The sequence below is a fragment of the Drosophila hydei genome, unplaced genomic scaffold (genome assembly GCF_003285905.1).
Source record: "Drosophila hydei strain 15085-1641.00,03,60 unplaced genomic scaffold, DhydRS2 tig00008121-arrow-pilon, whole genome shotgun sequence".
NCBI classification, from domain to species: Eukaryota; Metazoa; Arthropoda; class Insecta; order Diptera; family Drosophilidae; genus Drosophila; species Drosophila hydei.
The window spans coordinates 1,190,365-1,262,453 of record NW_022045832.1 but is presented as its reverse complement, the minus strand read 5'-3'; the positions used below and the strand labels follow the sequence as shown (position 1 = coordinate 1,262,453).

Here is a 72,089-nt window from a genome sequence, read left to right as displayed (position 1 = left end):
ATATTCCATTTACTTTACCACATTTTTAAAATTTTTATTCTAAAGCAACTTAAAAAAATTTAATAAATAAAAGGGAAAATAATACTAAAAGAGTTGGTTAGACCCATCTGATTCTTTTTCGGCAAGCCAAAGACAAACTTTTCTGCATGAATTATTTAATGCTAAGTGAATTTAAATATTAAGTGTATGTATATATATACATATATTTATATATATATATATATATATATATATATATATAAATATATATATATATATTTTTTTTTAAAACAATTTTAAAATTATAAATTTCAATAATTAAGCTGAGATGTGGAGCTAAAGAAAGTGAAGCTTGGAACTTTTCAAAGATTATATATTATATAAATAATATAATAGTTAAGTAAAGTTAATTACAAATCAAACAGTAACAGTTTTTCCTAAGTTTTTACCCCCATAAACTATGCGTTACAAGTTTGATGAAAACCCTTTAGAGCCCAACGGAAGGCTGTACACGCGATTTGCTGCATTATGGTTATGGGCCCAATATGCTGCCTCCATTCTGGTTTATGTTTATTTAAATTTATTTTTGTGCGGCGGCAAAAGTTGCAACAGCTAAAATCAACAGTAGTTACAACAGTTTTTTGTTGCACGACCACAATTGTTGCAACAGTGCAAAGTGACAGAAAACTAAGAGCAGCAGCAGCAGCAACATCAACAACAACTGACAAACGTTTAAAGTTTTTGCATTTCACTTTTTTTAGCCACTCGACATTTATGGTGAAGAGCTGTAGAGCACCGTCGTGTGGTTGATGGCGCATAACATTTCCATTTCAAAAATAATATGTTAGCATTTAGTGGGGCAGCTCTTTATTGCGAGATTTGGCAACAGTTGCTGAGATGGTTCGACGTGTGGGACGGGGGAGGGACACAGCCAAAACTCAATTTTGACTGAGATAAATCAGTGCCCTGCGGCCATTGTGGGTGAACCGAGCGAGAGAGGGAAAGTTGAAGAGAGATTGCCAGATTGATTAAAGATGGAATGTGTGCCGTGGGCGAATTTAAATAAATAATTTAGCATGTGTTGGCTTTTAATTAAAGGGCATCTTGTGACTAACCAAAGCCGTTAGTCAAGAAGTCGCTTCATTGCACAGTTTTGGGCAAACTTAAGTGTGATTAATGCGGAGCAGGGTGTTAGATTAATACCTGGCACGCCCATGCACACAGATTTGCGTCTGTGTGAGGGTTTTTGGCAATCAAAAGTCTCTAGTCCTTTGGTGGCTAGCAAAAAGGGGTTTCAATTTGATTTAATGATGCCAGAACAAATTCAACGCGTTAGCGACACCGAGGTGGGACACAAAAGTCAATTCCATCAAGTTTCGGATGCTGCATTGAATATCAACTAGTTCGGACCTTGCCAGCGACAGCAATGCCACTGGGACGCAGCCCACTTAAACTTTTGCGGCGTCGACTACTGCGACGGATGCTGCGTCTCACAGACGCCAATGGCAAGGTTTTCATGTCAGCGTAAATTTCCGTTTCAGTGCCACAAGTTGCCTTTACACACGCACACACACACATTTAGATTATACATGTGTGTGTGTGTGTTTTGTCCTGCAGGTGGTAGACTGTCAATGACTTCATGCATAATAATGAGCTTGAATGTCCTGGCCTACCCTGCCCAGACGCATGTGGGCGCCTGGGGGCAGCAAATCCTTTCGTCCACATTCGTATGCCATTTAAGTTTGGATTTATTGTACGACATTGCTTGTTGAACATATAGACAAGAGTTAAATGTAGCCAAAGGCAGGCCTCGCTTGACCTCGGTTTGATCAAATTATTTGCAATGTTTTCGTAGCATTTTGTGGAAATGTTTTTCTTTCGGGCTAATATTTGCTTTGCAATGCATAACTTTATTATTCGTTAGCCAGCTGCTGCAGTTCTACTGCTCTACGGCTCTTGTGCTCTGCCGATCGAAATAATTCGTTCGACATTGCGTTTTGCTACATTTTGCAATCAATTTCAATTAAATTCCATATGCAATTGTCAGTTATTCACAGGCTTCCCATGCTATCTAATATTCATTTGCGCATTTTGACATATCCATGAATGGTGGCAATTCTCTTATGGAAAACTTGGCTTATTTGATTAGATGCCAAACACATTTTCGATGCGCAATTAAATCTCATAGTCCGGCGAAATAATAAATTCACACAAAGAGAAATAGTAGTTCTAAGTCCAGCAAGAATTAAGCCGAAATATATATATATATATATATTTGTTTTTTGTGTTCTTTGAAATGATTGTTTTTATCTATTTTGTATTTGGTTGATTAAATGCAATTCAATTATGTATATTTCGTTGGGCTGTGTGTTGAAGGAGCCCACGCAAATTGTCTCACAATTGGAATTAATGAACAGTTTAATCAAATTTTCTCCACCGAATCACGTTCATTAATTTTGTACGCAATCATTATGGTGCTCCATCTTCGGAATGTCTTTGCCTTCGCCTTTATGCGCGTCGGTTTACCAAACAAAATACGCACAATCAAGCGAATAGGGCGCAAATTACTTTTCATTACAAGTGTAGAATAATCCGGGACTGACCAGCATGGCAAGTGTCAAGTGCCGGATCCGGCTCAGCTCTGCCATTTAAGCACAACTTCATCATCATTAGTAAGTGGTACTATAATGTTAACAAGCCCAACTGACGGCCACTGCTCGACTAGAACATATCCTGTATGCACGACAAAGCTATCTGAATCATAAGCCAAAATATTTATATAAAAACTGCATTAATCTTTTATATAATTATTGTAGTATTATTATTATATTAATTAGTTTCAGTATTGAAACTCTAACTATTTATATTTGTTGAATAAATGAATTGCTTCCTCAATACTTTTATATCTAAGCTTAAAAATTGACCCAAAATATATTTATAAACTATCTTTAACAAATCTGGGATAAATAGGTTTTCTATTTGGATCACTGTTTATCTTGCCAGTAGATAAACATATAATATAGCTTAAAAAATCGACGATATTTAAATAAGTTTAATTTGCTCTTTTGGATCTTGATGGAGACTTATATATTATTTTTGAGCTGGAAAAATTAAACTAAATTTAAATTTCAACATGTTTTCAATATACACCAGAACTTATTTTTTATGAAAAATTTCAGTATTGATTGATGCTAAGGAAATTTGAAAAAAATAAACTACAAAGTATCCCTAAATAATCAAAATAATCAAAATAATCAAAGCTGTAGAGAGAGAGAGAGAGAGAGAGCTGTAGAGCAACATTTATCAATCATTTATTCATCATAAAATACTTCTTCAATCTAATACTTACGTTGATACCAAAACATTGTACCCTTTTACTAATTTTTACCAAAGTAAAACTAATTAAACGAATATGAGCGATGGATACATGTTTGTGGCTATCTCTGTCTGCTTATGACATACATGGCTACAGCTGCAACATACCCTTTTGTAAGCCAGTTTAATGGGTCCAGGGTATGGAAAGGCTCTCATAATGCTGATTATGGCGCATAAATACAATCAAACGCACGCCAAATATGAAAGCCATCGTATATGGCTGTGGTTGTGCGTGTGTGCCTGACTCCTGCTGCGTAATGAAATCATATTGAGTGTAGATTAAATGGCGGCACGTCGTCATGTTGCCGTATAAAAATCCATTAGATGCGGAAATGTGTGCAGATCTACTATGTGTATATGTTCGAGTGTGCGGGGGTGTATGAGTGTGAGAGTGTGAGAGCAACAGGGCTTGGCAATTATCACAGTAGCAAACGTTCGGCATTCCGACATTAGTTCACCTTTCATGCACCGGGCAGCAAGCACTCAGGCAAGTCCTACAAGTTGATTATACCCTTGACTTCGATATGCGCCCTGGTGCTCGCACTCAAGTAAGTACATACTTTACTTTCATATGCACTTAACCCCAATTTTGTTTAATTCTCTCTCATGTTGAAGAAATCCAAAACGTTGTCGTCCTGCTGCCAACTGCGCTTGTCATTGGCATAATTAGACTGGGGCTGGCAAATGAAAATGAACCCCAAATCAGATTTGGTCTGGTTGCAACATGTCTGAAGCGGCGGCGACGGCGCCGGCGGCATCACAGACTGGTATTCATTGCTGCGGCAACAGACCGGGAAACTTCAGCTATCAAAGGCCGCTTCTGCTCAAAAGATAAGCCTCACATGTGCGAGGGAAAGGTGGGCGGGTTGGCATGGCTGGATGGCTTGAAACTTTGAATCAACTGCACTTGCCTTCCGAGCGGAGATAGTCATTGGGATCTGCTTGTGGTATGCGACTGACTTGTCAAACTTTCAGTGTCTGTGGATTTTGGGTCACTGAGGTGACACGCCCATAACTCATTCATGGCTACGACTGAAAAGTATTTCGGGCGTGCGACAAACAACTATCACAATTTTTGTGAAACTTTTCGTTGCAATAATATATGAATCAACACCGAATAGCAGCATGAAACGCATGTTAAGGCAATGCACAAGTTTCGCAAAGTCCACGCCCACTACTTTCAAGCCCAGACGACATGCTTAACAAAGTTTTCTCCAGCTCTCAATGTGCATGACTTTATTGTCTGATGAAACAGACATTCGAGACGCTGCTTGGTCGATGGCGGCGTTAATGCGGCCCTAATGACATGTTACGTATACGCAGCGTGGGCACCAATAACTCAAAATCCCAAACTCGTAAGCCAATTTTCGTTGATTTAGTTTATCATCAGCATCAGCGTCAGCATCAGCAACAATACAAATGCCAAATGCCTGTGCGTCACTTATTCCCACACGTCTGCCGCAACCGAGCTTGTATCAATTCTCCTGCCCGCAATTCAAGTTGCGGAATCGCACAAGCAATTTGATTTATTGGCACAAATTGCCTTACATTACATTATCGCTTTGAGTTCCACTATACTTAGTAGCAGCCCGTGTATGTTGCTCTGTGCGTTGGCTGATAAGTTGTCAAATGCTTTACCTTAAGGCATTTGTCCCCGCCACCTTCTGTGCTGCTTCGCCCAGGCTCTGCTCTGTTCAGTGCATTTTTCAATTATTTAATGGACAGCTGTCGCTTGAAGAGATTTTGGCTGCACTGCGAACGTTTTGTTAAGAACTTCCAAATGACTTGATTCAATTTCATTTGCATTAAGCTGCTGCTGCTGGACCCCCACCTCAGCAGATCAGATCACAGTGACAAATGGCTGGAGGAATGTTTGAAATAAGTGCGCAAAAAGCATTTGCTTTAAAGAATAAATTCAATTCGAGTCCAGCGACTGATGCTATCTCGCTCTTCGTTTTGCAATTACGCACAGCGCGTGAAACTCAAAACGCCAACAAAGTGGACCCTTTTGGGTGACCCAATCTGACACCGAAATCGGGACAGGTGTCAGCTGGAGATGGGGCGATAGGGACACCGCGGCAGATGCGCTTGATTTAGGTGCGTTCTGTATCCAATCGTGCGCATTTCTTTGCTCCCTTATTGAAATTCAAATTCAAATTCAAATTCTGATTCAGATTCCGGCCAGCGCCTCGTAATTATGTTGTCTATCGCACTCTGTAAATGCAGCCTGACTAATTTTAATTAAAATGCTGCCAAGCTAATGAATTTCAATTACAATTTATTTATTTTTTTTTTAACATTTCAAAGGGTTCCATAATTGCCTTTATCTAAAATAATATTTATATATAGTCAAGTATTATTGAATATTTAAATTTATTTGTTTATTTTAATCAAATATTCATAGTATAACTTATATATTTTGAATATTACTTCAAGTATTAAATAATTACATGAATTTATAATAATACAGATTGTAAAAACAATTGCTCAATGTTAGCTATGTTTTTTTCCCATCTTTCTGGTAGCTTACAGATACTTTGAAGTGATGAGAACTAATTCATTTACATCATTGGGCATCTGCTGAAACAAATTGTAGTCTTAGAGCTTCCTCCAATTACTTCAGGAGAACTCTATCATGTCTTTTGGCCCATTTGGCTTGCAACAAACTAATTACAAAGCCAAAGGTATGAAATAGCAAATATATTTATATATAATAGAAATAATATAAATAATTTCATAGTAAAAAGAAAATTCCTAGTTGTAGCTAGCAACTGAAAGTTACTTAAAGTTGCTTTTCGCATTACCAATATTTTGTTTTCTGACCAAAATGCAAAACGCAAAGTATTTCGAGAGCTGGTTCATCCGCTGGCGTAAAGAGAATACGCAAGCAATATGATGAAATTCCTAGAAATAATGTAGTCTTTGTGGTTTGGTACAGTTTACATTTTTGTGGGGCATAAATACTCTCAGAGCTTGAGCAGCACAGGTTTCCACTATGCAAAACAAGGCCGAGAAGTGCACCAGCCAGCCGCAGGCTCTTTATGAGCTGCTAGTTATTTCAACGATGCTTTATTAATTAATTATTTGCAGCTGCTTCTGCTGCTGCGGCTTTGTGCAAAAGCGACTTCATAATGGAAAGCAATAAATTCAACTGAGAATCTTTTGTTTCTGTTTTCTTGCTGTGGGTGTGCTCTTAAAGAGCTGCGTCTACCTGGTTACTGCCAATTAAGTTTCGGCACGTATCTTGCATGTATGCGAAAAGTTTTCGCACCAAATGAAGCGAGGGTCAAGCCGAACGGCGATGTTCGTGGCCATGGCCAACTAAACTGTGGCGCCACTGGCCATCGGCCATCAGCCAGGTCATAAGTTGAAAGGTTGAGTCGACATCAGGAAGTTCATTAAATAACTTTCTTCTTTTGCAGTTTGCTAACGATGTGTGAGCCGCTGTTAAACTCTAACCAGCCACATCAAGTAAACTCAGGCTGCTCAGGCTTCAAGCCGACGCCACTGTTGCTAGATTATTTTAGGCATTTTTTATACATTTACCTGTATGCCAAAATAAACCATGATTTCACTTTGATATTTGAATCTACAGCAACGATATTTCAATTAGTCTGCCTTTCGATGCAAAAGGACTGTGGGTTATTTCAATAGTTTGCAAATGTCATGAACTGCAATAGAATAAAAAAAAAACAAAAATATCAAAGAACACGAAACAATCGCAAAAATTCAATTAATAAAACTAGTTTTGTACCTTTCCTATGATTGCAGTACGCAAATGCGTATATGCGGCACGATTTTACCCTATATACAATTTTATGCAGAGAAAACATCAGTTTATACTCGATTTATGTTAAACATACCAGAAAAAAAAACTCTAAGCTTAAAGATAAAAATATATAAAAAATTATTTAAACTAAATCAGTGGATTAAAAGGGTATTAAATCTTCGGCGTTAGACTACTGTGTTTAGCATTTGATATCAACATTTGGCAGTTATTTCGCAGTTGGCAAATATTGCAAGTCAATTGCAGCAACAAAGTTATTTGCGACATGCAATATGCGGCGCAGCAGTTGGCAAATAGAAAGGTTATAGCAATGTGTGGGCTGCAACATGAGCTGCATGATCGAGCCTAGAAGTGACCATGGATTTGGAAGGCTTTGGCTGGGTTCGGTCTGGGTTTGGACTGCTGGGCTTAGGGCAGTGTAAAAGCTTTTTCACCTACTGCTATTGGTTGCATGAGCAATGAGGCTTGAGTGCTCAACAAGATGGCCAGGCGGTTTTTGGGACACGCTGCTTGGTCAGGCGGCCGCCATTACAAGCTGGCCATAATGAAGGCCGCAGCTAACTTGAAAATGCTGATTGAAAATCAATTGAAAGCAATCACGATGCGCCCACTGCAGGTCGCTTTATGAGCGTGTCTAATGTGCATTGGCGCAGCTGGAGCTGGGCGCCATGTTAACGTTTTTAGTCGTAGTCGTAGCCAGTGCCGCCCACTTAAAGCCCTGCCCAAACAGTTGTTGCAGCCAGCGCAGCTGCTCTCATGTTGCATTTAATGTTGCCGCTTGTAATACCGCATGTTTTACAACGCAGCAACACGCAACATTGTTGTAAGCATTAGTTTCCAAATTTGTTATGCAGCAAGACGAAAAAAAGGGCATGCAAATATTTGCACTTTTGCAACAGACGTTGCGTGGGAGGCAACGCACATAAAACTCGCACAGATGACACTTTATGCAAATAAATTCAAAATTAGTTTCTATTTCAATATCTCAATTTTATTTTATTTCATTTCATTTCATTTCTTTGAAGGCTAATAATGCCAGCAAAATTCTAAATGATTGCAGCTTTAGTTTGTTTCCAACGAATCTGTGTAACTTAAATTTAAAGATAATTTTGCAATTAGTTTTCTGTTAAATTTTGAAATTGGTATTCTTTGTTAGCCAATTGAGAGAAGTATTGCAATAAACTTAATTATTCATATTCTGAAAATTCCGTCCAGTTAGTTAGAACTATTAGCATTTCTACAGCTTGCTTAATAACTCAATCGTATCGTCATCTGTGTGTAACAATGGCATCCAATTGAGCTGAGTTTTGCTGCTGTCGATATGCAATTTACTTTTAATTTGCGCTGGGCTGATGATGGACTTAGCAATACGCTACATACTATGAAGATACATAATAAATGTAATTTCAAAAACAAAATTTCATAAAAAGTAGATTATTTTCTACATGAAGTTGAAGCCTAGTCAAATGCTTGAAATGGTACAAAGACTAAATAATCGAGGGATGCTAAAGTAGGTATTTAAGCCCTTCAGACACATATGTTAAGAGACTATAATTTTGCAATCTTCTCCAGTTGCTCTCATGTACTATGGATAATTATTTTCGGTATAAAATGCTAGGTAAGTTAAGTAAATCAAGTGATGTAATTTCATATGCATTCAGTTATGTAGACCTCGACACATTCTTCAAAAGGTATTTACACAGTTTCCATTGCAGCTGTACAAAAGTCTAATTAAGTCATGGGGTCGGCTGCTGTTGCTGCTACATCCAGAGGCTCTTTGTGTTGCAACATTTTTGGTTTAGGCAATGGGAAATTCTTCATTATAAAGTCAGGCAGCGAAAATAAAGCACAGCAGCAACTATGAAAAGGCCAAAGGCAAGCAAACGCAACAGAACGAAACTGTTCGTAACTGGCGCAGATTTGATAGCGCTGTGGCCAGCTTCATTTCTGGTTGCACGTTTTGATGCTTGCTTCCCTGTGCAGTGGACATTCCGCGCTGCGCCTTGTCATCCCATGTCCTAGCCTGCCGCCGTGGTTGTCGAGCCCACAGGCCCGAGCTCACAGGACGCGGCGCCCACAACGCTTTTTGTGCCGCGTCGCCTTTGTTCGTCCCCTTTGGCTTTGTTTTGCTTTGTTATGTTGTCGGGGCAGCTAATTAAAATTTTTTTAAGTGTAATATGTAGGCAACTTTCAGCGTTTTTCTGATTGCCAAGGCCCATAAATAAGTCTGAATATTTTACCTGGCCATATTGCCGTTTACCTCGCCCTGTCCTTCGCACATTAAGTTCGTGGAGCATTAAACGCATTAATGTCCAGCAAGGGCCCTTTATGATTGTGCAGCCGGCCACGATTGGTTCGGGGCATAGATACGAGGTAAGCAGGCTGGAGCATTTTCCTCGTCGTCCTGCCTTGAGGCAAATGACCTTGTGCCGTTCCAGACAACCGACTGCGACGCAATTAGCTGCACAACTTCGCCTTAAGATTAATGGCACTTTTTGGCAGAGTCCCTTCAGTTGTCGCTGCCTTATTGACTATCGCACCACTCCGGCACTCGCTTTGTCGGCGGTGTCAATAAAACGCTTGTTCTTGCGTAAATAAAAATAATAAATGATGTCGTTGGCCCTGTCGAAAGTTCAACCAAAAACGGCAAGTAATTAGGCGCATAAATTTTATGACAACTGACAATTGCACACTTTGCCAGCAATCCTTGATAATGGAAACAGTTTGAGTCTCGGCAGCGAAAGTTTCAAAAAATCGGTTTAACAATAGCTGAAGGCTAACAGAATATTTAAGAAGAATATCCACATTTGAAGTAGTAAAAATATTTATAAAATTATATATTTACTGAATCCAACTGAATTGAATCGAATTGAATTCGTGTTCCGCTTGTCCAGCTACGTTTTAGACGTTTTATGGCATATCAAATTTTTGCCTCTGACATCCAATTTCATTCAATATTCATTTCTGGTTACAGTAAACTTTTCAAATACAATTTTTTAAAGGATTTGTTATGCCATAAACTAGCCATGAATTGGTTGCGTCGCAAGCTTCCTTGTCCGAGCTGCAGCTGTTGGCAGAAGTGTCTGTCACTGTGCTCGGCCAAGCAGTAAATTTGGTTATGTTTTGTGCTTTGAGGCGCTTGTGACATGCACATGGAGGTCGTGTTGGCCGGACGGAACAGCCAACCCGCTCGTGCTCCCACTTTGCCCAATGTGCCCCAATTGCCCTCGGCTACTCAACGGAGGCCATCAATTGTCAATTGAGCGCACGTGTTGCCGGCGCTGCCTTGGGCTAATTGGCAGCCTAATGTCACGACGCTGTGGCCGGAAAACAGAATCAGCTCGAGATCAGAGGCCTTATCAAGAGATTAAGACTTTCAATCGTTTTTGCTTACACTAAATATTAAGGCTCGCGACTTAGAAGTCGCGGCTCGCTGTGTTGCCGAAGAACTTAAACATTGATTCAATTTCGTTGCGTATTTATTTTTATTCCTATTGATTGTTATTTCAGTTAAAGGTAATTCAGTCGCTGGGAGAGTTGAGATGCTTTTGCCAGTGCTGGTAATTGTCTATGATTGTCTGCGATGAAACACACTGCGCGCCGTCTGAGGGGGAGCGGTGTGGGGCATAAATAATTGCTGCTGACAGGTTGATAAATGAGTTTTCAGCCAAGTTAATGAAACTAAAACATGGCACATGAGCTGCCTGCCAACCTGTCCAATGCTATGTACCTCTGGCCGTAACGCGCTTTTAAATTAAGATAATGCATCGAGCAGCGCCACGGTGCGTATGAGTAACGCAATTTCCGGAACCAGCCCGACGTCATGGCATAATGTAGCACAGAACTCCCTTAGGATACGGCAAGCTTTTAGCAACAGTTTTCCAGCTAATGCGACTGATAAGCGCACATAAAATATTCGCAGCCATTAGCGAGTTGCATTCGCGCATTTTTCACCCGAAGCCACGCACAGAAAATATTGTTTTTTATTCTTTTATTTTGCCTTTGGTCGCCCACTGCAACGGCCCACAAGGCGTGGCTCCGTCCAATTGGCAGCTGCTCGCGCTGCTTTTGCCCAGTTGCCAGTTCGCTGCTCCCAGTTGCTATTCCCAGTCGTCTACTGACAAAACGCTTAGGTCTGAAAAAGTTTTGAAAAACAAAAGCAGCGCAGAGTGGAAAAGAGTGCGCTAGTCGCGAGAGTTTATTAGGCTACGCAGATACCCTGCTCACCCTCGTTGCGCAGCCGATTCTCAGCCAATGCAGAGGATTTAACTCTAATGGATAAACTCAGAAGATGTCTATCTATCGAGATTGCCATTCTCCAGCCTAAACTATATACAGTTAATAATACTTAAGCAAAATGATGATGCTCTTCCTATTGCCCAAACTTTTCGGAGCTGCAAAACACTTTTATGGAGTACGCGAATTATGTGATGCTTGTAACCGTTGACCCTATCGAAAGCCACGCCCACATTTTTAGTTGCAGTTTACGTCGGTCCACAAATCCGATTTCATTATGCAAAACGTGCGGCGAATAAAAATTAGATTTCGCCCAACGGCAACATAAATGCAGACGGAAAGACGAAGGTGTCATTAGTGGCTGTGATGTGCGTGCTGCAGTGCTGCAATGAGGCATGCATACGCATACGCACGCACACGCACAGCCACACAGACTGTCATATATATGTGCATAACTTAATGCATCCGCATCTGAGAGATTTGCGCATTATCCATGCCGTCGGACTGGCTACAACCCATAGGTTTATGCGGCGTATGCGCAATTTGATTCTGCCTGACACTGCGGCTGTTTATTGTGTGTGTTTGTGTGTGTGTGTGTGCTAGTGGGTATGTCTCACTGATTGGCTTTACACACAAATGTGTGGCTATGTGTGTGCGTGTGTGTGTGTGTTTGTGTGCGTGTGTCTAGCATCCATAGGCAGTTAATATAATCAGCGCTTGACAAGCAATCTTCTGTTAGGGACTGAAGCCTGAGTACCCACTGTTGTAGCTGCTCTTTCGGCTGCTTAGTCTTTCCGGCATATGTCAGCTCACTATGACTGCGTTCGCGTGTGTGTGTGTGTGTGTGGCCGTCACGGCAAATAAGTTGATGTCGTAACAGCTCACTCGCTGCTTGTTTGTCAAGTGTCGGCCCTTTTCAGATTTATTATGTTGATGTCGCTTTGCTGCGTGTAATTTGAAATTATGCGCAGCAGCAACACGGCGTATGCTTAACGTAATCAAATAACTCGAATAACTCATACGCAGCGTATACATGATGCATACTTGCCAGCGCAACGCAGCGCAGCCCATAAAAAACTTCCAGGCGAGCTGAGTGTGCGCTCAACTCTTCATTATCATAATAATTTCTAGCTGATTTCATTGAGAGCTGCTGAAGCAGCAACCACAGCTACAACGCCAACAACGACAATAACAACAACAACAATGACAATAACGACAACAGATATCAGAACAACCTGTTTGGTTGCACGATTGATACGCTCAAGTTGGCTTTTCAATTATGTGCCCCATCTACGTGACTATAGCGCATAATGTGCGTAATGTGTTGGCATTCATAAGTATCTATATTTATTTATATATATATGTATGTAGGCTGCTATATAGCAAGAGGCCTATGGATTGTGTTTCGTGCGCCCGCACGCCTTTTGATGGCTTCATTTTTGTGCCTTTATTGGCACAGTTGAGGCGCAACTTTAACAGGCCGCAAATCGTGAGAAGTATTTAAAAGGTGAGCCTGCCAGCATTTGGTGTGAAAACAAAGCCAGCTATGTGGGTTGAAATAAAAAATGTAAACAAAAGGCCGCATCGCACACATGGGCCTCGTTCGCATGGCCAACATTTGTAGCAAACATGCCCACACTCACACACACAGCCTGGCGCCCTTTGGGGCAGAGAGGGTGCAACAGTGAAATGAAAAACGTGAAAAGTGCTGCAACAAATGGGTTCGGGTTGGGTTTTTTTGGGTTTAGGTTTTTTGGGCTTAGGAAAATGGCACCCACCCGCCCCTCACTCACACACGCACACTGTGACCAAAACAAACGCAGGCGAAACGGTTGGCAAATGAAACACAAATAGCAAAGAGATAATTTCCCAGTGAGCGAATTTCCCCGATGAAACGGAATGTGCCGAACAGCGAACAACACGAATCGACGCCGATGCGAAAGCCGAAGCCCGCCGCAGAGGCTGCGTGTGTGGAAGACAACTTTGGTAGCAAATGTTGGGCCATTCAGTTAAGATGTGCATTTCCAGCGGTGCGAACGTGTTGCGGGCGCGTCAGCTGGCCCAGTAGCCAAATAGCCAAACAGCCAAAGTACCAAGTCTCACATACATTTAGCCAAAGAAAAAGCGCCAAATCGAGTCAAGAAATGCCCACGCCCGATTGAGAGCATTGTGTGAGGCGCGCGCGTCCATCTAACCAAATCAGAAAACTGTCCACAAAAATATTGTAAACAAACGAACTGACGCACGAGCAGAACTATTTATCAGAACGATATACAAACTGTTGATCAAGTGTAAATAAAATACGATAAAACGAGAGAGCGGCAGTGCGTGTGATGTTGTGACTGCTGTGGGACGAAGGCGCAGATCGATGGCATCGAGATCGAGATATCGAGAGTGGGGTTCTTGTGGCGCCCCGGCGACGGATCCCTATTGTATATAGTCAGTCTTTTTCTATAGTATACGTTTAATCTGTGTGTCTTACTTCTCTCTCTCACTCGCTCTATATGTCTCACTCTGAATCTGTATCTCTTTAAGTATGTGTATCGGTGTCGGTATATGTGTGTTTATCCAGCAGCAACAATAAGAAAAAAGTATAAATGTATTATTAAAAGTAATGTTAATAAATAATTCTATGAAAGCCGCTCGCGTGTTACGCTAACGCGACTTAAAGCAAATAAGCACATACACAAGTTTCGGTGCAAAACGGGTAAAAACATAATCGAATAATTGCAAATCGCAAAACTATGCTAGGCATTAGATAAATTATTAGATTTAATTGGGTGTTAGAACAAAATTCTGAACGTAATTGAAACGCGCGCAAACGAATGCAAAATTGCCGGCCGCATTTTCAAATTTAATTATAAAAACATAAATATATTTATTTATATAAACAAACATATATTCATACATATATATATATATATATGTATCCATGGCCAAGTGAAGCGGACAGCGCCAGCATGGGACCAATCCGACGCTAGACAAAGATAGAAACACTTGACAACAGCTACAGCAACAGCAACAGCAACAACAACAGCAACAGACACAGAAACAGAAACAGAGCAGCAACATGGACTACGCCAAAGTGGAGGCCAGCATCAATACGGGCAACATCAGCAATGATGACTTCCTGGCAGTATTCTCAAGCGGTGCCTCAATAACAACAACTACGGCAGCATCATCATCACTGACTCATGGAAATCCAGCTGGCACACTCAATCCTCCGCTGGTGACCGTCGATGAGCAGGTGCAACTGCCGAATCTGCTGGAGATGCCGCCGCCGGTGAATGATACCATCTATCTGCTGAATGGCAGCTTCTACAACAACAGCCTCCAGATGGCGGGCAGCTATTACAATCAGTCGACCGCTAATATGAGCTTCGGCCTGTTGGCCAACAGCAGCAATGGCACGGAAGTTCACTGGGATGGACGCTATCCGAGCGGCTATACGCTGACGCATATTGTGATCGCGTCGATCATTGTGACCATTCTGATGATCATTATTGTGGTGGGCAATATGCTGGTGATCATTGCGATAGCCACTGAGAAGTCGCTGAAGAATATACAGAACTGGTTCATTGCCTCGCTAGCCGTGGCTGACTTCTTTCTGGGCCTCATCATAATGCCCTTCTCGCTGGCCAATGAGCTGATGGGCTACTGGATCTTCGGCAGCTGGTGGTGTGACATACACTCGGCCATGGACGTGCTGCTCTGCACAGCCTCGATCATGAATCTGTGCCTCATCTCGCTCGATCGCTACTGGAGCATCACTAAGGCCGTTGACTATCTCAAGTCCCGTACGCCCGCCCGAGCGGCTGTCATGATCACGGCGGTGTGGATAATGTCGGCACTCATATGCATTCCGCCGCTGCTGGGCTGGAAGGTCAAGATGCCCGAGGGTCCACTGCCGAAGTGCGAGGTAAGTGGTGCACTTGTCACTGGGGAAATTGACGCCAATTGTCGGCAATTGACGGCATGCTAGACACCAATTTGCGTATTCGCAAACAATAAAGACTCTTCATGCTAAATCTACAGACAACACACATGCACACTCGCACACACACTGAGACGCTAACCTCTATTCAAATTTATTGCCTGCGACTTCAGGCTGTGGGCTTGCTGCGGCAGGCACAATTTTCGGTTCATTTTGATGCGCATTGTTATTGGACTCAATGGGCAAAAGCTGCGCCGCGCCACGTCGCGTCGCGGGGCGACCAAATCCACAAATATTTATGCATATGAGTTTTACTGTACGCAGCGTATGATGTGACCGTGTGTGTGTGTGTCTGCTTCTAATTTGATTCCCCCACCGAAGGGAGCCAGTCCCAAAAACTAGGCAATAACCCATCAAGATATGCGTGTTATCATGCGGGTCCCTGTCTCTGCCAGCCGTTGTCTCTTAGTAGCTGCTTGTGAACATTTACATTTTTGTTGCCACACACACATACACACGCGCACATTACTGTCCACATTATAAATGTGTTGCGCCCTTTTTGTAACAAGCTATCTGGAAAATTCACTAGAGAGATTCCTTCCTGGGCAGCCAGCCACAAGCCAAATTTGCCCAAGCTCAAACTGCCGCTGCTCAGTTTGGAAAATGCTTTAAATTTTGTCACAAGGTTCAGCGTGTGTGCCCGTCGGGGTAGGTCAAACACAAACACACACACAGACGCACAGCTGAGATGCAGGGCGCAGCATTCAATCAATATGTCAACGAATGATTGACTGGCAGCTTCGACAAGCGATCAACATGCAGACGCGGAGGAAAATATTAAATTTTGAAATCTAAAGCGAATTTGAGTGGAAGCAGCAACAGCTCCAGGTGCTTTAAGCCAGCTTTTTAATATATGCACACACACATCTACACTTACTCACATGCCTTACATACATCAAGATCATCTATAAATATTTATTGCATCCATAATAAATAAAGCGCATGCAAAAGTTAAACCACATCAAAAATTGCGCTGTGAGTACTCAACTTTCATGGCTCCGTTTTTATATAAATAGTAAAAATGATAATAAAGTGAAAACTTGAATCGAAAGCAAAAAGTTTTTATATAGCTTTGGCATTTCCAATTAACCTTGACGCAATAAAAACTAACTCATTTGAGTGGGCGGGCTGACATCGGTCAGTGGACGGGGAGAGGGAGCGGGTCTGTTATTTACGGGTGCATGACGCCAGGCTCCGCAGGCAAATGCGACACATTAATCAAGACTAAGTGGCCAGGATAACGTGCAGCCAACTGCTGGCCGCTAGGTCACTTGGCCAACAGTCTGCTTCGTTCTTCTCCTTATTTTTCGTCTGTTTTTCTTCTTCCTTTTTTTTGTACCAAAAATGCTTTAAATTTAAGACTCCCAGCAGAGCAGTAGAGAGAATAACTAGTGTTTCGAATAAAAACAAGGAAACTGCCACAAATTGAGATAAATAGATATTTACAAATAAACTGACCCACTTCAAAGCTCAAAAATAAATAAACAAATAGCTGTAATAATTAATGATAATAATATTTTTAATCTTAGCTTGAAGGACAGAGAAGCCAGCGACTTCACCTTGCTCTTACTTTATCTAGATTCCAAGTCCGTATTTACACGTAATCTAAATACTTTATTCACATTTAAGCAAACCTCTAAATGTGTATAATAAACCTTTATATATTTTTTTATACATTTGCATAGATGAGAACGTCACATAGTTGCTATGAGAATGTTTGCTATTTAGCATGAATATATATTTATTTTAGTGTAAGGCACAAGTATGCCCAAGGAACACTAAACCAGAGCTTCAGATTTTATCCTTAATATTGTGGATGATGTTAAACAATCTAGATATGTGGGCTACATATATGATTTGATTAGGGTGTGCAAAGCAGAGAAATTATATACAGCTATGTGCATTAAAATTGTAGTGCCATTTAATACTAAATGTTAGACAATATAATTTAGTAATAAACACAATATTTTGAGAATGATTTGAAACGAATATTAGGATCAATTTATTTTCTATCAATAATATGTTTATTGATTTCAAACATAGGAGCATGTGTACTTCAGATCTTCAGAACGAAAATGCTTAAAACTTAGTTGTTCAGCAAAATAGTATTGGCTACTAAGAAAGGAAAAGAAAATTATTCAACATTAGTTTAACTTTCTATATTATGTCTCACACATATTTTTTGGCTTAATACTGAATATATAGTTACTTAAGTTTACATATCTGTATATATTTATCTGCCAGTTGGATCTAATTTCATACCTTTTCGAAGCGAACTCTTTAAATTCATAATATTCTACTATCTACTCTTGCTTTATCGATAGCTGCTCATTCATCACATTTCTGCCCATTTCGGACTGGAAAAGCTACAAGCTACACACTCACACAGCAAAGCAATTAGCGGCATTGTCGTCGGTGTCCCTAATAAATGGCTTTTAAAAGGCGGCTTAAAACCAACCGCAAAACCAATCAGTTAACCAGCGACCCGCAGCGAACCACCAGCAACAGAATATAATTTCCAACGCCAAGCATAGTGCTGGTCCCTGAGCTCTGTGGCTGGATCATTAAAAATGCCGCCCAGCGTAAAGCCAAACAATAGCGTCGACAGAGGCTACGCCCTGCGGTCGTGGCTTTTGGGGTCGCGAATTTAAGGCTCCAACTTGCAAGCGAATCGAACAGCGCACAAGCAACATAACAATGACACACACACTCACACCCACACCGACTCACACACTCCCGGGCTGAATATTATAATTATGACACCGTGTTGACATGTTTAAAATTGTTGTGCGCTGTCGACGGCGGAGACATTCGCAGCACGTTGAACCGCAACAGCGAACGGCAGCTGGGGAGGAGGCGGCAGGCGTAAGCCACGCCCTGTCGCTGATTTGACACTCGCCTGTCGCATTTAATTAATAAAATCACATTTTCCAGAATTATGTCGATGGATTTCACTGTCAACTCGCCTCCAGCTTCAGCCTTGTTGGCCCCAGCATCCCATCCCCCAGGCGGAGCGTTCGAAATTGGTTGTTTTTGTCGTGTTTGTGTTGGGTAAACATTGCGATGGACGCGTTTAATTGGCGGCCAGCAATGGCAAGGGAGCAACTGTTGAAAGTTTTCACTCTCAAATTTGGGGCGACAGCGGCGGCGGTGCCTGATTAAAGTAAAGTTTTTGCTTTTATTCAGCATCTGCCTAATGAGGTGTTGCAATTACGCACATGTTTGTCAGTCAGTGCGTGTGGAAGTGCGTGCGTGAGTGTGACTGTGTGTGTGTGTGTGTGTGTGTGATCTGTTGTGTTATTTTTGGCCCGTTGCTGTCTAACGAAGCCCGCGGCGTTTGTGGCTCCGTAAATCAACAGCCATTGTTCGTCAGCTGGCTAATGATTTCAATTTAGCCGCGGGACAATTTGGAAACTCAAAGACAGAAAAATTGCGTTTGAGTACACAATTTAGTGCACTCCGCAAAGAGATCTCTGAATGCTCTTAAGCAGCTCATTTTCCACTTGATGGCCAGACCATTGTGGTAATCGGCACAAAAGGACTCTGATTATTGTAATCCGTTAAAGGCGGCCCTCACACAAACACTTTATTGAAATATTAATCGAATACAATATAGCATATTTGGGTAGAGCACAACCATGATGACAAAAGACGCAGCACAATGCCGAGAGCTGGCATAGGACGTCCCAAGACAGCAAAAGCAACCAGAACATGTCTGAGAACAGTTGTCGTCGGCTTTACATTTACCACAAAGTGTGGCCAAAACAACGTTGCGTATGTGTAATGTCACGATGTGCAAGCACACACACACACACACAGAATAATGACCTAAGTCATCGCCTAAGTAGCTCATTAGCGTCGGTTTCACCCAGCTCGGATACTTTAAAAAAAAAAGAAATACAACGAAGTGGAAAGTGGAAAGCAAGCCAGCCAGGACAGCCCGACTTGGCCACGGCTTGTTGGCCAAGCGGCAGCCGCAAGTTGCTTTAAGTTGACATTCAGCGGGGACCGAGCCCGAGGGCCTTGGCACAAAATATCAAAAGTGGGCACACTTTTGATATTTTCTCATTATTTTGCCCAGTACGTGTGAGTGGCAGTCCAGTGGGTGAGTGGGTGAGCGGGCGAGTGGGCGAGTGTGTTCGCAATACTGGTTAAGGTCTTTGTTACATTTCATACACTTGACTGGCTTTCCTTTAAGTCTGTCCTTGTTGTTGGTGCTACTGTACTTTCACATGCCATCAAACTGCGTTCCCAGCATGAGCTGGTGTGTGCTGGAGTGTGTGGATAGCCTTTTTTCTGTTTTTGTTATTCTAAATATTTTTCTACATTTTTCAAAGCCAAGTCTAACCGGAGAAGAAAACGCAGTAAGCTGTTAACTAATGGGCGGAGCCCCGCAGTTGTGTCTACCATAAAATACACTATGCAGCAATTTTTTTTCGGCCATTACCGACTGTGGCAGCTCTTAAGATCATAATCAACGGCATTTACTGTGCAATCGTTTCTTGGACCCACGCTCTTTGCTTGAAGTGCGCGCATTGAACTGCGTTATTACATCCTTGATTTGTTTATAACAGGAAATTGTTAAGGAATATGTAAAAAGAAAAAATGTAAGCGCACCCGCAGCAAAATCAAATAACACGCATACGCCACGTTGTCTCACTCCATGTGCGTGGCTTCCCCACCGCAGCTTAAATCGTTTGCTAATTTCCGCTTTCGCCGGCGCTTGTGGCTATAGATATGCAGCTGTCTGGCAGAAAAAGCGGAGCGTCCTGGCAAACAACTGGTGGCAAGACAACATATTTTAAATGTCCGCTCAACGCACCCCAAAAAGGCTCACTCCACACGCACACACTCACATAGACGCCCCACATACACACATTTGAGTCACATGGTTAGGCGCGCTTAATGCGTGGCATAGGCAAATATTGACATTTGGGCTTATGGAGCACGCACCACTAACTGACGCCTGCTACTTTGGTTGAGAGGAGCCATCCGCATGCTTAAATTAAATTACTGAGCAATTCTATCCGGCTGCTCTTGGCCCGTTATTGCCACTGTGTGGCATTGTTTTGCTGAGTGCCCCACGTAGCAGACGTACGTAGCGTATACAATTTGCGGTTGCTCCCTTCCCGCTGGCTTAAAGTTCATTCGCAGTTCTCTTCCCGCCGTGCGCTCTGCAGCTGTGCCATTTGGCCAATGGCTTCTTCTCGCCTATTTCCTTTTTGGCTTGTTGGGGTGTGTGCCCCGGCCAGCTTCCTCAATTTGATTAAAATAAAGCAAAGTTTTTAAGCTGGGATTAGTGTCAGAAAATTTGTTGGTATACCGCAGTCAGTCAATTGTTTGTCTTTGCGGCGCTAGGGAACCTCTAGCCGGCAATATATATAGAATATGCTTTTTAATATATCCAACAATTTCTCAAGATTCGCCAAGTTAAAGACTCTCGTTTATTGCTTATAGAATTTGCATTGCATATCCCGTGGCTGTCTGAAAAGTTTTTTATTGCATTCCATCAGCTGCTGCAGCCCCGAGGTAACGGCATTCCGACCATCCCGGCCTTATTCCCACATCCTTGAGTCATGCCTTACAGAGAAGACGCCCAGCCTTCGAGCCAGTTCATTTTACGCTGCCAGAGAGTATTTAAATATCTTACGAAATATGTAACGCATTTAATAAATACTTTCGGAGCGCAGCTAACACGCCCTAGATTGGGCGAATACTTTTGCAGTTGGGGTAGAAACTAAGCGTCTTGACTTTGATTTAATAAATTACTGAAATGTTATCAATATTTACATAACTTTTACAATTTCAATTAATACAAAACTATCTTGATTTGCATTCAGATCTGGCTTTTATATAGCTGCATTAATAAGTAACTTTAGAGCATTTCAGTTTCGTTGTTATTTTTATTTCTGATTTCCTTTTGTTTTCCTGGCTCGTGTTTGTTGTTCTGCTTATCGCGCTAGGTACTCGTGCTTGGCTCGAAACTTTACGACTGGCACAGCCAGCAAGAAATAAATGTGCACACACGCACACGCACACACACACACTTGGAATGCAACCTAATACGCGCTGATGTCATCTCATATCAAGAATAATTCCTTTGGCAAAGTTTAGCTTCATATTTTTTGCTGTCGTGGCTGTTGCCCGATTTGGCGAGCTACGCGGCGCTAAGAGTGGCTGGAAAATTCGCACGCGTATTAACTTTCACTTGGCAAGCAACATAAACAAGCTTACGACAGCAGCAGCAACAACAATTGCCTGAAAGCCCAATGAAAATTGAAACAGATTTGAAATTTATGAGTTCGCGCACTCACAGCTCGCCTTGTCTACGGGCAAGCTGAGAGTTGAGCAAAGTAAATTAAAGTTGGCAAACAAATGCGACGAAATAAAATCAAAGAAAAAACTCACAGCAGGCAAAAAAAGGCGCACACAATTAATGATCGACGATCAAATACCCTATACGCATTTAACTTTAATTTAAAACATTCTATGCCGAAACGACTTTAGTTGACTGAAAAGAGCAAACAAGAAGACTTAATACCCTAGAAATTAAAAAATAATATGTTGATTATTATTCGATCAAAGAAACTTTAAATTTAAATTGAAATGGAAATTTAATATCAACACAGTGCAATGGTTACCTTAGGCTTATTCCCTGCTTGAGCATTTGCCTAATTTAGGCTTCAATCATCTTTAACAGCAATTTTATGAATTCCAGCGAAGCCGCAAAACTCTCTGCTAATTTTCACTTTATCAATTTTAAGCCGCTTTTCAGCAACGACCACGAGCTCGCCGGTCAGCCAGTGTGTTGAGCAGTTAATTTATTGCAAAAACGCGAAAAGCTGCGTCGCTTGTTGCAAACTCGGGAAAAGTCAACTGGCGCCTAATTGGCAAAACAAGCGGAAAATCGCAATTTCATCAGCTTCCCTCTCGCTCCCGCTCTGCCTTTCACACTCTCTCTCACTCACTAACGATTTCGATTTGAATAGAGGAAAATAAAACAAATTGCCTTTACGCCTGCCATCGCATTGGTCGCATCACACTCGCCTAGCTTTGTGATTTTCCACTCGACTATGGCTTTTATGAAATCAACTTGATTTTTGTCTATCCCATATTCTCATCTCTGTCCAGGGCATCATATTTTAGTCTCTCATTTGGCGATTTGCGGCCAGCTTAGCTGCCGGCTGTGCGATCCTTAATTAAAGGTGGTTTGTTCTGCTTAATGATGGAAATAAATACCCACGCGACCCAGCACTCACTCACTCACCCACTCACTCGCATACGCAGACAATTCGACTTCATGCGCTCATAATTCCTGAACGAAATTTCCAAAAATTTTCGACATTTATGACAACATTTGCATACATGAACACCATAAATTAACCCCACCCGAGCAGCCAAGCAACCAACACCTATAAACAACGAGCGGCGGCTGCTGTTGTTGTTGTTGTTGTTGTTACTGCTGCTGCCATAACAATGTCAAAACTTAAATATTGACAATGCCATCGACATTGACGCCATCGTCGTAGCCATCGTCATCGCCATCGCCATCGCCGTCGTCAAAGCCATAGCCATCGCAGGCATTGCCGTGCGCTTTACTTTTATAGCCACGCATAATTTTCCGATATTTTCACTTGTGTCAAAGTCAGAGATTTGAAGAGAACCCTTTTGCACAACACGGCACAACATGGTGCGTCTTTTTGCTCAGCTTTTATGTGCAAATTGCGCGCAGTAAATAAAAATAAATGAGTATGAAAATTTTTACTCCTATCAGCAATATTTTTTATTTGCCAGCTCGGCATGCCGGCATTTGCCAAGCTATACCAAGCCGAACCGTTCATCCTGCCATTGCCGGCACACATGCTCCACATACCTCCAACTCTACCCCACGCTGCACCTCACACCCACGCATGCCCCAACGTAATAATCGTAATGAATGGCTTATCACGCCAGCTGGCATTGTCAACGATTTTCCATCGGTTGGCGCCTTTGTTGGTTCGATACACTGGGCTGGCGGCTGTGGGCACGTGGGTGCAGGAAACGGTTAATAAATGAATGAGTTATGCAGTCGATGGGCTTGAGTCGGCGGATCAGCGATTCTGCCAGACGTCGCGACGTCTCGCCCGATTTCACAATCAAATGAAATTTAGCCATAGAATTTAATGCGTTATTCGCCGTAAATGTTGTGCCCCATAAGACGTATATTGATTTACCCAAGCCCCCCACTAGGCCCCACCTCGCCGCACAACAGCCAACAGGCTGCAGCGAGTGTTAGATAATTGCCCAGCCGGAGTGACTCGCCTCGCACACATGAGACCCGTTCGCCATATGAAGATTTATAGCCGAGGCTGCAGCCGCTGCTGTGAAATCAAATAACCATTTCGCTTTTCATTAAATTCAACTCAAAAAGCCCGCTTAAAGCCGCTGACATCAGCCGGTCAGGCTATATGGTGTACCTTTAAGCTGGCATGGGGCTTGGGGCTTGGGGCTTGGGCCCTGGTACTTTGTCGCATAAACATAAACACCTAAAAAGCCAAAACAGAGCTGGAAGACAACATAAATTTCCTTGCCATTCCATACTCTTTCTCAAGCAATCAATCATGTCCCATTGAACTTGCAGTAGTTCAAAATTAAGTTCAATAGATCCGATTTAATCTACTAATACAATAGGTCTTCCACTCCATTTAGGAGAAACGCCTTCTGCTATTATAGGGAATCAAACACTGTCGGGATTAACTTAATTCTGTTTAATAAACAAGCCAATTTAATGAAATTCAGGAGCATGCTCTTGGGCTTAGATGAATCGGATAAGAACTCTAATAAATAATATCAACTGCACAATCAATCAATTGCAGAGAAACTTCTTAAAATTAAGAGATATTTTCTTTAAGTAAAATTGGCATCAATGAAGAAGCTAAAGAAATATAAACTTCAAGTATTTGTATATGAAAGTGTATAAAAATATATTTCTAAAAAAATTGTTATCCATAAATAAACAATAGCAGCAAAAAGCTCCCAGTGGAACCAAATAGTTGATGTACGCTCAAACGCCCCAAATGATGTCATTTTATTTTGATTACATTTATTATGTTTGTTTAATGTTATTTTGTTAAACATATTCTTTTATGATGTATTTTTTTCCAAGAGTATTAAAGGTTCTTTGTGCGCTGCCTTTCTTTGTTTTTGAGCTGTTCGCAGGCGGCATAATCCATTTTAAATAAAATTCCAAATGAACAGACACAATGAAGGCAGCCTGTGACATCCTTTGTTGCTGTTGTTGTTGGCAATGTTGATGTCGTTGTTGTTGCTGTTGTTGTTCGGGCGGCCGTTGCCTTTTTTCCGCCGGATCGGCGAGGCAAACACACTTAAAACATGAGCACGAAAAACATTTACATAAAATCGTCTTAACGCATTTGCCGCCTCATCGTCATCGTCTTCGTCTTCGTTTTTGCTTTCAACATGGCCCTGACCGAGGGACAGGAGTAGGAGTTCGAGCTGAAGCGGACGCAGCCGAGGGACTGCCTGCGCCTTTGGGCCAAATAAATTACATGAAGTGTCGTCGGGCCCGTTCTGTGGGCCATTTCATCGCAATTTAATATGCCCTTTAAAAAAAGAAGAAAAGCAAAAAGAAAAGATGAAGCAGAAGCGCGTCTGCAAGCAAAAGCTTGTGTATAGACAACAATTTTACGGGCGTGGCCATGGCCATGGCCGTGGCCGTGGCCGTGATTGGAGCGAGTCAAGTGCAGTTAAAATTTAGTTGCGATCAGCTTTTCCACTGATGGGCAACTAATTGCATTTGCAGCTGGTTAGGCACTCATTGCAGCGATAACTTTTAATTTGCATTTTATTTGAACAGCAAATCGAGCTTAATTAACACTCGAGCCGTACACGCGTGTCGCTTAATTGAATTCAAGTGAATTGCGTACATGAAATTCATTTTCTAGTTTTAATTTGTTGCCCAACGACAAAACTTTCAAATCAAATTCAACGCAATTTAACAGCTGGGCAGCTGGGCAGTTGTGCTCGCTTGTGCTTTGTTTTAAATTCTCTTGAGAAATCAAAAAATTAGAAAACTTCCAAAATTAAATGGACAAGGGAGTGTCGAGACTGAAAGGAAAAACGAGACCCATTTAACGTGACGCTCATCGAGTGAGCAGAAGCGAAAAATTTCATTTGGCACATGAGCTCAGCTTCTGAAAAGCAAACAGATTTGTGCAGCTTCTTCAACTCTTTCATAGCTGGTAATTATGTAAAAGTTTGTGTACCCTGTAAGCATATGAAATGTGCTAAAAGGGTATGACAGTTTTGAAGCGAACTTAAAGAGCACACAAGCTGAGTAATGAAAATTATTAAAATTTAATATAAAAATATTAAATTTACTTTAGCAAGTTCCAAATGATTTTAAGAAACAGAAAAAATGAGATATGTGCCAAGCAACTAAGCGGGTATACAGGGTATTTCCATACTCACTAACTAGTTTGTTTTCACAGTCGCGCACTTTTTATGATGCTGGGTCAGTCCCCAAGGGTCAATTTTAATTACGCTCATTCAGAGCACACAACGAAATGCCAAATAAAATAAAATAAAGCGAAAAATGTATAAAAGTGAAAAAAAATGAAAAGCAAAGCAAAGCAAAGCGCTTAAAGTTTTTGACAGGCGGCAACGAAGTGAAAATTGCTGCCGCATAATTGAAAGCGTTGCCGAGCTGAAAGCCAGGCTTAAAAAATTGGGTTCTTTGCTTGGTATTTGGGCGCATAATTAAAAATACATTGACATTTAATGGCACGTCGTGTTATAAATATTCAATTTATTGTTTTCTTGTTTTTCTGTTTTGTTGTTGGTTTATTCGCTCTTCATTCCTTATAGCCTGTTCGGCTGAAAGTCATTTTGAAATTCCGCTAGCATATTTGGCCGTTGGGTAAGCCTTTGACGCGGCAGCTCACCTTTTTTGCCAACTCGCCACGCGCTGCATACTTTGCGGCGTTTTGCAAATACTGCGATGCCATTGGCAGCCAACGCGGCGCATACTTAAGGATTCATTTGCGAAATTCCTTTTTTTATTTTGCATGCCAATGCCCTCCGACTCGGATGGGCTCAAGCTTCGACACGCTGCTATCCACGCTCCCACTGCGCCAGCCCCTACATTCATCAATCACCATAATTGAAGTGCTTCAGCGCATATATTGCGCATACGACCCATCGTGCCTGCTAAGTGACTCATTTCAACAAAGGGAAGAGCGAACTGCAATCTACACTTGAATGGTGTCATAAAAGCCGACTTCCCGTTGCTTTTCATTACAGCTATACTCAAATGCGTTAGTCCCCCTTAAATTTCCAACTTTTATATAGATATATATATATATACATATTTTTTTTAGCTTTATCTTCAAATTATAACTACGACAGTCATTGTCGCTCATCATTGTTGCCTGAGTCCTGCCACATACATAAATTCTTGGCGCCCGGAAGTGACTCAGGGTCTCTTTAAAGATTCCTCAGACATTGCCAACTGCATTAAAGCAGCTGTCACGCTGCCGACTTTTTAACATGTTGCCAAAAATGTCGCAAGACAAAGTTGAGTGCGAGATAAATTCATCTACGCTTGGCGCTGAAGTAAAATCCTTTTATTCTGGGACAATAAGTGGCCCGCACTGTCTACGCAATTTTTATTTCATTTTGGCTTTATGAAATTAGTAACGGCCGGGCCTGGCCTGGGCTGGCCTGGCTTTGGTTGTTATTGTAGCTACGCTTTAAGAAATTCCGTTCTAGCCGGAATATTTTGCCAGGGAAAGGGACAGGCTGGCGTAAATGTTAAGATATGATTTGATATTATGGCCAGGCACGCCCCAAAGACAAATGGACGGAAATGGTTCAGACCAGGCAGCTGCCATGTAGCTTTGGCATTTGTTATCCTTTTTATGAATTTGAGCATGCAATGGAAATGCTCGCATTGTAACCCACATAACAACAATAATAAAAGCCCAACCTCACTGACTTAGATGCCCCAAATTAAGTGTTGAACGTCATTGGAATTTTGATTGCAAATACTCGAAGCGAAAAATCCGATCCGATGTGCAGCTGGGAGCAGTACAAAGATAAAATCAATTTAAGCCCCGCAATATCATATGCAGGACATGAAAAGGATACGCAATGCCTCACGGTCAAGACGGTGATAAGAAACGAGCTTATGCCCAGGATATTCTGCATCTAAATGTCGACTAATTTGGCAGCCACGTGTTTTTCATCTGTTAAATCATAAAAGCCCTTGAGAAAGTAACGGTAAGTGGCCACAAATGGCAGCTGGCTTACAATACTTGTGCTCAAGAGTACAAAAGAAGAGGCAAAACTAACTGCAGCTTGGCATGGAAATGAAACAGCTACAGCTTTAGTTTAAGTGGTTGCCGTGAAAGACAGCTTCGGCCAAGTCAGGCCGAGTATGGGGGCAAAACACGAAAAGCAGCCACAGGAAAATCGCTGTGAAAATAAAGTCAGCCTGGCGCCGGGCAGACAACGATAGACGTGTGTAAGCACAGATGCTGCCCTGCTGGCCCTTTCCAGAGCTAAAAGAGCTGCTCTCCCTTTCCCTGACATTTGGCTCCTCGGTCCATGTGTTGCGATTGTTGTGTGACCGCATTGCCCGGCGTATGCTGCACGTCAAGCTCAGTTGCTGATCATAAACTAACAAGCAGACATACACACACACACACACACACACACACACACACGCACACAAAACACATATACGTAAGAGAAGCAAACAGCATTGCATAAGCCTTCACACGTTGCCACCCATTTTCGCTCTAGCACTCATCCAAGCCCAAGACACTACAAATCATTTGCTGCCCCGTACCCGTAGACCCATCTTTACGATTGTCCTGCATTGACTTCGTACTTTTTCCATATGTGCTTAACTATTCTCTAGAAAGGAGGTGAACACGCTTACAGCTCTTACGATGTATTTTTATGAAGCAGAACAAAATTTGCGTAAAATTTAAAATTCACTTGGCTTAAGATATATTCAAATATCTTTCTGCAGCTAGCCCACCTCTTTTGCTTACAGGGTATTTCATGGTCACTCATTTTGTTTCTTTTCTGTTTGCTACTTTTGTCATTGTTTCCATTGTTGTTGCTGCTTGCGTTGTTATGTTTGCGGTTACACTTTGCGTGCTGCGCCTCGGTCTCCTCCATGCAGTCCCTAACCATCCTCCTACACTCTCACTCTCTCTCTCTCTCTCTCTGGTGGCACTCCTGTTTCGGTCCCAGGCTGTGCTGGTGTCCATATCCCCCCATTCTGCCATTTTTTCTGCCTTTTGCAAGCGTCGCGCTGCGGTTGGCATCGCCGTGTCTATTGTGCTAATAGGCAGCACTATCGTATTTTAACAGCTTTTATTTACACATGTGTGTGTGTGCCTGTGTGTGTATACAGACGCATGCACACAAATATGTGGCACAAGCATTTCACTTGTTTATCATGGGTTTTTTTGTTGCTACAGTTGTCGAATATGTATACTCTGTAGCTAAGAGTTCATATAAAAAATTTCAAATTTATCCAAATATTTTGCTTGCTTTTATATACTATCATACAGTGTAAGCCCAGAGCTTATAAATTTAGGTATCGACAAGAGTTTGACAACACTAGCACTGACAATATTGCAGGAGAATTCTGTTAGACTTCATATCCTTTCGACAAAAGTATTTCCATTTGCTGATTGTTTCATAAGGCATGCGTTTCGGCATTGGCTACACAGCCCCGGGCAGCCTTCTTGGTCAAGTAGTCCATTAAAATGGGGAAGCATAAGTTCTCATTTCTGATTCAGTTGTTAGCGGCAGCTGAGACCGTCTGAGCTCAGCTGGGCTCAGTCATCCAGTTGTCAGCTTTAACAAGCTGCATAATGTGTGTGTGTGGCTCCACGTGCCGCCCGTCATCAGCATGATTGGCATTTTCAAGTAACGGTATTTTACAGCTACCTGTCCTTTGTTGAAACATTTTCTTTATTTCTCATTTTGTTTTTTTTTTTGCACATCAATAAAAATACCAAAATGACAGCTTTTATAATTGGCGATAAAATGCCAACAACGAGGGACGACGGCTGACGTCATCTAAGTGGAAGCTGTCCGTCCACGTGTTTGCCAGCTGCGCTGCTGACAATAACATGCAACACATAAAGGTGCTGTAGGAGCAGCAGTAGCAGCAGCAGCAGCAGCAACTGCTGCAGCTTTAAGTAGGCACCATTCACTGACCAATTTGCCAAATTGCCAGATGAAAGACTCGAGCACTAAAGGAAATGCTTCCACATAAATCGAGCTTCAACTCTTACTTTCCCCATGTACAGTCAATAAAAATGTTAACGCACAACTGCCCGCCAGATGATCAATGTGGCAGGCAAATCAGTGAGAAGCATTTGAGGCCTGGCGCTTAGATAGGCCGCGCTCAAGTTTCCGTCTGATATGGCACACATTTTTGTGTTCATATACATTGATGCGGATGTTGCAAGTAACTGAACTTCCCGTTGGGCGCCAGTTAACTGTAATAAACACTAAAAGGCAGCAACTCGAGGAAACTGCACATTTAACGTGCCGCGCCAGCGCCATTTCACTGACAAATGTGGCCGGCACACAGAGCGTCCAGGAAATGGCTAGGAAATTAAAACAAATATAAAATTCCAGCAACTAGGCGGCCAGCATCCCCAACGGCAACAACAGCAACAACAACGACGATAAGGAGAGAAACGACAACAAGGAGCTGTGGACTTGCCAAGCCAAATGAAAATAAATATAGCACAAAACTTTTGCTTGCCGCAAGCCAAGCAACTCAGTGAAGTCCACCGCGGGGCATTTAAATGTGGCAGAGCAGCACTTAAGTAGCAAGCGGGCAAGCGGCAGGCAGCAGCCAAATGCGTCTCTTTGCCCCAGTTGGTTGCCATAAAAGTCAACAACTTTCGCTGCCGCATCGCTGATAAAGGGCACCCAAGCAAGTCCCCAATCCAGAATTTTGTTCGATTGAGTTACGCGTAATCGTTTCGAGTGCTTAAAAATTAAATTAAAAATTTATTTACTTTAAAAATGGCAGCGTCTATGGCGTATTCAGCTTATCAATGTTAGACGCACAACACACGCCCACGTCCATGCCCACGCCCCCCTGCAGCCAGCTGCGATGTGCTGTGCTGCCAAAGACCATAATAAAACCGCAGAGTGATAAGAAATCGATTTGTCACCAGGACGTGAGACTCAATTGGCGCTTAAGCAAACAAAAGCCAACGCAAACGCAGTCATGAGGGCATAAATCACGCGCTCACATACCAATACACAGATAAGCACACAGACACACACGCACACACACTCACGCACTCACATACACACTGCGAAGGGTGCAGCCTCTCTATAGCTGTGTCAGTTTATACAAAGGTGATTGTACTCTGTCTGTGCGTCTGTGTGTCTGTGTATGTGTGTGTGAGTGTGTGACACATTTAAGTTTATTACAGTTACTCCCGCGAGTTGTTTTGAATGAAATCCCCTACAAAATACTCCATGCTTTTATATAAAATGTGCGCCACTGAGATTCGGATTTACTTGTAATCATAGAGAAAGACGCAGGCACAGACACTTACACAGAGAGAGAGAGAGAGAGAGAGAGAGAGAGAGCGCTGCGAGTTAGTGAGGCGAGCCTGAAGAAATTGAAACAAATTTTTGAGTCATGCCTTAAAGTGAGCCTAGTTAAGCCGCAGGCGAGCGTCAAGCAGGTATATTCCCCTAAAGGAAGCCGAAGATAAAGGCAAGCATCAAATGACATTGTTTAAACGAACGCGATAATGAAGTTGCAGGTGCTTGTATTGATTTATTTTCGATTTACAAGTTAATCCCCCGCCCGCCAGTGAAATATAATTTCCATGTGTTTATTTCTACAAAATTTGCTGCTGCGATTGAGCGACTCCTTTCGCTTGTGACAGACTGTTTTGCTTCACGTGACTACACTTCGTGTGTCACAAGCTCCCATTGGAATAGTAACGCTGTCTGTCAGTCAGTCAGGCCGGCAACTGCGCTGTTTCGAATAAGTTGACGCCAAATAATCTTGGTAGCACAGCAAACGAGGCTCCTTCAATATTCACTCAACCCCAACTCCCAATGTTCCCACGAGAACAGGCTGGCTGGCTTCTATGTTGGGCTGCCGATTTTCGCTTTATATGCGCTAGACGTGGGTATTTTAAGAAAACATAAAACAATCAACAAATTTGACAATATTTTTCAATTTTCCTTCGAATTTTAATACCCATGAATTTTCGCATAAGACTTATAGTATAAATATACTATATACATTTTAATTGTTGTATATATTAAGTATTTTGTAAAACAATTGTTGAGCTTCGCTTTTATTTAATGTATAGTTTATGTCAATTTAGGCAAGATAAAACCAAATGTTTTTACTAACCTTAGACAGTCAATTATAACGTAGTACTGATCAGTAATTATTATTTATAAAATTAATATTCATAATTTATAATAATTAATTAACATGAATAGAGAGCGAGCTTACGAGCTACAGCCTTTATTTTTTAAGTTTTTTTATAATTATTTTTATTTTTATTATTTTTATGTTACTTGAATATTAATAATTTTATTAAGCAATTTTTTATATTTTTATGCAATTAATTATTTCATCAGATATCACATTTAATTTAAAGAGTTGAAACAAGTGTTTTTTCTAGCATTTATGTTAGCAGTGTCTTGAAAATGCTAAAAGAATAAAGTTCTTTTTCATGTGATATACTTCATGTAATATACTTCTTATAGTATTTAGGCTAAATTGTATATATATAATACTATAATAGTATATATATAAATATCATTTTAATCAAACACACAAAACTAGCATAACATATTTACAGGGTATTTGAATGTGTGTTCATTGTATTCGTCGGGTCTTTGCCTGGCTGTGTAGCGATTTTTATTGGGTTGCGCTCTGTTCGCTGTTCGTCTTCTGGCGCTTGGTCTTGTTCCTGTTCAGGTTGCTGTTGCTCTTTCAGGTCTCGAAGGTAATGTTTTTTGCTTTAGCTGCTGCACGTGAAATATTTTCGACAGCCACAAAGTAAACAAGCTCACACATTAGCTTTCGCTTGCTTTATGTTATTAGTGTGTGTGTGAGTGTGTTTTTGTGTGAGCGTGTGCAGGGGTATTCGCACACACTCTCAATTTAAACGCTTCATTTCACTTTATTTCGACTGCGATTTCAATTTAAATTCCATGAATTTTCCCTTGCGCTTCGGCGTCTTTTTATTCAACTTCGCTTTGGCTTTTGCTTCTGCTTTCGCTTTGGCTTAAGAAATTCTCATAAGATTGAATGGATTTTGTTGATTTTAATTTTTAATTTGGGATTTGCGGTCTGCCCATTTATTCGCTTTGCGACTGCAGCTCCAGCAATTGCTTCAATGTTTGCCAAACTTTCGCTTTAATAAGAAATGCAACAATAAAATTGCTGCTGCGGTCAGTCACCATTGCGCTTTAAATTGTATCAGCCCTTCTTTTCGTTCTTTTGCCTTCTGCTCAGATCACCCTTTGAAATTGGGTAAGGGACAATGTGAAGGGAAGCCATTTGACGAGAATCTTTTAATTAACTTTTGTTTACCCAGGGGCTAAAAAACTTTTTATTTACATTGACTACGCTTCAATGGAGTCTGAAAGTGTTCAGCACTTGCCGTGCTGCAAAAAACCTTCTATACCACGCGCAATGTGTGGCCAGCAAGTGGCACAGCAATGTAGGCAACGCTTTCTATGCGCCACAGCCAAATCCAAAGCCAAACTGCGTAGAGAACATTAAAATAGATTGCTGTTTGCTTTCAATTTACTAGCGCCCCCATCGCAGCGCCATCGCGGGCTCCATCTAAATCTCAATAGGAATCGCAAAGCCTTTTGTCGCTTGAACGCAACATAGCATGTAAATATTTGCCCTTTGGCTATGAGCATTTTCTGGCCAACAGCTACTCGGCTGCCCAAACGGATGCGGATGATGGCTCAGTTATGTGGCTGGCCATATATTAGCATGCTGCTGTCAAATAACTTCAACTTTCGGCTACCATAAATTCCCTTGGCAAAAAATGAAAACCCGTAGATGAGCTAACCCAAGCAGATTGTTTTGTATGAACTATGCAAATGTCAGCTAGTGGAATTTCAGTGACTTTTACCGCTTGGCAAAAAGTTTGATATAAGCTGTGGTCTCAGCTCCGTAATTGCAACTTTTGTGCAAGGAATCTCTTTCATTAGCCTAATGCCCAAATGGAATTTACAGCGCTCTGCCGAGTTGTGTCATACTAGCGTTGCGGTTTAGCTTATAAGGTCAGGTCCAGGTCAGGCAAAGGTGGCTGCTCTAATGCACTGGCCCGTCGTTCAACCGCTTGCATCTGCATCTGCATATCTCTCTATTAGATTGCCAGTAGCCAACCCAGCTGGCGTATTAGTGGTTGCCAATGTTACAGGCAACGCGAGAAGACGGAAATTCGCAGCAGGACGAGCAGCAGAACACTTCGATGGAGACAACAAAGTAGCTTGATGTTGGCGCAAGGCGACAAGTGGGCAGCAGGAGGGTGCGACCGAGACATGACCATAACTAGCTTTCGGTCTGCGTTTAGCGTGGAAGGCGAGTGACAAGGCGAGGAAAATGCCACCGCTGCTGCTGATGGCACACAGTGCAGTTGCGGCAATTGCGGCGGACAGCGACAACAGCAACATGCCCAACATCCTCGACATAGATAAACAAGCGTCTGCTGCTGCCGCATATAACCGCACATATCGCTCATAAACACCGCCATAAAACTAACGCAAACAAACAGCCAAACAAATATGTGATAAAGACTGCAACAACTAAATATAAGTCGCCAAGTAGCGCCACGACCACACCCATTTTCCAGTATAATGGCCCCATCAGAAGTGGGACTAAGTAAAAACTTTGGGCGCGGACAGCTATCAAAATGCCATATAAAACTGTCACTAAAAACTTATCTGAAATTAGTGCAACGTTTTATTTATGTACTTGTCGCTTATTGCGATATATATATATATATATATATATATATATATATAAATCTATATGTAGTAGTAAAATACAAACTCGACACATTACAGCTCGATTAAGTAGCTGAGCCCTACGGCAGCGTGGCGTATGTGTAACGTGATTTGTATTACGCATACGTAAAACTGGCAACATTTGGCCATAGTTTTAAATAGCGCTTAATCTCTTAAATATATAAACATTTTGGCCTCGTGGATGTTCATTCTAGACAGAATAAAAGAGGCTCCCAAGACGATTGTTTAACAAACAGCATCTTTTAGCGTATGCACAGACGCCTCCCAGGCGCAGCCGCCGCAAAATACGCACATGAGGCACACGAGTCCTCTAAATTTATAAATAAAATATTTATTTTAAATATTTCTGCAAGTAAAATTCTATATGAAATTCGATAAAGCACAAGATTACTTGGAAGTCTTTCCTCCAGAGAACTTGGCAGTCTGTGCATTTTAGCCTACAAAGCTTTTGCTTTAGACTAATTGTTAACGCTTCCGCTAATTAAACGCTGCAGTATGAGAAAATAAAGCAGAATAAATAAGAGATAAAGAAAGCTGAGAGCAGCTAAAAGTAAAGGAAACAAGCAGATTATTGTTGCATTTGTTGCAGTCTCTGTGCTCTGCCATTTGTGTGTGGATAAATGCTTAGCATCGTTTAAGAAACAACAACACCAAGTGAATACAGCAAAAGAAGTATACGAGAAGTATAAACAAACTGAGCGGCAGCCGGCCCAGAGTCTTACAGCATCCGCAATGATGAGCAATGTGGAAGAGCGAGCAACTGTAACAAGCGCTGGCAGCGTTTACCCAGCATTTGGCTTGTCTTCTTTCTGGATGGCCAAAAGAAAGAAGATAAACCCTTTTGCCAAACAGCCGCACTGCCCAACACACAATGCACAGGCACGCAGCGCAGGATGCAAGCTTTATTTGCCTCAAACAGAGCGCAGCGCATTTGTTGTTGCCGCTTTTGCTTATTGTTGCTCTCAGGAAAGTAGGCTACGTCGTCGACATCGTCCTCGACAACCTCGGGCCATCTTCTGTTCAAATTAAACTGAAATTCTTGTCCGCTGTGTTGTCTGGCCGCACAGCTCCCAAGATGCCGTTGGCCTCGAACAATGTTATGAACCAAAGTGGCATCACTTTTTCTAGCACACTCCGATCGACCCAAGCCAAGCTCCCTCGCCCACAGCTGGTATGCCGTTGAACGTTGTAATTAAAGTTTAAGGATTGTGCAAAGTTGAGAATCAAGCGCGAGGTGCGAGAGGTGCGAGAGAGCAGCAACAACGTTGAGCAAATGCCTGGAACAAAGCGCACACATACTACAACATAGAACAGAGCACGACCAGAGCTATATATTATAATCGATAGCTCTTTAACTTCTGCACACAATTGTGACACTGATGGGTTAAGCTTGCGCTTAATGGCCGTCTAAGTTGACACAGGCCAACGGTTAACGGAAACTGAAAGAAAAACTCGATGGCCAAGGCCATATCCATAGCCGATGGCAGGGCCGCCGCCATTACCACGAGCCAACCAACTGGCTACAGTATGAGTATAAGGAGTATAAGGCAGGAAAAGTTTTTTTGTTGATTTATTAAATTAATTGCTGCCACATGCAGCTGCCCCACAGCGCGCGGCAACGAGTTTAGCGTTTATTTGTGTTTAATTTAATTTATACGGAATGCCGCAAAACTTTTTTATGACAACACATTCATGCGAGTTCATGCCATTACGCCGCATGCTACTATCAGTGGAATTTTAGCCTGTGGCATTTAGCAAACAAGCTACTCCGAAAGCCGCACTCGAAAGCATATATATGGAATATATATAAATATTTTGAAAAGTTGCCAATTTGGCAGGAATTATACCTTTTAGCGCATATAAAACCTGAATTTAAAAAACTATTTAGTTACATTCATGTATACAGAATGGAAGCATAGAAAGTGAAGTGGCAGATCTCATAGAACGAGCTGGTATGTCGATCTAGGCATGTCCGACTGTCCCTCCATCTATACGTCCGTCGTATCTCGCAAGCCACAACAGCTAGCAATGTATGCCCTACGCAGTACGCAGTGTTTATCAATTTATTATTTTGTATTATTATGAGTTGACCTTTACGCTAAAATGTATAAAAACATCTAATTTACTGAGGACGTGCCTTTAACGAAGGCACAGATTGTATATACTTTAGTGTTTGGATAAACCAGAAAAACATAGTTCGATAACTAGCGACTTCTGCTTAGGCAAAACACACATCTGGATGCAATCACTATGCCCAGAAAATTTCTTTCAGCACAACAATTAATTTTCCTTAATATAACAAATACTTAAGTCTGCAGACCGATCGCAGTCACTGCGTAAACTGTGCAGTAAGCATTTTGTATGTGACAGAAGCCAAGATTGATTGGAGAGTTCAGGGTGTCTTCTAGTTGGAAAGTTCCCCGACTAGAGTACTCTGTCTTGTCTCTCTTTTGCTTATTCAATATTTATCTTTCTTAAATTATTTTTTTTTTTTGTTTTATTTATTTTTTTTGTCAGAAATATTTCTTAATATAGCCAGAATTGCACAGAATTTTATAATTTTCTTTTTGCCGAGCTTATATAATCTCGTCTGTTTTTAAGACAATCAAACGTCATGTATATATAGAATAGTGTATAATGGAAGCACTGGTTCCCCATAAAACTGTGATGACTTTTCTGTTATAAAGGATTGCATTCATTTTTTATACGAATACAAAAATATCATTTGAATTTTGTAGCAGTTGGCAGCAAAACATATGTATTTTAACATTCGGTTCTTAGCAAATGTACAAGAGTTTTTTATAGACGCGGCATTTCCCCCTCCCAGGAGGGGGAATACAATGCAATAAATTACCTCTACTTGAAGTATATTAAGTGTTTGACATGTATACGCCCAGTATACACTCGCAGAAGTTTCCTTTAGTATTTCCAAATACGTAGTTAAAGTACAATTAACCGGTTGGTGTAAGGTGGTGCCTCAAATTTAAATAATTAATTTGATTTCTTGCTGGAAACTTTGCTTATTTCCACATAAATAGTTCGAACTTCTATTTCTGTCCAAGCCGGAAATTGGGTACAGGTTATAATGCTACAGAAAACATGATTTATACGAACGATGCACACAGTGAACACCCCGAGAGTGAGTCCAGAAATGGAGGAAAATGAATTGCCGCGATACGTGTTGCTGTTCCACACAATTTCCGGAGGGACGGAGACTCCCATATATCCTGCTGCTGTGCCCACCTCATCACTCAGGGCACCTCATCACACAGCTCAGGGCGGCAGCCCGGCGGCGACTTGACATCCAATCGTTTCGCACACTTTTGCAATTGATTTAGCATCGCTGCCAAGCCAACAAAAATAAAGGGATGAGGGGCGAGAGGACTCGCCACTGATTCGCTTGGCACTCCTTAAAGCATGCGATTTGTTGCGTTGGCCAACTTGGGGCATTTAATGGCGTTACAATTTGCCTTTGTTATTGTTGCCGTTCGACTCGTGTGTCTGCTGCTGTTGCTGTGGCTGCTGCTGCTCAAGAAAAATGATGCCACTGAGCCCCATGGTGCAAAATGCTCATTTATTCCACCTTTGGGCAAGGATGGGCAAGAAGTGGAGCTGTTAAGGTATAACAGCAAAAGGGAGCGGCGCTAACCTCTTGAATATGTTGCACGTTTAACGTTCGCTTCAGAATTTATTGCTGGGCGGCTGCGCGGTTGACAGTAGAACCCATAAAAACTCTTACTCTGAGTATGCCAGCTTGTTGTTCCGGGCTGCCATCGTGCTGAAGGGCCACAGGGCGCCGGAGGTGGACCGTGAGCCTTGGGGCGTGGGCTCGGGGTTGCCCGTTTATTGCATTTACAGTTACTTAATTCTTTTACATGAACTTGCCACATAAAACAATAATAATTGCACACCTTTGCACACAGCTTTCTCACACCAACGATCAACCATGCCTCTCCCTCCTGCTCTCTCTTGTTGCAGGTACGTGTTGAAAGTGTGTCAATTGTGCGAGCCAGGTAGGAAAAGCGCTTTGATTGCCGGCAACTTTTTGTAAATTCCTTTAAACTTTCCAAAACTGCTGCCATTACGCCACAGCAGCATTTTTAGGGCATGGCTCAGCCCTCGATTGGTGTTGGTGTTGCTGTTGTTGCTGCCGCTCCTGCTGCTGTCGTTTCGTTACGGCGCGTTGATTGTATTATGAGTGACGTGCACCGCAAAAAAAGCTTTTAAGTCATTAATTTCATTTGGAAAAGCATACTCAAAGGATTTTAAAGTGCACAAATTTTAATTCAAAGCCCAGCCAGGTCTCGCATTTACTGCATTTACAGGCATTTACGTGTCATTAAGTCGATTCACAAACTAAATATGGAAACATCTAGTTATATGCTCATATGCTATAAAAATGTCATTCATTAAACGAAATGAACTTGCGCATGATGCGTGAAAATGTCAGCTGAAAATAAATCTACTGCTAACTAAGATTTATGCCAGAACAGCACGGAATACATACAAAATATATGTGGATATATCTGGGCTGGGACTGAGAAAAATACCAAAAGCCAGCTTTGAAAAGCAGCCAGATAAACCACAAGAAAAGGCACATTTTCTCTCCGAATATATATGTGTGAGTGTGCGAGTGTGTGCCTGTGTGTGTGGGTGTGTGTGTTTGAGAAAATCAGAAAACACAATCTGCATGCAAATGAATCAAATGAATTGGTTTGGCCATTTTAAAGCAAAAGGCAACATTTGCCGCAAAACATCTTCCTTTACATGCGCTTAATGGGCGTCGCCATGCCCACTATTTCGCTGACTGGCTGTTGCTCAAGTCTGCGGTTGTTGCCAAACTTTTGCCTTATTTGATTAAATAATTTCCATTTAACTTCTTACTTTATGCTTACGCCGTCGTCTCACTCGACGACATCCACTCGAGAGGCAGAGGACTAGACACAAGACTCGACGCACCCATACAAATGTGCGTAATTAAGAGCAACAAATATGCACTATACACACATACACACACGCACAACCATTTAGCTGGCAAATTAGTATGGGAAAAACTTAATCTTTGCACCGCAGGCCAAAAATCCTAAGAAATAAAAGGTATGCGAGCATACAAAACACTCAGAGTAAATGACTTTTTGCCACAGGCAACTGCCATTGATTGCCGCCATATACCATCGTATGTATGGCTCTATGTACTCGTATATACATAGACATATACACATATATAGTTGTAAGTGAAAAGCTACTCCTTTCCCACAGCGAGGTAGGAGCGGGCAGACAGCAGCCACGCTTGCAAAAAACCAACGCTAGTTGCCTCCAATGAAGTGGCTCAGTGGACGGGGTCTCATGACAGCTAGATTTACAGTGTGCGGTCACACATACATTTTCTGCATACACTGAGCGAAGTGATCCATTCGAAGATGAATGATTAGATGTCAAAATTTAAATTTCCTTTTTATAATTTTTTTAGCAATTTTATTTTTTCGAAAATATTTTACTAAAAAAATTTTAAATTTCCAAAACTATTTTTTTATTTATTTATTTGAAAACTGTAACTAAAATAATGTAAGAATATCTTTAAAATAATTATATAAAACTAATTTTTTAATACTTCGAGCTTTCTTTTTTTTTGAGTATAATTTCTCTTAAATACATAAATCAAGATTATCTTTATAGCTAACTATTTAGCTCAGTGCACTATGCACACATAAGTAAATAGAGTGTCGAGGGCAGAGGAGCTAAGCAGAGCTGGATATAAATGTCTGGGTGGCGCCGTTTGGCTGTAAGTATGTAATGTGGATATAGGGTTAAAGCAACAAAATCCACACACTAAGAAATGAAGTTAAAGGGCGATGAAGGCAATGGGGCGTGGGTGTGGGCGTTGGGCGTCAGGCGTTGGAGTGGGCGCTGAGTCGCTGTTCGGTAACATGGGTTAGCAAATTGTATTGTTTTTGTGTAAATTAGTTCATTTTTGCTAGTGCGTGTGTGCGTCAGTTCGAGTGTGGGTGAACGATGCGTGCGTGTGTGTGTGTGTGTGTATTGGGTGAGCAAGTTTGTGCGCTCAATCCTCAGCTTGGACGACGTGTTCGGTCCTTTTAATTTGCATGTTTTATGTTCACTTTATGAGATTTGAGTTGGTCTTGTGGTTTAGCATAAAATATTAAACTGGCCACATGTGCGTGTGCGTGTGTGTGTGTGTGTGTGCGTGTGTGTGGGTGAGTTAGGTCTCAAGTTTTGCTGCGATCATAATTTATCGCTGAGCTGTGTCGTGTGTGCAGACCCAATTTCAATTTGAGTTTTTGCCTAGCATCGCCACAAATCTGGCTCATGTTTTGTTTTGTTATTTATTTAATTTATTTATTTATGTCGCTCACTAAAACCACTTTAATCAGAGCCGGGCGACATGAGCCGCTCAGCTGGCCTCCGCATTAAGCCCACTATTTAAGCCAGCCTAGTCGTTTAGTTATAATCCGTCAACACGCACGGCGACATGGCTAACGACGCGCCTCGGTTAATGACAGCCCGTTAGTCGGTCAGTTGGCCAAACTGATTTTATTTATGGCCAAGTTTTATGACACATTCAGCGTGGGCAACTGCCGCATCGCATGCAAAATCCCCAAACGGAGCATTAATGCAGCGCCAGGAATGAAACTCAACTTTAATTTATAAACATTTGCAATGCAGATGTCCTGAACGGAACAAAGGACCCGGCCACAGAGCATTGTCCCTTTGGCAACATGGCTAGACGCCACTTGAGTGCGATTGTTGCTCAATTGCTGTCACACCCACATCAATAATATAGTGAATAGCTATTTGAATCCATATCTATATGCTTATTATAGATGAATTCCTACGTGCAGTCTGCGTGTGGCCACAAGGACGCCGAGCAGCTATCGCAAATGCAATCGAAGCACATCTTAAACTCTTTACACCGACATAAACAGCGAGCGAAAATACGTGCGTGGCATGATATGCTTGTAATTGAGGCCAACGTACCGAATGAATTCGGGGCTTGGCATTGATGAGAGCTGGGTTCGATGTCGATGTGACAGGGCATTCGGCAACATAACAAAACCCATGCCATGCTCATGCCAGCCATGAGCTATGCTACCCAACTGTGATCCTGTCTTGTGGCAGGCGAAGCAATCAACTGTAAAATGCAGCAACAACGCCACTTCTCACACTCACACTCTCACTCTCTTGCTCCGCCTCTCTGTCTATCTCCTTGCGTGTTGTGTTGATAGTGAGTGCAAGTGATGTGAGATCTGCGGCAACATGTACACGAGATTGCTAACAGAGAAAAATAACAAACAGCAAAAATAACTGCAGATGGCACAATGCAGGCGCATATTTCCAACGGCTCTCCACAGAAATTGCTGTCAGCGCAGCATTCTGCGAAGGAGTCACAACATTGAGGTTTTCAAACTGTTTGCTTACAAGCGGCCATTGTGGCGTACGTCAGTCCGACATGACCCTAACCCCAACCCAAATACGTTACCATAAATCTGGCAATGAAATAAGTGTACACTCTTGTATATTTGACATTTGGTCACTCAAACTCGTTACGATAGCGAATGAGTATTCAGGCGTTGTCTCTCAGCCCCTCGCCCTCAGCTTAGCGATTGTCTATCTGCAAACTGCTTGTTTACCCACATGGTCAGCGGCGGGAAAATGGAGGACTCGTGGCAAGCACGTATGTAAGAGTCCCTATGAGACTGTATGCGTGTGGGGGTCTATCACAAGCACATGCGTCAATTTAATAACAACAAGCACAAGCAGGAAAAATAAGCAAACAAGCTGAGGAGAATGTACAGCCAAATAAATGAGATATTACCAATTTGTATTGAATGCCTTGAATGACATAATGGCCAAGGCGTTGCCTTCTTCTTTGATTATTATTGTTGTTGCTGTTGCTGTTGCTGTTGATGTTGTCGATGTCGTCGATGTCGTTACGGTCTCGCTTATCGTGCCATCTAATGTTCATTCGATTTTGCTGCCAGTAATCATTTGTGCTGTCCCCGAAACGCAATTAGGCAAGCACAGAGCAAACACTTGCAAGTCATTAAGCGTGTCAAAGGCGACGCAATACCATCACATCTATTAAGTATACGCAGTGGGGCCAAGCGCTGATAAGCAAATATAATAGCATTTAGCCAACAAATGCTTGAGCACACACCAGAATTGAATATCAAAGAAAACGAACGATTTGTAAGATAAGATAGATCAGGAAAATGCGTTCGCTTGTGCCTGACAAATCGATGGTTCCATCTATCAAAACTTAAACACCCCATGGCTATGGACCATTAAACAGAGTATTGCAGCGCACTGTACGAACTATAAAAGGAAAATATGTCAAAGCATTGCTTTCCATTTGCACAATACACAGCTAAATGGACAAAACATGTGCCATATCGAGCTGCGAGCAAGGTCCTTCCATAGCATGAATTAAATGGACTACAAAGCTACAAAAACAAAAGTAAAACAAAACAAAAAACACAAAGCAACATAAAATAAAAAACAATGCGGCACTGGCAAGCTGGCAAATCGTAACAGCAACAGGGGGCTTGGTAGGTCCAATGGCAGCAGCAGCAGCAACAGCTAAGGAAATTCGTACACAAATTGTAAAGAAATAAAATTTTAGTATGCGCATATTGATTTTATGATCAGAAATAACTACGCATAGCAGGCAAACCAGACTACGGGGTACCGGGCGGGATATATTTCAAAAGTGCAAAGCAATCACGAGCCCGTCTATGTCACTGTGTGTGTGTGTGTGTGCGAGTGCGTGTGTAAAGCAATGTTGAATTGCTGGGCATGAAAACGAAATAAAAAGCGAGAGCTGCCGATGGCAGTTGGCGGTTTGTGTCGATTTCGGAGCCAGTTCCGCCAGCGCACACAGAGTCTGACAGGCTGGCGACAACAGTAAAGTATCTGCCGGCCATACATTTGACAGTTGTAATAAATTTTTGCGTTAGCAACACATTTCTGCCGTTCCGCTGGCCTTTTTGTGTTTGTGAAATAGCGGCAAAGCATTCGCCCACATTTTTGCGCGTTCGCCCTGCTGCGGTATCTTTTAAATATGTTTCATTTAATGTAAATTGATTGGCCGTCGAATATCAGCAATAAATTTGTTTGTGAATTCGTTTCGCTGCCATTGCCACAGTATCAAGTTCAAGGCTAAACGAAAAACTTTCTATTTTTGTTGATTCGCACACACACACACACACACACACATATTTATATAGAATACATTGTCGAAAACACAGCACCAAAGGCGGGCAAAGTTTTTAATCTCATTTGCTCATTCCTCACATTATACGCTTCATAAAAATGCCATAATCCACTAAACCTTCTGCTCCACAAAAGGCCAAGCAAATTTCAAAATGGAATCGGACGCTCACAAGTGAAACGAATACTTCAACAATCTAACAAACAGCAGAGCCAATAAAAACAGCCAATTGCTATAAGCACGAGCCAACGAATATCAAATACACTTACCAAATTGATATTTTATTTGTATATTATTATAATTGTTAAAGCTAATGATGAAATGAGTAGAACGCGAGATCCACTTGGCAAGGCAGACAGCTTAGCTAAGACTCTGCCAGGGCACAGAAAATCTCTTTTAAAGTTTTCAACTCTGTGCTAAATATAGTTATTATTTAATAGAATAACACAAATATAAGTTCTATTCTAGTTCAATACATTGTTTGCCTTTTAATAAATTTCCGATACCCTCGACAAACAGCAATACGCACAAGAAATAGCAAAATAGAAATTCTGTAACCGAACCTGAAGTCGACATTGAAATCGAAATGGAAATCGAAGCTGAAGTCGAAGTGGAGACGACGGCATGTGGTGCTGCAGAGGCAAATGAAAACCTTTAAGGCAGATACCGTCGCACGACGCGGCGCCCCAAATGTATGCCACACAAAGTTGTTTACAAATCTCTTCAGCAACGCCCACAAATTTGTATGCAAGGTCCATTGTTGTTGGGCCGTCGCTTTTGGCATGCGGTTCAGAGGCTGCTGATTTCAATATTTACTTTGACCAAACGGCACAGGAAACAAACAAAAACTTTCTGCTGAGACCGCTTAATGATGCCAGCTTAAAGTTATCGACCCGCCGTGTGTATTCCGTCTTTATTAAATTAAATACGGCCGCCGGGCCGGCTGCCGGCCAGAGCTGGGCGGCACTTTTTCCAGCGGCCATAAATCGACAAGTGGAGCCACGGCCCAAGGGCGATGCCAGCCACACACGCCTGCAATAAAATAGAGTTGAATGCTAGAGGCCGACGTCCTCCGGCCTTTAGCACATGTCCAGCAACCACTTGAGCGCTTTTCCGGGCGCCCACTACCCACTTGAGGCAGCCTCCAATTGCGCAGGGGCTCAAGTTGCCGCTGTGCGTGAGGGTGTGCGTGCGTGTGTGTGGAAGAGTGTGTGTTAGCTGTATAATAATTATGTCACTTTTGGGTAAATCGATGCAGAGTTGAAGACAGAGCTAACGGCAGCTGACGCCCACTTGAGCAGTAATTTGAACTTTAACTTGACTTTAAATGTGGTGGCAACAACAAGCGCCTGAGCCACGTCTGGAAGCGACCTTATGACTGTCCTTTAAATGACATTTACTACGACTGCAGCAGCAGCAACCCACAACAGCATAGACAGCTGCTTATCCGAAAGTTATCCCCCTCGCAGGACGACAGCTCTAAAGCGTGGGCAAAAACAAAAACAAAAATAAAAATAAAAGCAAAAGCAACAAAAAAAGTGTCAAATAAGAAACTAAATCGCATGTCCGCCACGCCATTCTCGTAGCTGACCCTTTTCCGCATTGTATTTTGGCAAGCAGCTCGAATTGAAGGCTGCTCATTTATCGCCCTATACATATATATATATATATATGTATATATAGCCTTGTGGGGGGCTCTGCTGTAGCTCTACTGGGGTCGCTTTTAGCCCCAGGGCGGCATTTAATTACGCTCGTGTTCGCTGTAATGAGCCAAATTGCTTTTTGCTGTCAATTAAAGTAAAGTTTTCCCTTTAGCCGCCAACCATTAAGGCCAATCAAATGTGGGAGCCAACACAACGAGGACGCGAGCAACGTGAGCAACTGAGATTTTTGTGGTAATACCAGTTGTAAACTGAAGTATTTGTGATAGTTGCGCACACACAGACACAGACAGAGACACAGTTACAGGCAGACGCACATCAAACGTCTGGTTCTAATTTTAAACCACTACACACACACACAGAGTTGTATATATGTCTGCATTGTCTCTTACTTTCACTTCCACTTCCGGCGTGGCACAGTTGCCACAATTCGCGCCGTGTTCTAGTTTCGTTCCGCCCAAAAAACTGATATTAAATGCGCGTGTGTGTGCGTGGGTGTGTGCAGTGTCTTAGAACACGTTTGTAAACATCTTAAATGTGCTTTTAATGAGCAGCTTCAATACCGAAAGAGCAGCAGACATCCAGGCAGCTGTCAAGCGCTACATGTTCTCCCCTCACCCCGTGCAATCAACCGCGCCTCCGTCCGACCTCCTAGCTCGTCCGCCTAGACGCCTTTATGCTGCGCCAGCATCGACTTGTTTCTCGCACTCATAGCAATCGCTTTAGTGCGTTGTATTTTAATAATGTTAATTAGCGCTCTAATTAGTTGTTGCTTTTAGTTCGCATTTAGTGCGCGCATTCTTAACGTATTTCAGGCATGCAAAAGCCAATAACAAACTAAAACACACACGCAACTGTGTGTGTGTGTGTGTGTGTATACACACATTACCTTTAATATTAAGTGGCACTCCACACTTTGTAGCCAGGTGGAACTCCGACAGCTGCTGCACTCATTGGCCACGTCGTTATCATGCGAATTGCCGTTTAAAAATTAATGAAAATTAAAATAAAATTATTGCTGGAATTTTACATAACAAAACGTTTGCTCGTGTCTCATTACCTTTAGTGCAGTCGGTCACCCTCTTCGCTCCTGTTGCGTGCAGCCAGCGCATTTTGTTGCACTGAACATTCCTTAACAGATCACGAAATAAAGCTGCAATTAATTGCTCATATCAAAACGGCACACAAGCGCACGCTCTTTAATTTGCAGCTTGTGTGGCGCACGCAATAAAAGCTGAAATTGTTTCGCTTAATGTTGCCACCGCCGTGGACTGATGCAACGACAGACACAAAGCGTTAACCATTTATTGCCTTAACTAAGTGCTTTATGTGAGAATAATGAGATACGCAATCTGCACAGCCAAATTAATCAAGCGGTACGTTACAATCGCATCAATATCTGCATCGATAAGAGTGAAATTACAGTTATTTTCTGTTTTAATATTGCATTTCACAAAGTCTCGGAAAATAGGTGTTCCTTCTGCAATTAACTTTTAACTTTTATTTTACTGACTCCAGCTGATATATTGCACTAATGCACTTTGTCGTCCTAGCTATAGTCCTTTTTAATAATCAGTAAAAGGATGATGAACTAAATAGTCAGTAAAAATTTGAAAACCAATATTTGTTTAAAATTTTGCTAGTTAAAAAAAAAAAGAATAAAACAGAAAATCTGGCTAGCTTAGCTAAATATTTTTTAAATTCAAAAATCTTTATGAAATATAATTTCATTTTAAATATTTGTTAAATTACTGATTTTAAAACTAGGTAATTTATATGATATTTTATAATATATTTGTATTATATATAAATATATATACTATTTGTAAAAATTATATATATATACAAAATACAAAAAAATCAGTTTACATGATTAGATTTCGAAAGCCATGAATAAAAGGGAAATTAGGGCAAAATACAATTTCAAACTGAATTTTAAAAATCAGCAATATTTAATGCGAAATATGTTAGCTGCTACAGTCTAAAAAACTGGGCAGCAGGCAAAGTTCGTGTTGGAAACTATTGAAATTCAATAGAGATCATTATGTGCATGTGCTTTTTTGGTTTTGCCTCTATGCATGTACATATTTTGGACCATAAATAATGTCCAGACACAGTGGGGCAAGGGGCGTTCAGACAAAACCAGAGCAGCAATGAAAATTGCGTTAGCTGCGCAAAGCTGTTTTGCTTGTTGGGCGATGGTCAACAACAACAACAACAAATTCACTTTTTGTAGTTTAAACTTATTGCAAAATGCGCTAAAGGGTATAATTGTGCTGTGTCAGCGTATGTAACAGCAAGAAGCATTAATATTCAAGCTTATCTAGGCAGCTAGATCTGTTGGTCGGGCATCTCTAAATGCTTATATCTCGCTACCATATTTATCCACCGAAAGCTATACAATAAAAGATAAAAGATAAAAAGTTAATCAATAATCAATCAACAGCTCATCGCTGAGCTCTGGGAATCCACTAGCTGCGCAGTGCCCACTTGAGATCCTTTGTTTTATTTAAGTATATTGATTGTATGGAAGAAAGTTCGAAGTGCCTGGGTTCAGGTTAACTTCTAGTCCGAACTCCCGGCTAGAGTACCCTCTCCCATCGTTGTTTTTGCGTTTGGCAGTTGCTGTCGTTGTGGTCGGGCCCCCACACACACACGACACACTTCAACGCGCCCACCAATCGAAGTCGCCCAGTGGGCAACTTGTGCATGGCTGGCAGCCGCATTTGTTCATTTGTTTGGCTCTCAAGTGTCATGCTGTTTGCAGCCCCATCGCTGCCTGTGTGTCTCTGTGTGTGTGCCAATAGCCATTAAGCGTTAAAATTTGTGCAGCTTTGTTGCTGTCCGACTGCATTGGCTGCACGTACGATACGTGTTGCATATGTGTTTGTCTGTGGGTGCGTGCAACCAAAAAGATTTGTCAGCCTGGGCAAAACATTGTAATTATTTTATGCTTGTAACGGCTGCCAGCAGGCGAGTCTTTGGCTACGACTACGGCTCGCACATGCGAATAATCAGACAGACGGCTCACATTCTGTGTTTTCCCATTTGGCAAGTGCCAAACCAAAGCTCAGCCAGTAGTAGATCATTTAAACTTTCCAATTGGCTTGACAGACACACAGTGATAGAGAGAGGGAGAGAGAGCTAGAGGGAGGGGAGCGGGAGAGCACTACCAATATGGGCTGGTTGGTCGGTAGCCATGACTATGTCTGGTTAACTGTTTGCCTGGTGCGCCGGCTCAGCCGTAGGCTCAGGATTTTGGCCCAAATCGAGGATGCTTGTATTTAATTTACTGTCGAAATTAACGATGCATGCACCAGTGTTCCTGCTAATGTGTGTGTCTGCCTGTGTGCGCACAAAAGTCAAGCCCCAAAACAACAATTTGGCAGCAATTTGTTACAACGATGGCAACTGCAAATGATTAACAATGTATGCGACATTGTGGTTAAAAGCATAATATTATCATACGTTTGGCAGCGAGCGAGCAGGCATACATTAAACATGCTTTGCCAACACACACAAGCACACATAATACATATTTGTATTTGGACATGCATAAGCTGTATGGAAATCAATTTTCTACCATTTTGCTGGCGTAACAACACAACTGGCCCATTAGCTTATTGTGATATTTATGTGGGTGCCATTAGAGCGAGACAATGGCCATATTAATTACACATTTCATTTATTTTGGAGCGCCAAGCGAAAGCCAATGATGTAAAATCGATACGCGGACGCCAAATTAAGTTATCATTTGTAATGTCCCTAGCTGAAAGCCTCTAATCTAATAAAAGGGAATGCAAATCGTATTTATCTAATTATACAGCCGCCATGTTGCGGACAAACATCAATCAAAATGTTGCGCCCATGGCTAATACCTCTAGGCCAAAATCTGACCAGCAGGTGAGAAAACAAATTGCCGTGGTCTAGGTCAGCATTGACCCTGCACACACACACACACACACTCGACTCCTATTTGCGTGTCAACAAGCCATTTCCAGTGTGAACGATCTGGAACAATAAAAAGTTAGAGAAAAAATGGGAAAATAAAAACAACAAATGCCCGCTGCAATAGGCAAATAGGAATGTGAGTAGGCCCCAGCAGCAGCAGCAGCAACAGTTGGTGAGCTGTAGGTTTATTTTTACGATAATATTAAGTTGAATCGTCTGGTCGAAAGGCAGTTGGGCCGGGGCAATCAGCATAAAGTGGTTGGCATTAAAAATTGTATCAAGCCGCACAATAAAAAAAGCGCCTCTACCCAGCGGAAGTGAACAGGGCAGGACACTGTCCTGTGGCTATTGGTATTGCTGTTGTATCTGGTTATTTCTGTTGTTGTTGCGCAACATAATCAAATAATAAACCCATAAAACTGCTAACCACAATTAAAATGCCTCCAGCACAATGCCAACTTTTTGTTGCCTTCCTTTTGCGTTGGGGGAGGCCGAGCCAATGCATTTCCGCGGCTTAGCGCCTGCCATTGAACAACAAAAACAAAAGCACAAACAAAAAAACGAATTGCAATTTAATGATGCATGCCGTTATCCGCAATTAGGCAGCAATAACGAACTGGCAAGGCCCAGCAATCTAAAATTTTGTATAGCTATCACAGGGTATATTGACTCAGCGCAGTGCACTTGACACGTTTTAATTATAAGAAATGAGACTAGATAGAGCAGACAAATACCAACTGCCGTTAGAGTTCAAGAGAAGATATATCTGGCTATACTAAATTTAGATATAGAATCTTTTAGTCTACCAAACTATGAAACTATCTCTGCACTTATCTTTTTTGGCATTCTATCTATCCTTTCATCTAAATAATTAAATAAATAAATAAAATAAATAAATCTACCCATGCATCTATTTATCCATATCCATCTATATACCAATCTATTTACATATCTTTCTATCTATCCATCAATCTACAAATCTATCTATATCCGTTCGTCTATGTATTTTTTATTACATTTGTCTATATATCCATGTAACTATCTTATCTTATTTAATTCTGTATATATCTAATGATCTATCCATTTTATCTAAATTACAAATCTATCTATCTATCTATCTATAAAAAATAGTTAAGACTTAGTAACACATGTTAGTTAATTTATAGCTTAGTCAGTTGTGTGCCTCATTATAACTGTAAATATATCACAAACATTTTTAATAAACATTTGCCTGATTAGAGCGCAACTCTTAGCTAAGTTAGTTCTATTCAGTGTTCAGTTTTTTATCCTATTTTATATTGCGAGGGCTTTCGGCCCTTGGCAATTCTCATTATCTGGTGGCATCTGTAAAATTTTTGTCATTTGAGTCGTTTAATTGCCGACCACAGAGGCGCGTGTTGAACATTTACTGGCGTTATATTGCCGCTTAAAACATTAACGTGCAGCTTCAAGTTGTCTGCAGGCCATTGAATCGAGTTGGCGAAAGAAATGTGCAAGGGAAAAGAAAATGAAGTCAATTTTGAAGACAACTGCGCTCTGAAAGGTGGCTGATGGTCAGTCGTCTATATATTTATATATATATATATATGTATATGTATGAGAGGCAAAAAGAATGCAGTCAATTGAAATGCAAGTGCAAGACAAGTCGAGTGCAAAGGCGAAGGGAACTGCCAGCCAAATTGGCAGCGCAAACTAGCAAAATAGTGGCTCCACTGAGCAACGACAAACAAAGAGCGCCAATGCAAATAGGTAGAGCAAAGGCAGCTGAAACTAAACTTAACTGCAACGGCGACAGTGCGGGCTGAGGGGCGTGGCATTCAAGTACTGACAACATTGTCAAAAGCAAGCAATAGCTGCTGCGCGCCTTTCCTTGGCAGCCAAACTGCAAATTGTAGTCTCAGAAGTCGCACTTTAGATTTATTGATTGTTTCAACAGCGTCGGCCTTGTGGGTCCAACTGTCCTGCTTCAATGCTGCTGTCACTGCTGCTGCCGCTGCTGCTGCTGCTGCTGCTGCTGCTGCTGCTGCTGCCGCTGCTGCTGCTGTTACTGCAGTCGTGCCAGTTCAACGTCAACATCGTGTCTTAGCTTATGCTATAAAAAACTTGCAACAGCAACAACAAAAATAGTAAAGCGACAGACAATGCTGATGATGACAAGCGCTCGGCCCCAGGCGCCCTTCTTCGACCAAGTCAGAGAGCTGGCGTCCTCATAGCAAGACGCACTTTTTACTGCACACACACACACACACACACAAACGAGCAGACACACACACACATACACTTGATCCTTTTCACGTTTTTTACTCTTGTCGCTTTGCGCTTGTTTTGTGCAAGCTTTCAGCAACGATTCGGATTGAAATTCTTTTGTGTTTACAGTTAAATTTTTGCCTTATTACATACAAACATGTATATATACATATATATATATACATATATACTTTTGGGTTTTTTATATTTGCCACAGTGAAGCTTTAAATGAGCGCACACACTTAAGCGGGCAGTTGATTTGCTTTCGAAAATGCGGGCTGCCGGCCGCACATAACTCATACGCCACGTGGAACGTGCTGTGTGTTGATGGCTTGTGCCTGGACAACATTTTTATCTTTTAATTACACTCACTTCTGTGTGCTGCTGCATGTTTACATTTCAATAAATTGTGCGCTTCCATCAACACTTTACAGTTTACACTTTCCACTTACCACTCTCCACTTTCCATGCTCATCAGCAGTTCTTTTGGCCGGCTTTGCGACGCTTCGACGATGACTGTCAGCCATCCTAATGATTTTGGTCGCCCATAATGAGTTTTTGTTTCCAGCAGCTTAAGCTCTGCATAGCGGCAACACCAGCACCAGGACAACGAAAGACAACAATAACGGTGGCACTTTCCATTGCCATTTAATTAAAAATTGCAGAATAATTATTTTTCTTCTCGCATCTTTCCACTTTGCCCACGCGACTACGGCCAAGCGAAAAGAACTTTTAAATAAACAAAGGCACTGAGAGCAATTTGAAAATCTGCAAATTAGCGCAAATGCAGCAACGAGAAAAGTGGAAGTAACGAGGGTGGAACAAAAAAGAAAATAGAAAACCAAGAAATCTGAAAATGCGGAAATGTGAAAATTCGAAAATGCGAAAAGGCGCAAATGGGAAAGCCAGCAATGCAGGGAGCAAACTTTTCAATTACATTAAATCCGTTCACAGAAGTTGGCAACACGCACCGTTGACAATTTATTTTTAGCTGCCAGCCTTTCGCACAGTTCGCCTGTTGCAACTAAGACGTTGCAGCTTTCCCGTTGCCAATTTAGTTCCAGAAGAGATTTGTCCAAATGCCCTGATACAACATGGCTCAGATTATCATAAAGCGACAGCAAACTGACGCACATGTGCCTCTAAGATTACGTGCCCAAGCAGCCCGGCAAACTCGGCGTATGCGTAACTTTTATGCCTATGTCAAAGTTGTTATCCCATTTATGAGGTGTCGCCAAGGAACGCTATCGCTTAGCTAGCCTGCTGGGCGTAAGTTATGAGAGCAAATGATACTTTAAGTGCTACACAACCAGAAAACTTTAACTACAGCTTAAATTTTGATATATGCATGTGTGTAGTTAGGTTGGCTTCGGCTGGGCTAGCTATTTGCGGGTGGTGCTGACAAATGCCGTCAATATATCAACAGTAAACCGTAAATGATGAGACGATTTATTATGCTGCCGGTGCAGCAGCAAAGGCAACAGCAACAAAAGAGCAACTGCAGCAGCTTCGACTTACGTTTGCTGCCTCTTGGCAATAAGCTGAAAATAGCAGTCAGCCCGCTTAAGTGGCTGTTGGCCCCTGCCACTAGCTGACACAGCCTGCCATTTGATGTACTACCATATACACTGCCATGCATATACGTGCTCCCAGCCATATATATATATATATATGTATGTATTTTGGCAACATTATACCCGACGTTTAATACTTTATGCTTATTTTGCTGCGGCAACTTGTGCAGGCCGAAAGACGCCAGCTCCAAGGATTTCGCAGTGAAATTTATTTTTGCGCTCGACGGCCGAGTAGACTAAATAAAGCCAGAATAAAGTTTATATAGCAATGCAGTTGCTACTGTTGCTGCTGCTGCGGCTTATGATAAACCCGAGCTATACTTGAGCCGTTGGCTCTTCCACAGGCTTCGGCTAAAACAACAACAAATTAAATTTTGTTGCCCTCTAAGCGGATTACAAGCTATATACATTTAGTTCTACTTGCGCTGATATGGCACATCTTTTATATATACACAAATAGAATGCTTGCTATCAGGAATTGTTTACCGATTTTTGCGCACCTGCAAACTCTACCTAGCAGTCTAAGCAGCTGGCCAAAATTATGCCTGACTTCCATCAAGCTAAAGTGAACAGCGGCTGTGCTGGCGACAGCGACAGCGACAGCAACTTTTAGTTGTTGGAATAGCTTTTCATTATGCAACAACCATAACCGCAACAGAAGCCAAGGAGAATAGGGCAAGAGCGTTGCTTCAGGTGGCACTTGAGCAATCTTTTGAGCTTTTCTCTTTGCCATGCTTTTCATCAGAACACTTAATTTGCATAATTTTGTGAGGTGTTTCGCAGCGAAAACAAATCAGCCTGCCACAACAAACAGCAGCAACTGCAGCATCAACAGCGGCAGCAACTCAACGTAAAACAGTAGAGATCCTAAACTTGGGCGCCATTTAATTCCGCCGGCTTAAAGTAAGCGCAATGCAAGTTCTAAGAAATATGGCATTCATTTTGCCACAGAGCTCCTCCTTTCAGCTGCCTCTCCACTACGCAGCACGGTAGACTGGCTCAGAGATATTGCGCTGCCAAAGCTTTTATGTAAAGTAATTTAATATTTTTACTTCATTTAGCGTTATGAAATTTCCCGTGCAATTCGTGCACTTTACATTTTTAGACCATTTTTCACGGCAGCAACTGACAAAGCATTTTCCGCTGCCATTTCATAGAATGGAACTCAACAGTAAATCAGTAAGTCCAAAGCACTCAATAAGTAAATAATGCCAAAGCCATCAAAAGAACGCTCCAAAAAGTCGGAAACTAAGTAAGTGGATAAAACTCACACAGTGACTGCCAGCAGTCAAGCGACAGTCGATTTTGCATTGATATTAAATGCCCCGAATGCACTCAACTGACAGCAAATTCCATGTACACAGACATCGAAGAATTCGGCCAACGATATAATCCATCAAATATTACGCAAATAGTATATAAAATTTGGGAGGAAACTGGCCACAGTTCATCATCTGCCACTTAAGTTGAATCATGGAATTTACTTTTTTATTATTTGCATTTTTGCTTGGAATAGGCTTGAGGAAAAGTATTTTATGCGGTAATTTTCTAGAAATTTTCAATTGAATTGAATCCCGAAGTAATTTACATAATAAATATTTCATGCCTCTGATACTATAAGATACATCAGTTTATAAATAAGAATCAGACGCATTGGCCATAACTTCAGATCAGCATATTTCGTATCTTCAATAACATTACATGTCGTGAACAATTTTAAAGCCTTTTATGACCTGAATTAAATGAAAGTTATGTATATATAAATATTATATATAAATATTTTGTATATTGCTACAGGTTTTAAGTAAACTTTTTAACATTGTTCAGTTCAAGTTACGATACAAAACGATCGAGTACAGGGACATGAGAAAATACTTGTGCCTTATGTTAAAATTACATACACAATTAAATATTAGATGTATAATATTAGAAATAAAGTTATGTTTAGTTCAGCTTAGTTAGCTGAAACTCCTGCATAGGTTGTCTCTATACTCAGTTCTATGGTTTTAACGTTTGCACAAAGAGAGCAAAAGCAAGTGAATCCATCGTCATCTTTTTGTGCATTTACCCACAAATGGAATACCAGCGATCTTCAACAATAAACAGCTAGTCAACATGACTTCTAAAGTGCACAAAATTAAATTCTTTATACATAGAGTTCAACATTAAGACATCATCGGTATCACAAATTGGTTCCACTTCTCTTTAACTGTAATCAATTCGAAACCTTAAGTGCTGAAAGACTAACTAATATTTACTAAGCGAAACTCAAAGTTGTGACTTGATCAATTCAACTCGAACTTCTGATGAAGCTAATATATATATAGTATACAACTAAACTGTATTACCCTGTTGAACTCTCTCCTCTAATCTAGCTGTCGCTAAATGTCAGTCTATGCTTAGTCAGCTAAGAATACCTAAATGCCATTTAGTTTAATCAATATATTTATAAAAATCATAATTGAACTTTACCTGCTCAGTGAACTTTATTATTGAAGTTTCAGATTTATGTAATTTGAGTGATAATCCAGCGAAAAACATATGCAATCTGTCATTTTAATTACTTTCTCCCTCTCTCTCTCTCTTTCTTGCTCTCACGTTCTATCGACTTGCAGCTAAGTGAGGACATTGGTTACGTGCTGTACTCGGCGCTGGGCTCCTTCTATATACCCAGCTGCATCATGGTCTTTGTGTACATACGAATATATTTTGCCGCGAAGGCGCGAGCGAGACGCGGCATTAAAAAACATCCGCGCAAAACAAACAACGAACAGGTGAGTGAGTATGAGAGAATTGCGAACGAGTGTTGCGGATGTGGTTGTGGTGGTGGTTGGGGTTGGGCTTGTGCTTGGGCTTGTGCTTGGGCTTGGGCTTGGTGTTGGCCTGAGTGATTACTTTGGTGCATTGCAATTGAGCTGCATTGGCTGCCGCAGCCGCCAGCCTCCTACATCCAACCTCTGTCGCTCAATGTGTTTTGATGGTGGGCGGCTAATTCATGCCTGTTACGCAGGTCCGTTCAATCAGATAAGTTGAGCAACAGCCGCGGCGATGCGGCAAGCACTGTAAATGCAAATTTTGCCATTTGAATGAACATGGCGGCGCTCACCCTATGGCAGGTGATGGCACGCATATGTGGCGTATGCGCAATATTTTTCACTCGAATTCGACGCGCTGCATTAAAGCGCTGCAAGTGTCTCACGCCGTTTGCTTAAATTAGATACCAATTTGTGTGCTACGTGTTGACTGCAAAAGCAGCGCTCAGCACTTTCGCCAATGCACTTTGCCACGTTTTTCCATTTGCCACTTGGCTGCAGCGCCATTGTGCAGCGTCATTTCACGAAATGGCAGCGATTTAAACTGAAAATCATTGAGCAAAGTTACGCTGATTGGGTACCAAAATCTCTAATGATTGAACATTGAGCGCGTAACCGTCGTTACCTGGCCAAATTACAAATTACAGACCCGTCCAAAAGAGCCAAAGGCCACAGGCAGAAGCAGAAGAGCTGCTGCAACACAATTAAGGCCAATTCATTCACAATTTGCATTTTCAATTAACCGAACGCAAGGCAAACGTCCAGCGACACTTGACCACCGCCAATTCGGACAAACAAAGAAGACCAGATGTGTCAGCTGCTTCTCAGCTCACAGATTAAAGCTGATGCACGCACATACATTAACAAGCACGTTTGCCCTGTGCGTTTCGGGCACTGTTAATTGCCCCTGGGCTGGTGGGGCTCACGTGCTTGTTTGTGTAATCGTTGCGCTCTGACGCTCCGACGCCCCGACACGGGTTTTAAAATCCGATTTTCGAAATGGGAATGTCGTGTACCAACAACAACTGTTTGCCGCCTTCTTTGCAGGTAACGAGCTTCACCACCGCCAACAAGAAAGGAACAATACCGATGCCATCCTCCAGCGGCGCAACGCAGCTGCAGCTGCACCAGCAGCGACAAATCGCCACCATTGAGACCCCACCGAATAGCGCGACGATACCCATGCAAATTCCGACAGTCACCATGGATTTGGCCTCCGATATATCCACCTCGGAAGCCGGCGAGCTGGAGGCTGTTGCCGCTCAGACGGTGCTGGCCTACGCCAATCCCAATGGTGGCTCCAACTCAGCCACAGCACTAAGCAGTGGTCCCTGCTCGCCAAAGGAAACCCTGCAAGTCAGCACCATTGCCACAGGCCGCGGCGTTGGACTCAATGTGCCCGTGCCGCCGTCCATGGGCAGCAACAACTCCATCAATGTGCTCAACAACAACAATGGCTGCGTGGCAACAGACGCCGCTCGAGCCAATACTCTTACTAGCCATAGCGGAGCGACTGCAGCGAGTGGAGCAAGTCCTGGTGCGGCTAGCAGCAACGAGCTGCGTGTCTCGCCCATTCCCGGACGCTGTCGAGCTCTCTCTGTGGGCGTTGACACGGATATGGTGAGTGAATTCGATCCTTCCAGCTCGGATTCGGGCGTGGTCAGCCGCTGTGCGGTAGTCAAGCCCCTCAAGTTTCGCCTTTGCCAGCCCATCTTTGGACGCAAAGCGAACCAGCAGCGCCGCAACGAGGCTAAGGCAGCCACAGTGGCAGCTAAGAACAACGCAGCAGCCGCGGCCAAAACCAAGGAGCTAGCCGCCAAAACCGAACTGGAACCAGCCATACCCAAAACGCCAAAGCCCCGCGATCCGGAGAAGGAAAAGCGACGCATCGCACGCAAAAAGGAGAAGCGCGCCACGCTCATACTGGGCCTGATCATGGGCAGCTTCATCGCCTGCTGGCTGCCGTTCTTCTTTCTGTATATACTGGTGCCCGCCTGTAGCAGCCATTGCAATATACCAGAGTCGGCGTTTGCGATTGCCTTCTGGTTGGGCTACATGAACTCGGCGCTCAATCCGGCCATATACACCATATTCAACAAGGACTTCCGGCGCGCATTCCGGCGCATCCTGTTCAAGTGATGTTTGGCCTACGTGTGCTGTTACAGGTGCGTTTATGCGAGCATCGAGAAGGCTACCGAACGTGCCATGGGCAGCACACCCATGGGCTATGGGCATGGCATGTATCAGCATTACAGGCGTTAGTCTTGCTTGGTTTATGCATGCCCCTACCAGTAGAGGTATTATCATAAGCCTTAAGTTTCCTTTTCAGTTAAAAAGACTTTGTTTCCCTAATAGGTTTTATTTCAATTAATTGTTTTTTATTTTCATTTTCTATTTGCTTTAAAGTAACGAACATTGTAGCTCATGTCAAAAGCAATGAACGGCTGTGAATTTGATGGAATCTCTCAATTTCAATTTTACACATTTTTAGTTTCTTTTCTAAAGCTGCCCTCCAACTGTGAACTTGAACCACAGTTGCTGCACACACACAGATCCACACATTGGACCGAGAAAAACCTTCCAGCTATGCAAACACAAGTTTCAACTATGCAAACATCATTTATGCACACTCAATGGCCATTCAACTTGATATTATTGCACAAATTTTCCATTCCAAGAACACAAATTGCGGCTGCATTTCGGGTAATACAGAAATGGGGTGAAAACTAACTCTGCTTTGCGGCAATATGTCAACGTGGCCAGGTAAACAACATGCAAACGGAAGCACGTTGTCTGCCACTCGAATTGGGGTCAAAACACGAAAACATACAGTTTGGCTGCCAAGTAAATGACACTGAATACATGATGATCTGACATGATGCTGCGCAACAAATTAATTACGTCTCAGGCTGCGGCAGCCGTAAAAAAATCATTTAGAACATTTTTTCTTTGGCAACCAGAAGTGTTTCGACTTCACAGTTTAGGCCATGCAGAGCAGCTTAACTATTTAATTTGATTTAATTTCTGTTTTTGAATGTAGCTTAAAATGAAAGCCCAAGTTCAGTTTCAATCTAGAAAAATAATAAGTTATTCAATTTACAAGTTTCTCATTGGAGCTCCAAGCTTAAGCTTTGGGATATATAGTTTCTGAGATTACAAAAAAGTTTCTTCAAACGTATTTTCATCTTCCATTCACGTCAGCTTAAACAGAGCATTGCACAGTCACGCGACATTGTGTTCGACTTGTTTATGTTGCCTTGTAGCATTTTACTGAAAGGCACATAAGTGTTAAAATAATCCAAAGAATACGAGCACCAGACAAGCAGACGCTGCTATTCTATGTGGCGCACAGTAAAAGATATTTTACACAAAAACAGAAGAATAGCCACAAAAAGCTACAACTAATGGGCATGCACAGATGTGCTATAGATGCCTCCCTACCACTTTAGATGCCATAATTTTCGGTGTTTTTTCTCATCTTTTACATTTTTGGCTATGCATCAGCAAATGCATGCGCCAGTCACGGGAATAAACGACACGTCATTCAGTCAGACAGACAGACAGACAGTCAGTCAGTCAGCGAGTGAAGGAGGGAGAGCCAGCGAGAGACAGAGAACATATGAGAGAACAAAACTGAAACTGAAGGCAACGAATGTTTTGGCATGAGGCCCATTTATACTCCCCAAACATTTTCTATATGGCCAAGTGCAAAGGCAAGCAGAACTATGCATAAATTTCAGCTGCTACATGAGTCTTTCATATTTTAGACACTGTGCGGTTAGTTGCACCTAAATTTAAGATGCGTGTCTCTGGGAGATGTAATCGGCTTGTTCCATGTCTTGAATTTATGGCTGCTTTTAGCTCTCGTTGTTGCTCAGCTTTCAACACAGACCGCAAATGTATCAAATTTATTGGCCAGGCCATTTATTTGGGGCACACACAGGCTAAGTGCCAGTCGACTTTAAATTGTTCAGATGCTCATAAATAATGCGCCAACAAAATCTGTCAGTTGCCAAAAACAACAAACACTGTATTATTTTTGTAAGTGCGTGAAGACAAGGGCTTTTCTTTCCAATCAACATGCATTTTTTATGGTGCGCGCACACAAACAAACAATATTACAACTTGATTGTCAGGATCAACGGTGTGTACAACAACTGCACTTAAATGACAATTTCAACAGAATGAAGGGGCAAAACACCAAACACAACATCAAATGGCTATGGGTAAAAACTCAAATCGAAAACAATTGAAATCGATGGCAAGGCAGAAGTGTAGGAATGCAGCTGACGGCCACAGTTACATTTAAATGCATGGCCCTGACACACATACACACACACTCACACACATAGAGCACTTAACTGCACTTAGGTGCGACACAGGATACCAGGACGATTGCCGAACGATGGCTGCAACACATTTCTTTTCAGCTGACTTTGTTTTCGCTGGAACATCGAAATTCATTTGCGCTTTATGTGTCGAGCGACAGCAACACTAACAATAAGTTAACTTTAAAGACGGGCCTAACCGACTAGTTAATACCTATACTGAAGGCATTCAATCAAATTAGAAACATTGAATTGAACAAAAATATGAACGCAATGAAAAAGTTTTCAAGTTTCTAGTTTCTGGCCACAGAACAAGTTATAAAAGTACGCAGGTCGCAGATCATTATGAATGGGTATACTTAGTGGGATCACAGATATTTTCTTAAAACTCTTTTCTCAATATTCCGCTAAAACACTGCATAATAAGAATAATGCATATTGTCCGTTTGTAACTCATACGCCACGTTGCTCACATGTCCAAATTCTGCATTGTTTTGAGCACTTTTCTCCAAATTGCCGTCGGCTTTTAGCGCATTGACATTTTATCAAACAATTAAGGGTACTTATTCAAATTTAATTTATGGCTGATCGTGCAATTAGCATAAATTAAAAAACACATAAACAAAAAAATAGTTAAATACTACAAAGCCATTTGCATTAATGCACATGATTCAATTAGGCACGCGTTTTTATGCAAATGTTTGGCACACTCCAGTTGTGCCCTAATTAGCATTCGATTGTTTTAGAGCAAATACAAGCAAAAACAAAGTGCACATATATAATTGAATTTAGCAAAAATATTTGTGGCTATTTTTTATTTTAGTTCTGACAATGTCAAATAAAGTTTCAAGTGCGATAGATGTAAAAAATTTGAATTTGTAATTGGAAATTTCTATCAAAATTAATTGCTTCAATGTAGGGAAAAGTTATAAGCCAATTTAATGTGCGATTAAGTTAGCAAATTACGCGGCAATCAGAATTTCGTGTAGTGAAATATTTAATTAAAACTGAAATTTAGTTGCCCGAAAGCTTTACGCAAATATTTAATTACATGTATTTGCTTGTTTGTGGGCACAAACAGCTGGAAAAGCGAAACAGAAGAGAAGGAAAACAAAAATAAATTGCATGTTTATTTATTATTCAATTGCTAATACCTGCCAGTCATAATTAAGTTGGCGGCTTAGCGCTTTGTTGCCAACGATATGGGAATTAAATCACTTTCGTTTCGGCCAAATTGCACAGCCTCTGCCTTGTCCACGGCATGGCACACCCATAAAAGCAAAAACTTTTGCCTTTGTTTACAGTTTGTAAATACGTTATATTTGGTATTTTAAAATGATTTTCGCAAGTAGACTCCAGCGAGGCATACGTCGGCCCAAGGTTAATTATTTAAGTACAGCTGAATGAGATATTCTTGGCAACAGTCTCTCATAGTGCGGCCCACCTCGACTATTACAATGTCCATTAAAATTAATAATAAAACACGATTGCTATTGGACAAGACTATAAATAGGCACTCAAATGCATACGCTGACAGCATTTATATTTATATATTCATGAAACATCGAACTTGATCAATTGACACAGTTGTGTGCAGCAGCTTTTCAGTTGAAAGTTGCTTTGGCTTTAGTTTGTATTTTTCTTTCTTTTTTTTAGTTGTCTTTAGTTAATTTGCACTTGGTTAAGGACTAAGCAAACCCAATGCCTGTAGCAAATCAGCTGAAGAGATATATATATATATATTCATTTATTAAAGAATTTATTGGCATACGTTAAGACCATTTAAGCCAAATAAAAAGAAAATACACTTGATTGCTCGACCTTAATTTAGTTAGTTTAAAGGAGCGGCACCAACCAAACGACTGAAAGGCTTAAATGATAATTGTTTCATTGTAAAACAAAAACAAAAAAATAATACAAATAGCAGAGAAAAAGTAAAATCAACTAATTATTGTATTTCAATAGTAGATATATTACATTTTTTGCTTATTGTAGTTTAAATTAAATCTACATATATCTTAGACTCATAATGCAGCATAGTATATCAAAAGTTGAATTTTTTCAGATTTATTGTGAGCAGCCAGTTAATATACGACAAGTAAACGTATGCATAAGTAGTTCATGTATTTAGCATAATTTCTAGTTGCATAAAATCAAATTGCTTAACCAAAATTTTTAACTTCTAATTGTACGTGTCTCTGTTATAGTTGAGTGTAAAAGTTTAAATATAATAATAATAAACAATAAGTATTTAATCGAAACTGAGCAAATCGAGCCGAAGCAAGAATCAAACTCGACGACAGCTAACTGTTTGAATTAATAACTATCTACGTTTTAAGCGGAAGTCTTCCACTACAATTACGCGCTCCCGATCCATTTAACTCACAGATCCCACACAGCTCCCGGCTCCCCAAATCATAACGCGTATTATTGCCCCAAACCAGAATTGTTACCAGCCTAACAGACGCAATGTTGGCTCATTTGATAACAGCAAAGCAACCGACTTTTGTAACTGTTTATGTTACTTACTTTTTAAGAACTAAATTGTATATGTGTATGTATTTCAAAGGTTTCTCCCCCTCAAAAGATTCAATATAAATATATATTATATAAATAATTACTACAAAAACCATAACGATAACTATAACGATAATGATAACGATAGCTAATTATAGTAATTTAAAAAGTATATATTTGCTGCACAATTAATATGCATATAAATCATAATAGATATCTAAGCATTATAATAGATTAATTAAACTAAAATACCAAAAGAGTTAACAAAGGATTCAAATATTAATTTAAATTAATCAATTTGCCATTGATGACATCAGTTTTGTTGCTGTAATATAAAAGAACAGTTCTGTTATATATAGTAAACTCTACACTAATCTAAAATCATATTTGTATGTCTAACAACGAACTAACATGGTGCTATGAGTTACGCAGAAAGCATTTCACACATTTCTTATTATGATTTCTGACCATGGTCAAGAACGTTAAAATCTGAGCCCCTTTTTAACGTCTTGAACAAGATCTTCTTTTGATTTCTCTCATCTTATAGACCAAATATCGTTATTGACATTTCCAAAAAAAAAAAAATAAACAAATCAAAACTAAAAATCACAATTTCAAAATAAAGAAAAAATATATTAAAGTAACTTTTTAGTCAGTTAAGTCGTGTAAATACCTATTTATCGAATGTAAAAAAAATATAATATACATATATATAATATAAAACAACCAATGTAAATTATGCAACAGCAACGTTGCAAATTGAAGCCACCAATGAATTGAATTTTTGCATGTAAGTCGAATGAAACATGAAAGAAATGAAATGGAAATGATTTCGAAAAAGTAAAACTAACCAGACCTAAGCTAAGCGTAAACAATCCCAACTTGTACCCGAACCCAGCAGCTAACCCAGTTGTACTCCTAAGCTACGATAGTTAAAAACTTTTAGCAATTAGACGCTCATATATCATAGTTCAACTAAAGTAAACAACGTAGCAACTACAAAATTCATCACTCAGTAAAAACTACGAACAAATTTTTGTAAATTTCAGCAAACAAAACTAAACTAAACTAAACTAAAACGCATTTAAAAACTTTACGTTCTTCATTGAAACTACACACCACTTGGGTTGGTGCATAGGCATATGTAAGCATCTGCACTTGCATATGTCTGCGTATTGTAACTGTAACTGTATCTATATCTGTATCTGTATCTGTATCTGAAAACTGTTTTCCTAACATCTAGTAGATATACTCAAAATACATACACATAAAGAACGCCAGCAATTTGAGGCATAACAATATAAAATTAAAATATAAATAAAAACTATTAGCTAAGCGAAAATATGTCCAATTAAAGGACAATAAAAATTCTATAAAATTAAATATTTAACTATTAAGCAGAACGACTAACAAGCAAACAGTAATCCAAGTACTATGAGGCTACAATTACACTCATCCACATAGCTAAAGCTACAAACTATGGAGCCTACCTTCAACAACAAAAATAATATATAATTACAATGTTTTAAAATTACATTCGTTAAGTGAAAAACAAAATGAAAGGAATTCAAAACAAAATACCAACAGATCCAAAAGCGACATACATAATATGTAATAAAAAATGAAAGGTATTCTTAAATTCTTTAAAAACGAATGTCTTTTTATTTGCCTGCCTGCGGACATTTGACAACCCTGGTCGCCAGGCGACAGTCGAAGGTCAGGCTTAATGCCAGCAGCAAGTCTTCTGTGTGCGTGTGCTTAAAAAAATAAACAAACTTATTTAAGCAATTCCCAAGATGTATTAAATATTTGCCAGAGAAGCCTCTTGAAAGACCTCACTCGCTGCCACAAGCGCTAAAACAAAGCTTCAAACACATCAAAATCCGCAGTAGCTATTGATTTTTCGCAGAATGCGAAAGGCAAAGCCAAAGGCTTAAGATGGCAGCAGAGCTCTGCCGACAGGGTTGTCGACGGGCTCAAATATATTTGGTAAAATTAAATACGGTAAGAACAATTCGCTGAGCATACTTTGGGGAATCCACGAATATACTAAATTCGTAGCATACTTTTGTGCTGAATCGAAAATGAATCGAGATGGAAGCTGCAACAGTATTTGTGCAATAATTTAGGCTTGAGTGAATAATTATTTTCTTAATTTTATATTTTTTTACTGCTTCAGGAAATAAAGAGCTAAACTGCACAGGACGACTCCTAAGGTTCAATAACTAAAGTAATTAAATGTATCTCCCATATTCACTGGAGATTAAATACGTGCTTCAACAGATTTTAAAATCTTTTAATTTTTTTTGAACACCTTTCAGTTATAAAACGTGATAATGTATGTGAAATTACGAACAAAAAAACAATTCAATTCTAAGATTCAATTCTAAGGTAAGCGAATCTGACACTTTCTGTTTGCAAAATACGCAGATTAGCAGTAGTTAGTAACCAGGTATGACTCCAGGCTCTTGAGTATATTTTATAGGGTAGCGTAAATGGTGTTTAGTGTACAACGCCTTTCAGATAGATTTTCATACGTTATTTAGTAAGTCAAAACAATATTTTCTGCAGTTGAAAATTATTATTTGGTTCATAACCAAATTTTATAAAATTTTGTTGGACTATTCTTATTTTCTACTTTCACAAAAACTGTTGTAGGTGCAGAAAAGGGTATTCTTGCAGTTGATTGCAATGAGACTTTACAAATCTGTATTGCATACATTGAAAATTCAAACTAAATAGATCTAAGCTCAGTTGATCGCAGACAAATAACCTTTAAAATAAAAGTGGGCACAATGCACAGCATCATTAATCATTAATCAAAACAGAAGAAACGTCAACATGTCGCCAGGCAGCCAAATAGGTAAATAGACAGGTGCTAATTACATGTGTGCTGTGAGCCTAGCCACAAAGTGTGCCGCACTGAGAAGTGTTCGACAAAAGTTTTGTTCGACAACAAGTGCAATAGAAATGGAAAACTGTGTTAATTGTAACAGTTGCTCAGTGTTGTTGCCTAGAGTTGATGAATTTAGCGGGGCTGGTCTCTCGGGAATAGGTCAGACCGCCTCGTGTAGTTGGTGTGCGTGTAAATATTTTAGCTGAATTAAAACTGCAACTACAAATAATTACCAAGGGTCTCGCTTAGACAGGCAGACAGAGGGACAATGGGAAAGGAAGAGTGATGGAAATAGAAAGAAAATGACAGAGTACATCCAGCTATGCAACTTTTAATTAGTTAATTAAACGTTTGGCGCCAACCAAAGCGAGCACACGCTGCGTATTAGTGATACAAACAGACGTAGAGCACATACGACGCGTGGGCTTTTTCCATCAAGGTTGTCGACGGCCGTCAGGAATATGTGGGTGAGCGAGGGTGCTGCGGTCGAGAGTGCCGCTGCTAAGTAATTTCCTCTGGCGGATGCAACTAATTACTAAACATTTCGCATAAAATTCCCAACTTGACAGGATCTAACTGCACTGTTCGTTCTTAGCCCTAGCCACAAGCACTTGTTGGCCCTTTATGCGTGTGTGTTTGCGTGTGTCTGTGCTTGGCTTGTTATCAACAAATCTACATGCGGTTTTGTGCTAATTCACCAGTCCCTCGCTTCCATACACATTCTCTCCAGCACAGGCTATAAAGTATGCGGTGCGCCAGACAGTCGGCAGCTAGACTGAGCGAGATAGAGAAAGAGAGAGCGAAAGAGAGAGTGAAATAAGGCGCTGCAACACTTCCGCTTTTCCACACAGACAGACAGAACAAGGCGTCAGCCGATGAAAAATGATCGTAAAATAGCAGAAATTATTTAACACTATTTTGCATTTAATGCAAAAACTTTTGCATTCACTTGCTACTCGTTTGTGCGCCGACTGAAAATTGTTACCAGAAGTTCACAGAAGTTGCAAAGTTTGACACGACAACGACTTGGGCGCCAAACGAAGCGTTTAATGGCGAACATGCAGCCGCAAACAAAATCCCTTGACTGAGGCACAATAATTAACGCGTCCCCAACTCAGCAATGTAATTCAGGTGAACTTCGTAAGCCCTGCTGTAAAGCAAGCTTTGTGTGTTTATATATGAATAAACGTCTCAACCTCATTCACTTTTCTGCAACTCTATCGTATTGAAAGTATTTTCTTTAAGCACTTCTGTTTTAAAGCGACAGCTAAGAGTCATTAAAATGGCATTTGCTGTCGTGCATGAGCACATGTCGCAGAGTGTAGGTAAGTGTAAATATATTGGTTTTTTGTGATTCTCAATTTGCTGTTTGACTTTGATCACGATTGGGTATTAAAACTATATGACTATAATGTTGTATAGCACAGCTTAAGATGATATTATACTATTCAAGTTCTTAAAGGATCTACAAGAAACTTATGGAAACTTCTGCTCAATAATTAGCTTAAATGAATAAACCAAAAAATACAACCTTCTGAACCAATTTGTATATGGACTAAGTTCTCTTGTTAGACCCTTAATGAGTATTTTGCATTCTAAGGCAAAAGTGCAGATAGACAAATCGAATACCCACTGCTGCTGTCAAGCCAAGCATTTTGAGGCAAAACTGCTTGATTAGAACTGACCTAAACAAATAACCAAAATTAAAAATTATGAACACATAAGCACGTAGGCCAGCCAATATGAAAACAAAATGTATGTGACTAACAAAGAGTTGGCAGCATCTGTTCTATAAAAACCGAGACTAGATTAACAAGATTAGTAACTAAACTGATGCTGGTCCGATTACAATTTGATTTCTTAGAACATTCATCTTGCCTCTCAGACTGATCTGCACAACACCATATTACCCCCTTTCATTGAACTTTTTATCGTTATACAAAATTTTCCAATGGGCCGCACTTGACTCTGTCGTTTTGCTTAATTGGGCAAAGGGCGCCGACAATTTTAATTTGCGCTGTTTTAACTATTACTCACTTGAACGCGGCGACTGAAGCTGCAGCTGTTGTGTTTCCGTGTGCATGTTTGCCTGCCCATTGACACCGCGGTCCAGGTCCAGCCAAGCGCTAATGCACACACAACTCTGTGAGCTGCGAGCTGCGAGCTGCGAGCTGGGACGACGCGTTTCAATAGCTGGCCCAAAAACCGGATCGCCAGCCAGCTAATCCATAGGCCGCACTGTCCATATTGGCCTTTGGGCCCAAGATGTGCAGTCATTTATTGTACAATAAAATCTGACTATAGCGATGTCGACTGCGCTGTCAGCGCTGCAGTCGCATTGATTTTCGCTGCCCCTGTCGCTGTCACTGCCGCTGTCGCTGCCGCAGTCGCAGTTGCCGTCAGCGCCGACCGAACCTTCCGACGACAAACGTAACGGCCTCTAGCCGCACCTGACAACGACGCCGATTCGACCGCGAACGAGATCGAGCCAACAAAAGCGCCGCCCAAGAGGCAGCCGCAGCCGCCGATGACAACAAACCCGTCGTGGCACTCGCAGACGCAAGACGCAGCGCGCTTCAATCCGATCACAAAAGTGAAAATAGCTGAAAACGCAAAAATAAAAAGCTAAAAAAAAAATACAATTAAATTGTCAAGAGCGAGAGCGAGAAAAGCACAAAAACAGAAAAATGTAAATGAAATTCTTAATCCTCTGCCGAAACTAACATATGTTAAAAGAAGAAACCAATCAAAGCATTAGATTAGAATCACACGATCCGTTAGATGATGAATCGCTTTCGTTGACAACGCCTCAAAATAGATGGGCAAATCTAATTATTATATAAGCGTGGGCCACATTATTTCCATGGCCTTCTGCTCGTAGGGCTAATTACGTATGTTGCCAGCCAGAAACGTGACTGGCATATCGAAAACACAAAGGTCGCTCATACACATCAGAGCACATGGGCCATGGAAAAGTTAGCCCCAACTGAACAAATTATGTTTTCATCAAAATGTGTGCCCAAAATAAGAAATTGCAGTGGAAAATTTTACAATAAAAATCAAAATACCTCCAAAATTTTGGACTACCAAAATGAGGGTCGCACAGACCGACCGTTGTGCGGATATTGGAAAAATAAAGAAAACAAAAATCAAAAGCATCGTAAATGCAAATTAACTGAATATATCTTTTCGTTAAGCTGTTATTAACTGTTCGAGCAATGTAAATTATTTAAATAAACTCGGAAGGCTTAAATCCAGACCGAGGGTCAAATAGACTTTTGTAGAGCTGCCAAATCGAAATCCATATCGGTCTAAAAATAATCTTTTTAGTCATAATTTATATATATTTAATGTTATGGCTTAAAATTCTGCTCATCTAATCCAATCTGCCATCTAAGCACTCTCAGTGAAAGATGCCCAAGAAACGGAATATTTTATAATGTGTTGTCTATGTCCCCCATGACCAACAACAGTTTTGGAATGCGAAACGTGTTTCAAATATTTTAAACAGATAGCCCAACTAATTTCATTTTTAGCATCTTTTATTTAAATTAGTCACATTAGCTAGAACAAGTTTAAAAACAAAGCAACCAAATTAATCTCCTACAATCTGCTGGCGACTACAATTCATAATTTATAACTTCTGCTTTACAACTCCGAAGAGACCACGTTTACAAGTTCAGCTCGTGACAGGTTCACAAAGTCAAGAGCTTCCTATTTTCCGGTCTATATGCGATGTGTGATGCGTGTGTGATAGAGCGGGCTAGCTATATACATATGTATATATTTGTTTACCTGGCAAATTAATAATAATAACTGTGCACAGCCACAGCAACAGCAGTCAGTCAGTCAATTGCTAAGGGCGTGATTGTGGGACTGTTTCCGCAAATTATTATTGCTTGTTTAGCCGGGCTGCTGGTGCCCGGCCGCAATCGCATTAGCATCAGTTTTTGGCCGCACAATTGCCCAGCGAATTCATAGAGAAAATTAATTAGTGACATTATAAATAAAGCATAAACAGTTTGGTGGCAAATCATTTGACATTCGGCCGCTCGCAAGCGAACAGTGCGCGACAAACTAAAAGCGAAACGAAAACACAGAAGAAATTAATCGAAACAGAAACAAGAATTAAAAATAAAACAAAGGAAAACGAATCTGAAATCAAAACAAAAAACAACGCAAATGCTCACAACTACGCCGGTCGCATCAGCCAATCACTAGCCGGTCACGTGGTCAGGGCAGGGGTAATCAATTTCCTCACATACCTCAGCCGGTCTGCTTGCCAGCCTGTCTCGCCTGTCCGTCCCGTCTCTTCTAGACATTTTCGCCTGTCACATAATTTGCTTGTTTCTTGTGCTCTTTGTGCTTTGTGTTTATCACTAACTGCACTTCTCAGTCCGCCAAAGGGGGCGGTGGGCAGGTCGCGTGTGGCGGCCATTGGCACAGGAAATCATCAGCTATAAATGCAGTTTCCCGACAATGCCGGGCAGACGGCCAACCTGAGCATATATGTTATGCATCAGTTCGTTTCGAAATACAAATATTAAATTATTCTATTGAGCTTAGCAGCGCGAAACATTTAAATTCGGCACAATTTGCAGCCAGGTGAAATTCAACAGTTATTTTTAGCTGATAATCGAAAAGTGAATTTAAATACTTTGAAGCGCCGCGTTAATTGATCACACAAATATTAAAATATATATAGTATATACAATTTTTTACGGCAGACGCGGTCAACTGAGAACTGTGTTAATTTCAAATCGGCATAGATTAAAGGTAAGTGTGAATGAACAGTATGTGTCATATGTGGACGAAACTGTTGGGACATCTCACTTAGAGTCAAATATTGGGTGATTCATTTAACATGCGACACTCGGGACACTAACAATTTATTCAGGGTATCATGCAGGCAGCGTGCGTGGCATGATGGGGGTGCTGGGGTTTGGCTCACAGCAGCTGCAGCTAAACATGAAACATTTTGCAATGCGTTTGTCATGCAATTTTAATCGCAATTGCATTTTTAATTTCCTCTTCCACCTGACGCTGGTGCACCTTGCCGAAGGAAAGAAAAATGTGCGCAGCGAGAGAAAAAAAAACAGAAATGAAAGAAAGACAGGGGCCAAAAAAAAGATAGAAATAAAAGCAAATAAATATTAAATGCAATACACTCAATACACACACAGCAGAGACAGCAGCAGCAGCAGCGAACTGGCAAGCAGACAGCCAGCGGGCTAAAACAGTCATGACAAAGCACAAGGCGAGGTGTAGTGGGGGGTTGGCTGCGGGTGTTAGGGGCCAGAGCACAGTTGATAGAAAACGATGAGTAGCAAGCTTACCAACACACTGAGCGCCTGCCGAGATGCCACTGAGTCTGTGCAGTGGGGTGACAGGATGCGAGCGGCCCATTTGCATAAATCTACATTTAAACCATTTTTCATTCTCGTCCTACATTGTCAAAAAGGGAATATTGGCTTAGTGCAAAATAGTTTCTAAATTCAGAATTATAACTAGTATCAAACTGTAAACTGCAAACTGCAATCTGCTAACTGCAAACTGCACCTAAGATCGATTCTAAATTCATGATGGCGCATTGCTCAGTCGGCAACCCTTTTTTACTCTCTTGCTTACTATATAAGGCAGCTTTAGTCTGCACCAATTTATTGCAACAGCTTCCTATATTGTACGCAACGAATTGAATTTATTTTCTCCTGCAACGTCAAGGTCACATTTTGAGTTAAAGCTAATGCAAACATCATTTAATGAGCCGCATTAACTATAATGCCTCGATGTCAAACTAAGTGACATTGAGCAATTAAATGCGCGCGCTCGCGCCCAGCCACTGTCACGCTGTCATGTTGTCAAAGCAGGATTAACCATTTCATAAATATGACAGCAATTGCCACAGAAGGAGCCGCCACAGCAGGCGACCACAGCATAAAGGCAACAACCAAATGCACACACAAACACACACACACATCAGCATTCATTAAATATAAATATTTATGAGCTTTCAATTGAATGCATGCAGTGCATAAAATAATGATATTCATTTTGTGGCATTTTTTAAATTAACCACAGAGTGGTTTTTAAATACCCTCTTTTTTAATAGGCTTACAAATTATATATAAACATAAATGACACAATTGCAGACTTAATGCATGTTTAACAACATCATTTTATATCCTACAGCTATTTAATGACTATAGTTTTACTATAAATCATTTGAAATTGTGGAATTCCTGGGGCAAGTTTAGGTTAATATTCGGAATTGATATTAAATACAATTATTGAAACTTTTTAATTATTATAGAAAGCTTACAATTATCATATTTAGCTACCAAACTAATTTTGAAATAAATTTTAAAATGCAAAACTTTGTGGGACACATTTGCCATTAGATCAATAATGTCAAATAATTTAAGCAATTT

The 72,089-nt window shown here is 41.1% G+C and overlaps 2 protein-coding genes across 3 annotated transcripts in view; both read left to right on the top strand.

Annotated features, from left to right (window-relative positions):
• The first annotated feature begins 13,973 nt into the window (after positions 1–13,973).
• LOC111604229 (alpha-2Db adrenergic receptor) lies at positions 13,974–58,226 on the top strand. Of its 2 annotated transcripts, XM_023322206.2 has the most exons (4): positions 13,974–15,296; positions 55,723–55,881; positions 56,968–57,540; positions 57,628–58,226. In XM_023322206.2, the coding sequence occupies exons 1-4, from the start codon at positions 14,448–14,450 to the stop codon at positions 58,057–58,059; spliced, it is 2,013 nt and encodes a 670-aa protein (XP_023177974.2). In that variant the 5' UTR covers positions 13,974–14,447; the 3' UTR covers positions 58,060–58,226. The 2 variants fall into 2 exon arrangements, with proteins under 2 accessions (XP_023177974.2, XP_023177973.2); XM_023322205.2 differs by having other exon boundaries at positions 56,968–58,226.
• Positions 58,227–69,529: 11,303 nt separating this feature from the next.
• Positions 69,530–72,089, top strand: part of LOC111604224 (sodium-coupled monocarboxylate transporter 2) — a 40,794-nt gene continuing 38,234 nt past the window's right edge. Inside the window, exon 1 of the mRNA XM_023322194.2 lies at positions 69,530–70,437. The gene's annotated coding sequence lies outside the window, so the exon portion shown is untranslated. The remainder of the gene's footprint in view (positions 70,438–72,089) is intronic.

What these genes read in the sequence shown, in the direction of transcription:
- LOC111604229 (XM_023322205.2), top strand. Translation starts at nt 14,448, where the DNA reads ATGGACTACGCCAAAGTGGAGGCCAGCATCAATACGGGCAACATCAGC. An exon ending in GTCCACTGCCGAAGTGCGAG is followed by an intron (nt 15,297 to 55,722) that starts GTAAGTGGTGCA and finishes ATCGACTTGCAG; the next exon opens with CTAAGTGAGGACATTGGTTA. An exon ending in GCAAAACAAACAACGAACAG is followed by an intron (nt 55,882 to 56,967) that starts GTGAGTGAGTAT and finishes CCTTCTTTGCAG; the next exon opens with GTAACGAGCTTCACCACCGC.